Source organism: Triturus cristatus, chromosome 12, assembly GCF_964204655.1.
Source record: "Triturus cristatus chromosome 12, aTriCri1.1, whole genome shotgun sequence".
NCBI classification, from domain to species: Eukaryota; Metazoa; Chordata; class Amphibia; order Caudata; family Salamandridae; genus Triturus; species Triturus cristatus.
The window spans coordinates 464,185,506-464,257,594 of record NC_140595.1 but is presented as its reverse complement, the minus strand read 5'-3'; positions in this window follow the sequence as shown (position 1 = coordinate 464,257,594).

Sequence of the window (72,089 nt, the reverse complement as noted above, 5' to 3'; positions counted from 1 at the left end):
AGTCACTACACACATATTTCCAATGAATTTCTCATTGTAGACAGTGTTCAGAGGCTAGCACAAAAATACGAGCATCCACAGCAATAAGAACCCCTTATATAGCAGGAAACATCAAAAAATCTATTTAAGTAGTCGGTGCTTACACCACTCAAATCTTAAGTCTCTAATCAATTAACCTGACAGACCATTATAGCCGTTTGGGCAAAATGTCTACCCAGATGCAGCCCCAGTATTCAGAAATGGTTAAAAACAAAGAAACTTGGAAAATTACACCATCAATGAGACCTCACACAGGTGAGGAGTTGAAATCCCTCCAAGAGATACAAAAAAGAGTCTATTTCATATCCTAGAAAAACAAAATGTGATAGCTGCCCTCAAACAGTAGCTCTTCTCTGAAGGAAACAGCACTGTGGTCCACCTAATCATTTTTCACAGACTTCAGGTCTGATTCACAAAGGGCCTCTGCACTCGTCGGAGACTCTGCAGAATCTCCACATTACAGAGCAACCAAAATGGCCACAGTAAGGCCAGATGGGATCTTCTATTCATCAGCTTCTTTCATTTTAGAGCTGTTGGCATGCCCCATGAAGATGAAATTTGGTAAAGCTTTTGTACTATAAACAGACTTCAAAATATCATTAATCAAGGATATAAATTATGGTGAACTTGAGCCCAGTGTAATCTATAGTTTTAACAACTTCTTAGGCACATCACAGTGTCATAGACAGTGTCAGTATTATTTGAGAGTCTCCTCAGAGAGTGACTAAATCTGACCATAAGGAGCTAATGATCCTTTGATTTCTAATGGTAATGACAAAGTCACAGCCTGAATGGAAGAAAAGAAATTGCCATTTTTTTTAAACGCTGCAATAGTTGCTGTCATGATGTTGTTGTTCTTCAGTGTTGCCCACAGTTCTTCAAAATGAGCAAAATGGCCATAAACTACTGAAAAGCAATGTATGTAGAAAAAACAAGGAACTCCTGGAACAAATGGATGCAGTGAGCATTGGTCAGTTGAGATGTGAGTTATGTCATTGTAGCCAAGTGATACCATGGAAAACAACACAATTAGGAGATGCAATATGAACAAAGTACTAGGTGACCTTGTGACACCAAAATGGCATGTGAGAGTTTGATTTCTGACTATCCCAGTTGCCAATGAGCATCCGTCAACAGTAAGAAAACTGTTTTCTACTTTCTTGTTGATCCTGGGTCCTTGCTATTTCATGCCCCACAGTAGCTTAATATACAACTCAATAGCCCCAGCACTAAAGCAAGCAAAAAGTTGGTGTTTCCATCGTCATTAAACGAAGTAACTTTTGGGAAGGAAAAAGAGTAAGCTAGAGGTAAAGTCACCATAAGCACTGAAATGCTCCACATGATGAAAACATTGGATGCCGTGTCCTTCCTAAGGATGGACAATGCCATTTCTTGTCTCTTCATATGGTGAATGGGCCAGAGGGACGGCATGCCCATATAAACTGACGCCACTCCAATGGTCTATGCTGTCTCCTCTTAGGTCAGAGGACCATCTGCAGTGATGAGTTAAACCCGGTATTTTATAAAGTGCAACTAATCACACCTAAGGGTTTCAAGGCGCTGGGGGCCATCAGGGAGATTAAGCGAGCTATTACTTAGAGTCACATTTTGCTGGGCTGAGCTGCCCCCGGTGCCGGGTATCGAGCCGTGAGCCACGTGCTCCGAAGTCAGCCACCCTGGCCACTGTGCCACGCCTCTCTCTCTACACAGTTTCATTCTGCCAATCTGAGTGGAACCATGTGCAGAACCCAGTCTATGTGTATCACTCTTTGTTCTTTTTTCAATCTTCCAGGTTTCGACAAGCAAGACCACACATGTTAGCTCTGTAAGTTAGAAGCAGGGAGTGTCTCTTGCAAGTTCATCCTTACTCTTCCCTTTCATACCAGGTTAAAAATACATTATAAACGTACCATCAATTGAAGTGGTTCCAGCAGTAAGCTGTTTAACACATGTTGAACCTTTCAGAATATCACTTAATGCCACCCTTGTCCTATTTCTATATCAGGTCTTTGAAGCATCTTCTTTGAGCCTGATAAAAGGTAAAAAAATGATGTAAAAGGGGTCTGAGGTGACAGGCAGACATATAGATTATGATGGTACTGTGAAAGTGGGTCTCCTAACTAGATATGCAATCTTGGTTCGGTTCTACAATGCCTGCACAGAGAAAAAAGTACAGTGAACTACAAGGCTTCATAAAACGTTGGGGCATATTTACAATGAAATTGAGAACTTCGGCACTGCAAGCAATTTTGCTGCACCGTGCTGCATTATTTAGAAAACGCAGGGATGTGCCGTATTTACAAGAATATGCCGCACCCCTGTGCTCTCCCCTATGCTAGCGCTAAAACAGCAGCCTAGCGCCAACGCAGGCATTCTATGGTGCAAGGTGTCTGTGTTGCAGGGATGATTATGTTTGTGCAGGAAGTGACACCTTCCTGCACAAAAACAATATTTAATTGCATTATGCTCCTTCTTATGCTCATTATGCTCAAGTATTTCTCCTTGTCGCGCCACTTTAACGGCTCCCCTGAAAAGGCATTAGTTTTTGGCACTGGCTCAGATTTACAAATCCTTGTAAATCTGGGCAATGTCAAAAAGCTATGGGTGTTGTGTGGAAAAACCCACAGCAACACCCATGACCCACCCCTTTGATGCAGAGTACTGCATGGAACAGAGCCATATTTACGAGGCCGTGTAAAGCCTTGCTTGGCCTTGTAAATATGGACCAGCACACAGCACCACCGGAGCGTCAAAAAAAGTGACGCTCTGGTGGCACTAGGGTCTTATAAATATTCCCCTTAGTGTTTTGTAGTTGGACAGTCTCCATCACAACCTGAGATGGGTCCTTGGAAGAACCAGATAATTGCTGGCATCGCAACCCATTCCAGATTGTTACAGGAGTTGCCCATTTATGTGTACCAATAATACGGTTACTTCTTCTGTTAGTCAAGTTGCCCGCTCACTAATTCAAGAAGCATGAACCACCTGAATGTCTGAGAAAAGCTAAAAGAGCTCAACAATTCTCCGAAAGATGTTGATGGCAGAGGTGAAATGCTGGACAGATGAAACTAAACAGTAAAGCAGAGCTAGTCAGGAATCCTGCTGTCAAACAGTGCGAGAGACAAATTGGAACCTAAGGGGAAAACGTTCCGCACTCTGCTGGAGAGAGGCACCTGTACGGTGACTGCAGTCAGAGTGACCATGATCACTGCTCGTAGAGGGTGGGAGTTGAAATCCAGAAACATCTCCTGGTTCTGACCTAACGTGGCACTTAACAGGCAAGATGAAGTGAATGATGATACGCTGGACAAACCATCACATGATAACACCAGACAAGGAGGACGAAAGGAGGAGGTTACCCCACCACGAGAACCGGGAGAACAATCCTCCCCCACTAACAAAGCCACGCCTGAAACAGGGGAAGCAGAGGAGTCCACAGATCCTCTGAGTGGAAGGGACCACCAATACGAACTGAGACCAAACCCCGCACCCAGCCAGGAACTGCCTGACTTAGTGCATATCAAAGAGTAAGAGTTGATCATCCATCTAAACTCGGATGAGATGTTGTGAGCCACCCAGGCTCATAGCAGAAGGAGTGATACAGGCACACAACACATCGATGAGGCGGACCTGAGGTGGTAAATAAAAGGGGACTAGCCGCTTGTGGTTAGTCCCGACTAGCATGTACAGTGTGGAACTCTCCCCAATAACATTGGTCTTAAATTTGTACTTCCTGGGCTTGCTTTGGCACTGATTTGGAGGTCAGTGGACGGTTTCGTTGTATCATTACTAGGCCCATGCAGATATTGTTTCCTTATAAATATATCCAAATAACTTTGGTCTCCATTTGCCTGTCAATGAGCAGTTCTCTCCCTCTTGGTCTTCTGATGGATCTTGTTCTGTGCCGAGAGGGGTTGGATATAAGAGTTCCATCAGCCATCCAATGAGGTCCAGGAATTGGATGATCGGGCCACAAACTAGAAATCAGACTCATGTAGATTACTCTGAAGACAATACTATAAAGGTAAAAGACTATCACGGCAAGCCCAAATCTCCTTTAGAAACGGAGGCAAGACAAAATCAGACACACTAAGAGCTCTGTTAAAGCAATGCAGAATAACAGCATTAGTATTTGATGTTCTGGGATCTTTCAAATATGATCTTGTGGTGTTCTGCATTTGCATCTAGCTGCCTATTGTATTTCCATGTTCTCTCCTGTTGAATATTTATGGTACAGAATGCTGGGATTGTTCTGTCCCTCTACCTAGTGTAATGCTGTACTGGAATGTATGGGAACAGTGGATTAGAACATTTGCCTCAGTTGGTGCTGATCCTCTGATCCTCTGGGCCCGTTAGACCTGTGTACTTATTACTGGAATAAATACTCCTGCTTAACTTCTCTTGTGGTGGACAATGTCTTTACAATTGGCGACTGACATGGGATCTGGACTTGCTCTGCCTGGAAAGTGTTTTCCTGATCAAGTTCTACTTGTTCTACTCCATTAAGGTACTGTTTGTTTTTATTCCTCCAATGGGCCCTGGGATCGTTTTTTTCCCCCCTCCTCTGTTCCTTTCACTGCATTTGAGGACTCAGTGCTACTTATTCTACCCATCTCATCATTTTTGGGACTGACCTTTGTATTTCTCTCTCACCACTGCTTTCATTTAATTTACCAAAGAAGAGCCGCGCTAGCGCTTCAACACGCACCAGTGTTATCTTTTATATTTCGCTGCGTGCTACATCTCGAGCACTTACTCACGCGCTCTACTTAGTTGTTCCGACGTCACATATCCTGTTTCCCTGGATACCCAGCCTGACGCCATAAACACTGGTTTCCTAGGATACTCTCTTACAGTATCTGTGTGTTCACGTTGATTCTTTCCCGTACGTCTAGCCGTTGAAGACCGCTCCGGCTTTGACGCATCTTTGAACTGCGTGCTGCTTCCTTCATCGTACGTCTAGCTGTGGGAGACCGGTCCGGCTTAGAAGCATCTTTAAACTGTGTGCCGCTTTCTTCATCGCTCCTGGTGCTCTCCATTTTCTCCAGACTCACCTCTGAACAGAACGCTGCCTTGACGTTGTTTCGGCACTTCCTGCGTACACCAGCACGCCTACCTCCATAACTCGTGGTTTCAGTGATCCACACACTTCCTGGTGTATGCATGCACCGCTGCCTAACTGCGTACAGCTACAAGTTCATCATTATATTAAACACCTGTTATTGCTACATTGTTTTCATCATGTGGATTCAGTGATCCACACCTGTTTGTATTGCATTGTCTTTGCCTGTGTCTCCAGTGTGTGTGAATTCAGTAATTCACTCACTTCTCTGCATGTTTTTACCTACTTTCTCACAATATCTCCATGATGCATATTTTGTGAACTCAGTCCTCTAATTTTTTTTCTTTCTTCTTCCTCTTTCTTTCTATTTTCATTCTCTTATATTTTTCTTTCCTGTTCCATTTTGTTCCCGCACCATGCAATCTGTTACTCCTCCGCACTACGTTTTGCAGGATCCAGGTGAACCACCATTAAAGTGGCAGTCGTGGTTCAGATCATTTAATGCTTACTTGGGAGCCATTGATGGCATGAAGTTCAAACCTGATATGAAACGCAGTCTTCTATACTATTACTTGGGTATAGAGGGGCAAAATGTTTATGATCATTTACCCACTTACACTGGCCATGATAGTGGTGACATGGACGAATACCAATTAGCTCTTAAACAACTTAGCACCTACTTTGAGGGCAAAGTCAATTTGGTTGTGCACAGGCACACATTTTTTACTTGTGTCCAAGCACCAAGTGAATCTATCAACACTTACGTCACTGCTTTAAAGGTTTTAGCCAGTTATTGTGACTTTGATGATTTTACTTCTCAGTTGATAACAGACCAATTGTTTGCAGGTGATATTCTAAGAAGATCCAACATAAATTACTTTCCTGAAAAAATCATTTTTTGGGATGAAACCATTGACATCGCTAAGAGCATCAAACGCTCAGAGTTGGATTCTAAACAGTTGGAGTCCAATACTTATTCCACGGTTGCTACCACTAGTAGTTCTCCTAACATTCGACAGTCTCTCAGCAATGTCAAGCTAAAAAAAGGTCAAAATGTTCTAGATAGGAATAACAAGAATATATGTCCTACACACACTCCCTCTGGTTCCAGTGTTAACAGATGTGGCTCACCTTCCTACCTTTCAAATGTCTCAGTTGACTATTTGGACATAAATAATGTACACAAAGAGAACAAAATTGGGGTCCTTTTGTCCAGGTGTCCATCCAATGCCATGATATTCCGCTACTCATTGACTCGGGTGCAAGAATTACCATTATTTCAATTGATAAGTTTAAACAAACTTGGTTTCATATGGTCTTACAACCCCCTGATGTCATCACAACTGCATTTGAGGGTAGCAGGATTGACCTTGCTGGTTACTTTTGGGCTGATATTTCTTTTCAAAACAAAACTATCCATGGCAAAGTTTATGTTGCTCTTAAAGATATCAATGTACTAGGATGATGGCACCAGGCTGAATTTGGCATGATCATAAGACCTGGTCAGAAGAATCCTGTTTCTTTGGTTGATTCCATTTCCGACTCCTTTCAATGGAAAGAAAAATATGTACAGATTTTTTAAAATAAGATTGGAAAAATCAAAGATTTCACGCATTCTATTAAGATCAAAGAGGGCGTACCCCCGGTTAAGCACAAATTAAGGAGTGTACCTCACAGTATAAGAAGTGATCACACCATTATGCTTAACAAGATGCTTAATGATGGTATAATTGAACGTGTTTGATGCCACCCTTTGGTTATCTCCAATCGTTTTGGCTAAAAAAAGGTCTGGAGAACTTCGCTTATGTGTTGATTTAAGATCTGTCAACAAAGCAATCTGGGTGGAGAACTTTCCGTTACCCCGCATAGATGATCTCATTACTGCCGTGGGTCGGTCCAAATGGTTTTTCCAAATTGGAATTGCGTTCGGCCTACCATCAGGTTGTTCTTGATGAACATTTTCGTCATCTTACAGCTTTTGTAACACCTGATGGTACATTTCAGTTTTGCCGGATGCCATTTGGACTGGCCTCAGCGGCCTCTGTTTTTCAGAAAGTTATGACCAATGATGTGTCAGCATGTTCCCAACGTTGTAATCTTCCAGGACGATATGCTGGTACATACAGGCACAGAACTTGAACATAATCAAATTTAAGATCCTGTTCTACAAACTCTCCAAAGTAATGGTGTCACTCTGAGAGGAGATAAATATATTTTCACAGTGAACGAAATTGAATACCTAGGTCATGTCCTCACTAAGGATGGTGTCAAGCCCAAGCCGAGTATCGTTGAGAGTATTGTCAATGCTCCACACCCCACAGATAAAGACCAGTTACGCTCTTTGCTTGGTCTATGCGAATTCTATTCCAAGTTCATTAAGAACTTTTCTAGTCTCACTGAGTGCTTTAGGAATTTGTTAAATAAAGGTTCAGAATTCATTTGGACAGCCACATGTCAGGAACACTTTGTCCTAATCAAAGAATGTATTTTGTCTGCTCCAGCTGTCCAAGCTTATGTGGAGGGCCGTGACACGTTTATCACTGTTGATTCCAGTGCCTATGGTATGGGTGCGGTGTTATCCCAGATGGATGGTGGAAGGGAATTCACCGTAGGGTTTGCATCCAGGAGAATAAGAGATGTAGAGTTGAGATATTCAGTGATAGAAAAAGAAATGTTGGCTTGTGTGTGGGGAATTGAAAAATTCAAATCCTATGTTTGGGGAAGGAAGTTTTGGTTACGGACGGACCGTAAACCCTTGGTAGACATTCTCTCTGGCACCAAGATTAAAAAGTCTACAGCCAGCCTGGCTAGGTTATCCACCAAACTTCTGAAGTTCAATTTTGCGGTACTTCATATAGCTGGTGGAAAGAATGTTAAGACGGACTTCCTATCCAGACTTCCGGTGGACAATTCCCAAACCAATCCTGACATTCTGGATGACATCGAGGAGACTATTATTGCTAATGTTGATGACACCGTAATTTGTCCTGACATGTCACTCTGGCAGGATGCTCTTCTCAATGATGCCATCTTGGGGCAAGTAATGGATTTTGTTGTCATAGGATGGCCCAAGGAGAGATCTCTTTCCATTGAATTACAGCCATAATGTAAAATTTCAAACAAACTTTCTATTGAGAATAATTTGTTAGTTAGAGACAGCAAGCTAATTCCCCCCGACATCTTCAAAGTGAGCATAATGTAAACTGCTCACTCTGGCCACTTAGGGATGAATACCACCAAGCGCAGGATTAGAAATGATTTCTGGTGGCCCAGTATGGACCGAGATATTGATAATCTAGTCAAGAATTGTGCAGTTTCAGTGACAAACACCTTATTAACAGCACTCCCATATCCAAACCTGTCCCGTGTCCATCTAGAGTTTGGCAAAGGGTTTCTGTTGACTTTATTGGACCTTTTCACGTTTGGTCCAACTGCATGAGGTATTTTATTGTCTTCATTGACCATCTTTCCAGGTGGGTGGAGGTGAGAGGCATCTCTGAACCCAACGCTAAAGCTGTCATCCGTTTCCTGCAGGATTTCTTTTCCAGAGAAGGCGTTCCGGAGGAGCTATTAACCGATAATGGAGTGCAATTCACTTAAGTCTTTATGCAAGATTTTCTGGCCAAACTGGGAGTGAAAACCTACACACCTCTCTTTATCACCGGTAATGTTGAGAGGTTTAATAGGGTCCTAGTTGAATGTGTGCAGAATACTCTCGATAGCAATGGTGACTGTGAGATGGTTGTGAGAAACATGATTTGAGCGTATAGGACCACTCCCCACTCTGACTCTGGTGCCATTCCCTTTGAGTTAATGAGGGGCAGAAAGGTTTCCTCTTCTCTGTGCCCCTTTTGGATACTTAATGCTATCAAGGGTGATTGTTCCATATCTTCTGAAGCCTCTAGGGCTAAGATTGCCTCTGATAACTCCTGTCGCTCTAGATATGAAAAGCTTTGTCACTCTGGAAAAAAGGAGAGTGATTAAGTTTGCTATAGGAGACTTGGTATGGGTTAAAGACCCTGTGTTACTGCAAAAAGGACAGTTGAAGTTCAGAGAACCTCACTGTATTGTTGTGATTAAGGGCCATGCTGTTTGCCTTGACAATGGTCAGTGGTGGAATATTTCTCGCCTAGCCAAGGTCACACAGCGTGGTAATGTTAATGGTTTACAGCCTACGATTTCTTCTGTACTAATTTACAGAGAAGTTGTAGGGTAAGCAGAGTTCCAAGCAAACTTTGTGATTAGTCACTGTTTCCATTTTTGCATATTTTGTTTTTATTTCTTTTTTTTGTTTTTGTTGCTTTTATTGTTGCTGTTTTTTTTTTTAGGGTGGATATGTGGTGTTCTGTATTTGCATATAGCTGCCTATTGTATTTCCATGCTCTCTCCTGTTGTATTATTTATGGTACAGAATGCTGGGATTGTTCTGTCCCTCTACCTAGTGTAATGCTGTACTGGAATGTATGGGAACAGTGGATTAGAACATTAGCCTCAGTTGGTGCTGATCCCCTTGGCCCGTTAGACCTGTGTACTTATTACTGGAATAAAGACTCCTGCTTAATTTCTCTTGTGGTGGACAACGTCTTTACAGATCTCCTCTGATCAACTGTCATAAATTAGAAATGCACATTCAGTTGAAGAGGAAACAATCATGGAAACTGAGTCAATAAGATAATTTAGTTTAGTTTATCGAATTTAACGTAAGCAAGTGCATCAATAAATCAGGTTATAGACAAGTTTTGTTAAATTCGAATAGAATAATTGAAATAAGATACCAAAGCTCAAGAGTTCAGAAAGGGGCATGAAATATGCCACCTAAGCAGTCTTCCAAGTAGGAAGAGACCACTAAGCGCACACAGTGCATGCGTCAGTTCATAAAGGACGCCAGGTGAGTCAGCATCGGTCAAACCAAGCTTGCCAAGGAGAGTTATGCAAAGAATTCCATAAGTAAGGAAATAGTGAGCAGCCAATCCATCACCATCCAGATCCAACAACTGCTCTGTTCCCTCTGCTCCACAAGCTCACTGTCCATTAAATCGAGCAATATTATATGCTTAAAGTTCTCATCTAGTCAGATCATTCAGTCTATTGGTCAGTTCGTAAAGGATGCGTGTCAGGTGACATAATGAAGACACAAAATGCTGAGAAATAGGAGGGAGAATTACACAGTCCTTAGGCAATCCAGTGTGTAAAAGGTTAGAACAATGCTCCTTTAGCAAAAACACATAGGCGAGTTCAAGAGGACAGTTTCCCAAGCAGCTGGGTATGATTGTAACAAATATTGTAGCAACGTATCTTGTACAGTACATGAGAACTCAGGAAAGAAAACACTGTTTCATGTTATTTGTTAGACTGAGGAATTCTCTCATGAGCAGTAGATTCATCAAGTCAAGAAACTTCCCATTCAGTTTGGCCTACATTAAGTCGTGCTGATATAACTTGAAAAAATACAGAATTATTAAGCATACAGTCATAAGAAATATGAAGATGTCACAATTCTAATATGACTTTAATGGACCATTTAGTATGGTTCACAAATGATATGTGTCAGCATGACAGACTTCTACCATTCAAATGTACTAGCGTGTAAATACATTTTAAATCTTAATGTATTGGACTCGTTCTATGTGTGTGCTGTTAGTACAGGTGTGAAATAGAATCTATGAAAGTTTCATGAAGTCATCATCAATTAGAAATGTGTGGCACCTACTTTTCTTTTGTCACTTTGGTGTATGCTTTTAAAAGAAGAAAGATATATTTAATTGAATTTGTCATCATATCCAGGTTAAAATCGGAATGATTAACTAGTTTACATTAATAGTACACAGGTATGAATGATAATAAAGTATGATTAGAGATAAACTCCATAATGTGAGAGTTCACCATTTACACTTTTTCTAGCACACGTTAATAGAATGCAGCTCTTTTCTTTTAGTATATCACAATCAATATAATTTATACAAGTAATATCATCTAAGCTACACTTTTTCTGCACGCTTTAACGATGTAGTAACTAAATTCTCGTTTCCATTATCTTTTCTATAACGAGTAGTTGGTGCACGTTTATTAATTTTCTCTCAGAAAGTGTCATAATCGGTTTTCTGAATGTCATGAAAGTTTAAATGGAATTTTCTCTCCATCAGGTTACTCTGATACAAACGTGACGGAGAGCCCGTCCACTGCATTACAAGGATATTATTCACTTGTAATACGGCAAACAGGATATTCGTCAGGTTTGTGATGGAGGAACGTGTCTGCTGAACTTTAATCAGGCCCTATGGATAGGGTTTGCAGCATAGCATGTTACAGACTTCGGCGCAGTACCTTCAGAACACTGTGAGCAAGAGTGATGACAGAGGTTTCAAGTTAAAACAATATATTCTATATCAATACAACTATCTTTGACTATCACATCCATTTGTGGGTCAGGATGGATGTTGTGTATTCCTGTCAAGACTCAACCTCATTAATACATAAACTTTCATTTTCCATCTCATTGCTACGTCTTGCTAGGTTTGATGTCTTTTGATTTAACTCCGAGGCGGAATCAGAAATGAGCCTTAGATTACAAATTAGCCATTACAGGATTGGAAACAGCAGAGAAGAAAGGTTTAGACTTGTAATGGCTGTTGAGGCTAAACCGCTCTGACAGGAGCTAAGCAGGCTACTAATATTTTTCCCAGAGATGTCACTGTGACTTACAAGTAAATTAATATTTCAGTTGGATTTAGTAGTGACTTTCAGAAGTCTTTGAAAAATGCAAGAACTGAAGAAACATTAGCAAGTTTCCCATCTGGTCCATGAAAGTACAGGATTGTGATGAAATGTGCATGCTCTACCATACGAATCAAAGAAAAACGCACAGGCCAGCCATGAGACTGATGCCAATCCCTGGGCACAGAGCACGTTATCTGCATTCCATTGAAAGTGCTATTCCTTGCGGGATACAGCACACTTTTAAGTTTGTTTTTGATTTACACTAGCAACCGTGATGTGATAACAGCAAATCATTTCGTGACTTTGCTGAGCAGGATTGGCACAGTTACGCACTAAAAAAATAACAGTCTTAAAATATGTGTTGCAAATTTCTTTCCAACTTCACTAAATGTTATGTAGTGGAGAACAGCACTAAAAGCATCTGCGTTGCACAAAGAAGAACAATTGTTTAGAAAAAAGTGCAGCATGGTTAGTGCAACGCAAACAATAAACTGTTCCACAATAGCACTATGTGCTGTAGAAAAGCTCAAAATAGCAGGAAAGGTGTAGAACTATTTGTGTGTGAGCAGGGCTGGCTTTATCGTTGGTGGCGCCAGGTAAGACAATGTTTGTTGGTGACCCTCCAGCCATGGTGGAGGTGGTGACCACCTCCTCCACGGAATCCCTCATCACCACCCTTTAACAGTGCCCCTCCAGTCTCCATAACCACTCTCTTTCAGATGCATTTAATTAGTTATATAGTGCCACTCATACCAGTGTAGGGTGTCAGAGCACTTTGCATCATACACATTAAACAGAGACAATCAATCATACGTGTTTAAATCAGTGTATAGGAAATGTTACATAATCCAGAGGACTACAAGGTGCAGGAGTGACATGTCATCCATACTGGTAGACAGTATACTTTAAGGGTGCTTGGTTAGAAGCACAAAGTCAGAATTGAAAAACAGGACACCATAGTTGGGGGTCCTTTTTAATAAGGAGAATCGATTTCTACGCAAGTGAACCATTTTTGCAACATTAATCTAGGCTCTAATCTATATTTTGCAGTGTGCATGCAGTTCTTTGATGACAGTTAAAAATTCACTGCTCTATATTAGGATTTTAGCTTATAAACTGCAAGAAACAAAAGGATGTTTCTTGAAAAAGCAGTAGCTCACTGACCTATTTACATTATATGCACTTTGTAATCTGCAGGGTACACATTCTTTGCAGCATGCATATTAATCCTCTGTGCTATTTCATGATCAGTCAAAACCTTAACTAGACAAAACTCCAATCTCTCTCCAGGAAGAACATTAATCACCAGAGTTATCATGACATTTTTATTGTTGCCTGGAACAGGGCAGCAGGTGCTTGTAGCAGGTGCTTTTAAAACCAAAATAAATTTGCAAACACGGTGCCCCCTGAACACAGCACCCGTCTTGTGGCACCGTTTGCACTGCTCTGTGTGTGAGGAAATCATATGCACACCCCAACAATGGTTGAGTAAGGGAGACAGGAAGAGGAGGAAGACAGCCTGAAGACTAAAAGGATGAAAGATGAAACTCACAGAGGAGACTGTGGTAGAAATCCTCATGACGGTGTGCACAAAATACCAAGATAAACCTTTTTTACTCAAAAGTACCTGAAATCTGGGGCTCCAGTTATATCCAAAAGCTTCAGTTTTATCCCACTAGGTTGCATCAGGGAATCATTTATCAAATATGTTAAACTGAACTACTTTTACCCTTTGGACTTTTGTTGGATGGCTACCATGGTTGCTGTCCATCTCTCTTTTGAGGAAAGTCACACATAGTAGGGTTTGATCTAACAAACAAGTATGAATAACCAACTTGTTACCCCATCTTCTTTCCTGCTTCAAACATGGGAGCCCCTCAAAGGTTCTTTGGTGTACCAAGTCCATGTCTTCAGGTCATGTGCTGTGCCTTATCATGAACACAGATCAGAAGGCCTTTCAATAGCCGTTCTTACCAAAATTATGTTGTCAACGTCACTTTAAAATATGCATTTGCAAAGGCAATAGGTCATGCATTGGCCACCTGCCTTTTGGCGATTCTTGTTTTGTTCTATCATAGTTTGCGCAAAACCTTATTGTTGCAGAAGCAGCAGGGCCATCAGTCTTAAAAGATCAATGGATAAAGCCAAAAACATTGCCAGGTTTCAACAAAAACATATTCCCATAGTAGTGTTTGACGCAGAAGAGGACTACTTTGTGTGTGCATGTGCTCCTTGTAAAAGCTATACCAGACTTGCTTGTGTTCCGTTTCAGGGATAACCTGGCCTGGCAGTTCAGGTTTCACTGGTCCCATTGGAGCAGCGTCAAGCCTAATTTGCATATGTCTGGGTCCAAACTGAGGTGAAATGTTGTGCAGAATAATGATGGGCTACAATGCAACCACAAGTAATTATCAATGGTTGAGATCAATTTGAGCATTCCATCCCATCACATTTTTGTATGCTTATTGCATTCTTGACGGGAAAGATGCGACAAATGCATGCGCCAAATTAATCTTAGCTAAACAGGCAAAGACGCAACCCTCCAGACCACTCCGCAACCCATGGGGCAATCATAACCCTGCATAACGTTATGGCAGCAATTATGCCTATAATGACGGCCTGTTACTGGCAATAAACAAGCCTGTAATGAAGATCCATATGTTGATGCACGTACTTGATTTGTCCTCAGAATACCGACAAAAACAGGGATCTGCTTCAATAGGTCCTGAAGAAGGCCAAAGGACAATTAGCTGCACACAAGGCTGAAAATGTTGACCAAACCAGCAGATGCTAAGGACTAATAACATGTCCAAACAGCATCTCTTTGTTTTTAATCTTACCCCTATCCCGCCTTTCATTAAACCACATTCACAGGTATAGGAGGTAATTTTATTATTATTATTTGTTAAATAGATCCCACCATTGTCTTCACCCAGATAATCTCCCTCCTGGTGTAGGCTTTGCTTATTTGGAGAATCCAGTATCCATGTCATAGGCCCAAGGGTGACACTGCCCACTACATCACCCCAACGGAGATAACATACACTGCTGGTTGTGATAAGTGGTTGGAGGTCTCAGAGACTACATCTTCGAGACTCTTGTACATAGATAGGTGTGTTTCACTTTTTTTTTGATTTGTAGAGCTTTGCACCTGGAGGCTGAGAGAACCCCCTTCCACTCCTTCCTCCCCCATGCTGATTTAAAATAATATTACTTACCTATGCCTGCTGAAGGCAACTAATATAACCTGTACAAGGTGTTCACATTGTACTATGTGTGTATGTTCATCCCTCAAAAAACTAAATGAAAATTATTTTGAAAAAAAACTATTTATTTTTAGGATAAATTACCAGACAAAGAGTAAGAAGATGTGACTATGGATAGAGCCAATGCTCTAGACACAGCATTGAAAGGAAAGGGTAAGGTCATCAATGGGGGAGTGATGGGTCAGGATATAAAGATACTTTTTAACAACAAATTGACTAGGCTTTTACAAGGAGTGACTTCTTAGCGGTTCAACACATATGGAGCTGATACAGTTTCTGATAACATCACCAGATAATAACCAATAGATTAGACTGGGAGGGTGAAAACAGCACATCAACCACAATTGATACAAATGGAAAGAAGACAACAAGTGTGAGGGGTATCAGCAAACGACGAGGGGTAACGGAAGAATCTCAATGCAAAGGGAAAGGGCAAAGAGAAGGCCGTCTATACTGTAGTGGAGGAGTACAGTACAGAGACACAACGGGTCAAAGCATTGTTGTGGTGAATAAGGGGAGAGAGCTCCCCAAACATAGGATATGATAGAGGGTCAAAAATGCACACAGAATTCGGTGTCACTTGGATTGTGGCGGGAGAGTACAGGACACAGCTAAATGGGCAGTAGCAATTGGGAGTAGAGTGAGGCGCATAAGCATGGGCATGAGGGGGCAACCTGACAGAGAGAGGGAAATGTGATATAAATAGGTAAAATAATTATTCATATATACATGATGGAAAAAGATCCCTTTGGGGCACCCTTTGAATGGTGGGCATGTGGAGCTGCTAGGACTGTAGGCTCAGGTGGGGAAGTTGTGCCGGAGTCTGCTGCATGTTTATCCTGTTCAGTCTTTCCCTGTGCCAGAATTTGTTTCTACAATCATGTTCTTCTTGGTTCTGCTGCGCTCAGTCTTACCTGGCCTTGCCTTCACCAATGTCAATATTCTACCCAGTACTTTCTTGTAGAAATTGTACTTCTGAGGCTGTAATTGGGGGATGCAAATTGAGTCATGGATGTAACAATTTTCTTAATTGTTGCCTTATTTTGTTGCATAAACCGTGCATGATTTGGGTTTTGGTGTGAAACCCTTGGTCTTAGTTCCACTTTCCTGTATTATAAACAGGGGGATGTGTGTAGTTGGAGGGTGTTGGGTTGGTGTTGAGCATATCCTGAACTGTGAGTGTGCCACATTTTGTGCCAGGTCTCTCCAAAAGGACTGAGGTTCAATGATGGAATACACACCACTGGATTGAAGTCAATGTAAAAAGAAATCTAGAATCATAATTTTGGATGATAATTACTATTAAAACGAATGATGTTTGTGATTGATTTGAGATGCAAATGTTGAGGTATATGTTGGTAGTTTAAATTATTCTAATAGGATCTGCAGAAGTATTTTTATGAATGTAGTTTAGTTGTGTGACATTTGTATAAAATCACCATATTAGATAACATGGGTGCTGTTTTCATGCTGCTCATTCCACTCCTGGTCTTCACCCTCTGATCTCATTCCCCTGCGATTACTCACTCCCACAAAGGGTTACCAGAGCAAGAGACATGCTGATGTAACTGTATTTTTTTTCTAATATGTGATGGAGTAAATTTTCTCACTGTGCAAATTAAAAAAAGTATTTAAATGCAAAGTGCAAATTTCTGTGCCCAACATTTGTAATAGGTAATCACATTTTGGCATTGTAATCACACAAAAGAAGTGACATAATGCACTGACTGAAGTTACCTGAGTACTGATGCCATATTAAATGTTGACTATACATGTTGGGCTTAGGAGGCCTGTTTTCTCATTAAACTTCTGTCTAGCACAAGATGTTTTTCTCTTCCACTGCAGATGCTGTAACTTTGCAGAAGCCTTCTGTTAGTTAGTGAATATGGGTTTGTTATGTATTAGACAACTGATAGTGAGCTTCTCTCCAGGAGGAGAGGAGATGGCAGGAAGCACGACTCGTGGGAGGAACTGTCTGAAACACAAGATGTGCTCAGTGTAACATTTCTAGTACTGGATTCTGTACTTCATTGTGAAGACATGAGAAACTAGAGAGTTTACCTGCTCCCAGAGGTTGCTGATAATTGATTGGTTGGTGGTAATGGGAAATGCAAGATCTGTTGGAAAAAATACTTTGGCGGAATTATATTAGTTTGTGTTCCTTAGTTTAGCCAGGGCTGGATAGGAGGGTCCCCATCTGAACCCTTCCCTTTCTCACCCAGAGACTAGGAATGCCTGGTTGTTTATAGCTGACTATACTTTCCATCTTTACAATGTTCCCATTACTGCAACGCTAGGGCTTCATTCCTATGCATTTTAATTCTCTTATCAGAACCCTTCATTTCGATTTCTGAAACTGACTCCATACCTTGCTTATTGAAGAAACTGTTCTTCTATGCCTAAACCCCTATTCATTTTGATTCGGAATTTCCTTTATGGATCACAATTGTTGTATTTTCTCAATTTTATTTTCAATTCTTACTAATGTAGTATTTTATATTGTTTTGAAATACTCACTAATGGATTATTTGAATTTGTACTAACGATGTCTACATTTAAAATGTATTAACCCCTTCAGCGCGGCGTGGATTACCGCGCAGTGCTGAAGGTTCCGTGCGCGGGCGGGGCCATGACATAGCGTTTCCGTCATGCGCACAGCGCAACCGACGCGCATGATGGAACCGCTCCGTCACTCGCATCGAAGGGGTTAAAGTAATAAATCAATTTTGAATTACTTTCTTAATAAAACCCATTAACCTAAACCAACTCTTTTTATTGATTCTTATGAAGCCCCAACTGGACTTTGTTTAATGTAAATGATCTCTCCTTGTCGACAAACAAAAGTCCATGCAACCAATGGTGGGGGTTGTTTAATGATTATACTTGACAATTGTGATACAAGAATCCCCACTCCAGCACAGGTACATATTGTGAATGAACTTTCTACTGTTCATATCTGTTGCAACTATTCAAGGTTCTTCCATTTGCCTGCTGTACTATTGCTGGGCTTAGAAATCTCCTGCTGTTGCATAGCCTTTTGTTAAAAAATGCTGCATGTTAGTTGAAGTTCCCATGATAATGTGATGCTGAAGATGCTTGATTTTTTCTCAGAAAATGGGATAGTGCTATTGCATAATGTTATTTATGTGGATTTCTCTGATTTGTCAAAAAAAATGATACATGGGATCATGCCTTACTTAATATTTGGTTTGGCTATTTTTCTATGTACAAATAGTGCATAAGAACCCCTTTATTCTGGGGGTGAGTGAGTTTTATTGATAACTTTCCTGTTTTACTAGAAGCAATGTCCATTTTATTTAGGAGATTTTCCTGAACATCTAAGAGCTAGGGATATTGTTTGTTTCTTTTATGAATTTTGCTTTTCATTTTGATTTCTGACTATGTATTTTTCATTTGAGTCTTGATGACAATTAGGACTTTTACTCTGTACCGCTTGATACTGAGATTTTGTAATGAAACCCTTCAACTTTCCCTAATCTAGAACTTAGAGCCTGATTATGATGACAGCCCGTTGGTGGCGGTCCCATCGCACTGCAATGAGGAGTCCCGCCCACCACATGAGGATGGCAGGAGGATGGGTGGTGGTCGGACCATCTGAGGGAGTTGTATCCCCTACAATGGTGGCAGTGCCTGCCAGGCACCGCCATAGGGATTACAGTTTCCCATTCAGGCTGCTGTTTCATGGCGGTTAACCTGCTTTGAAAAGGCAGGCAGAAAGGGACATTGGGGACCTGTAGCGGGCTCTCCTTCCCCACTGACCCTCAACTGTGGGTTTTGGCGACACCTATGGTGCCCCCCTACATATCCCTGCACCATGTGGCAGGCACCACATGGTGCCCGACACTTGGTACAGGGATATGTGTGGTGTCCCCTTTTTTTCAGCGGCATGTGCTGCAGCCAGCAGCACCCGCTGCAATACAAAATATACGCATTGCGACTGCCATGGTGGCAGTCGCATCCTAATGCCTATAGCGGGAAATCCAACAGCCTGTCGGGCGGTCCCATCTCTGATAGGATGGCGGTCAAAGTCAAGACAAAAGTCCGACCGCTATCCTAATCAGCCCCTTAGTTATTGTGTGGTTTAAATTAATGATTTGCAACTATGCTTGCTAATATTGGGTCTGATGTTGAGGCGGGTGCCCTGTAGCGCAAGATCGACTCAGGAGTGGAACCGCCAGAGGTAAATTTAGGAGTGTGATGAATTTTGGGGTTCGGTGATCTGCTTCGATACATAAATGCACTGTAATATTAATTTAGAGCATGTGATATTGTGGAAATCGAAAATGATTGCTGTTAGCATGAGCTGAAGCCATCTTGGTTGTGGTGACCATTTTGTTAGCCATGTGATTCTTCCGTCTTCACTGTTGCTTGCCTTTCTATTCTGCTTGAGTCATCAGCTTTAGTTAACTCCTTCTATTCTAAGCTCAAGCAATGTATGAGCTCAGAATGGCCTGTAGCTGCTAAAATGAACCTGTTGGAAAATGTAACTGTCCATCATGTCTTACTGGTGTTAGCAGTTCTGTTTCCCCTCCCACTTCGCTGACTAAGTGATCCATCTGCCCATTTTTGTCGATAACTATTTCTGTGAAGAACTGTACCTTCTATTTGAGTCTCCATGCTTACTCTGCAACAAACTCAGTATAAAAGACCCATGGTCTGTGTATTCAAGCCACTACCTCCTGGAACACTTGAGGGTGTTGTATGGACGTGGTCTCACTCATGAGTGAATAAACTTGTTATTTTGAATTCCAGCTTCAGTGCCAATCTCTACTTTGTTAGTCCAAGGACCCGTGGACAGAGAAGGGTGAACCCCTGCACCGGTGGGCCCCTAAAAAGGCTCATTTCCACAACATCATGGGGGATAAAAGGAAGGGAGATGTCTGAGGTACAGAGAAGTGAGGGATAAATGCACACTGTAAACAGTTGACATACTCGATAAAAGAGGGAGAGAACATCATAATGTTAGTGGTTGCTTCCAACTGCTGGGAAATGTTTTGTGGACTATATGAGGTTCACAATGTACATGGGACGGGATATAAGATTCGCTGTTGACAGACACCTCAAGGTGGCCATTCAGTGTAGAGAAAAAATTGCAATTGTCAGTATTTCTTTTTTTATCACAAACAATTACCAACAATAGGCAATCTAGAACGTTGTTTGATGCTGTGTGCTTAGGTTTTGAAAGCTATTGTGACACCATTCAGTGGATGCCCCCTTTAAAGGAGGAGTGGCAAACCTGGTGCTTCTAAATGCAGTCTCATTGAATGCAACCAGTCCCAGAGGAAATGCTTATTTTTTGAGCAATTAATAAATCAGATATCAAAAGTGTTAGAAATGGGGTTTCTGGTTGGCATAGGTTTGCATCCTGTTCCAGTAGGAACCACAATCCTAGTCAGGGTAAACCAGATACACACCTGAAATTAACCTGTGCTGGTAACTTGACACAGAGCAGTCAAGATAAACTTAAGAGGCGATCTGTAAAATGTTTGTGCAACTCTTCAAACAGCAAAACAATGAAAACACCACTCCAAAAATAATCCACACCAGTTTAGAAAAATAGAGAGCAAAACAAGACCAAAACTACAAAAATACAATAAGTAAAACTTGAGAAATTAATTATTAAAGAATAAACTGCAAAATAGAGCTTAGAAGCAATAAGCGCTTATGTGAGTTATCTGGTCATGCTGGACGGGGACAAAGTCGAGAGTTCAGGCTGAACACAGTGGAGAGCGAGCCAGATACGGAGACTGAGTGAGGCCTGCTGAACACAAGTACCTTACTCCTGGTTGCGTCTATAAAGATCGGGGGTGCAGCCAAGCAATACGTCGGTGTTCTACAGAAGCAGCACTTTATACCCACTTCCAAGGGCCCAGGACTGGATTGGCACCACTTGGCAGGGCAAGGCCCACAGCCGGCAGGGTCCAGGTGCTGTAGCAGGGTGGTTGGAAGACTTTGATGTCACTGAAACTTCAGAACAGGAAGCAAGCAGACAAGTCCTTTGAGTCACTTTGGTTCTGGTTGGAGAGATGCAAGTTCAGTCCTTCTCACTACCAGGCAAGAGGGCAGCAGGCATCAGGTCAGCTCAGTAAAGCAGCAATCCAGAAGAGTAGCAGTCCAACAGAGTGGCAGTTCTTATAACAACACAGCAGTCCTTCTTCCTGACAGAGTATCCACAGGTCCAGAAATGTGCTTAAGTGGTGGTGTCTAAGGTCCAGTATTTATACTTTGGTGCCCTGGTGCTGGAATGTGGGAGAAACTTCTAGACAATGGCTTTGAAGTGCAGGGAATCCCCTTCCTCCTGTGACTTGGCTCCAATATGGCTGGATTGAAAATACAGGGTCTTTAGGCTTATTGTGTGGAGACAGGGCAGACAGGTCACAGAGGGCACACTCTATTCAGGTGCAAGCGGGGTATTGCTTAACTCAGCCCCCCCAGGAAGCCACTTAATGGCCCATTAAGGCCCATCAATCCACACCTAACTTCCCATTGTGTGTGGCTGTCTAGAGGGAATGCACAAGGCTCAGCGGTCACCTACCCTAAACCTATTCAGAGACAGGCAGAAGACACAGAATAGTTTAAATAAGAAAATGCCATCTTTCTCAAAGTAACATGTTCAAACTTGCTACTTAAAATCTGACTTTACCATAAGTTGTGATTTTAAATTGTGAGTCCAAAGACACCAAACTCGAAATATCTATCTTTTTCCAATAGGAAATTACACTTATAAAATGTAATATGGTAATCCCAATGTTAACCTATGGGAGAGATAGGCCTTGCAGTAGTGAGAAACGAATGTAAGAGTTTTTCACTACATGGACATGTAAAACCTAAGACATCTTTAAAGGGCTACTGAAGTGGGTGGTACAATCAGTGCTGCAGGCCCACTAGTAGCATTTAATTTACAGGCCCTTGGCACAAGTGGTGCCCTTTACTGGGGACTTATAAGTAAATTAAATTTGCCAACTAGGGACAAGCCAATTTTACGATAATGGAAGTAGAGAGCGCAAGCACTTTAAAACCAACAACAACAAATTCAGGAAAAAGGGGAGGAGGAAGGTAAAACGTTTGGGGGCGACCCTGCAGAAAGAGGCATTTTCATAAAAGCATAAGAAGGCACACCTAAACGAGGAAAAACCTTAAAAAAATTAAAGGAGTCTGAATTAGTAAATGTATACAGCTCTCATGTGGCAAGGGAAAGGAAAATGAAGATGGGCAGCCATCCTATCAGTACACCATGCTTAATTTATGAAAGAATAAGTGCGCGGTCCCAGATTTTACTCAGAAGCCTAGCAGCACCGCTACTGGTTGTTGGGGTTGCCAATAGCAGGGCTGTACATTATTGATTTCATCTCATGACTCTTCCATCCACCAACATACTCTCCCTGTCTCTTTATCTCACTCTTCGTGTACCTTTCCATCCCTATTTTCTTCCTTAGTTACAATTTTCTGCCTTTCTTATCCTTCTTCTTTCTCTGTTTCCTGCCTTTCTCGCTCTTGTTCTGTTCTTGTTCTCTTGTGCTAGGTCAAAGTCTAATAACAGGGGCGTAACACAGGCCCCCACAGCCCCCGCGTTGCGGGGTGGCCCCGCGCTACAGGGCTCCCTCCACGGTCGCCCAGCACTTAGCACTACACACATCCGTCTGGGATGTGAGTTACATAACTTACGTTACACTCGCCGTTGTTAATTAAATGATGCACAGCTGCGTCTGCGCAGTCTTCACCATTAGAGTGGAGCATAGTGTGGGGCTAACCTTGTCCAGTCTTCTGCCGCCAACTCGAAGCCTGCCACTGAAGCTGCAGGCCAGGCCTCAGGTGGATTTGTCAGAGGAGTCTCAGGGGGTGGGGTGGAGTCACAGCTGAAGATATTTTATCATATTTTTATTTATGCACTTTTTAGTTTTTTCATATGTTTAATACTTTAAGCGGGTACGTTTCATAGTTCAAGAATGCAATCTAATCATACTTTACGATCAGTGCCCACATCTTATGGAAATGTGTTGATTTCCTCCAAATTCATATATTTGGTGCATGCCATGTTCTATTGACATTCATCAAATGTGAAAATAGACTGGTAGCGCCTTACGCGCACAAGTGACTGAAAACTGAAACCGAAGTAAGGCATGCTAGGAGCTCTTCTCACTATTCCAGGCTGTTCACCTGTGCAAGGTTAAAATGTGCAGCAGTGACATCGGACCACGTGGTACTAAAGTAATTGTACTAATTGTGAAAACAATTCACCACTCCCTTGTTCACCCCACACATACTGTACGTAACCACAGAGGCACCTTCGTGCACACCTAGCCTGTTATACTAATGACACAAGTAAACCCGGAAGTGAAAGTTTCCCCATCTCTGTTCTACTACCGCTGTGCGCAGCCCCCGTGGGAAGGTACAAGGAGAGAGGTTAGTAAGCTTTAAAAATGTTATGCAAGCACATTTATAAATATACACCTGCAATATAGCTGCCACTGCCAGAGAATGACTTCTGCTAAATGCTCCAAAATTAGTGGCCACAGCTGGAGGGGAGGAAAGGACGTGGATGGGGATCGCAGTGAAAACACTGAGCTACCTGCTGAAAGACAAACTATACACATTCGGAGGGATAAAGGATACTGAGGAATTCGAGACTGCACGGTTCAGTGTTACATGCACACTGGACGGTATCTACCGAGGCTGTGGTGTAACAGCCGACTCTCTACAAACCTTGAGTGTTACATGCACACTGGATGGTACCTACAGAGGCTGTGGTGTAACACAGACTCTCTACAAACCTTGAGTGTTACATGCACACTGGATGGTACCTACAGAGGCTGTGGTGTAATACCGGCTCTGCACAAGCCCCGAGTGTGTAAGGATTGCCAGAAGTTCCGCAGGAGCGTCAGGAACCTGATGAGAATACCTCAGCCTTCCCCAGCGGTCTTCCGACTCTATCAGACTCTAGAGATTCGGAAGACTCGCCAGGGGAAAACAGGGAAACAAAACAAGGGAAGGCGGGTTCGCACTTCAAATGGCTTAACTGGCGTCTGGGTCTGAAGAAAGGGGACTCACACCTCGCTCACACCCTGTAAAATAAAGCCTGTGTAAACACTAGTACATATGAACAACCCTCCAATAGAACTCGACTATTGACCTCACCCACCCCTGTGTGGTGACTTCTAATCTGGTAGAGTGAAGGCGTCAAGGAGTCTACTGTAATGTCCTACGTAAAGGAGAGCACAACGTTAAACAGGAGTAAGAAAAACCACTGGAGTCCACTATTTCTTTCTACAGCTTACCCCCAGTAGTTCTGTTGAAGGACTATCGACTCCCCGGTTTCTATCTTGTCTTGCGACCCCTGTGGAGGGTAGGTGTTCTACTACGACATATATCACAACCTGTCAACACAATCAAAATCCCCCCTGAGTTCCCCTTCTTAAGTATAGGAAACATTTATTGAAGAAAAAAGCAGCGCATTGCGCTGTTACCGTGATTCTGTCGGAAGGAGAGTCAGCACAGTGATCCACGCAACTATCCCAAGGGAGCGACTGGATACTTTTGTAATATGAAATGGAATGGAAACACCCACACTAGTGTGTGCCACCCAAAAGAACACCACCAGGCTATACGTGTTTTTTATAACACCTGGCCAGTAGAATGAGCAAGGTTCGCCACTGGATTTGAGTGCCACAAGCAGGGAATAACGGGGGAAAAGGAGGATGGGAAGAACTGAAACAATATGTGCTGGAAAAATGCGAAGCAGGGAACCCCCGGCGTGTAATGAACGCCCGTGCTTAGGATGCAGCATAACTAGGGCGCTACCACAAAAAACGAGAACAGAAAGCCAGGAATGCTGGGGTAACCTCTCTCTCGCTGAAGGAAAGGAAAAGAGGCAATTTCCGACCTGCTAGTGGTGGTATGGCTGAGGGCAGGACAGAGGAAATATCTGACCTGCTAGCGGTGGTATGGCTGAGGGCAGGACAGAGGAAATATCCGACCTGCTAGCGGTGGTATGGCTGAGGGCAGGACGAAGGAAGGAGAAAGCGGCAAACGGTACCGCCAGCCGCCTTCGTTCTCGGGAACGAAGACGGAAACAGGAAATACTTTGACCGGAATTCAGGCAGCTAAGCGATGGGACGGAACAGAATCTCGAAGCAAGAACGCTAAGCGCGTTTACTTGCCTCGGGGTTCCTTAAATACTGCAGCTGGGACCGCGGGGCATGACAGAGTGTTACATGCACACCAGACGGTACCTGTCGGACCTGTGGTGTAATACCGGCTCTGCACAAGCCCAGAGTGTTGCATGCACACCAGACGGTTCCTGACGCTGCTGTGGTGTAACACCATCTCTGCACAAGCCTTGAGTGTTACATGCACACCGGACGGTACCCGCCGAGTCTGCGGTGTAACACCGGTTCAGCACAAGACCTGAGCGTTACATGCACACTGGAGGGTACCTACCGAGGCTGTGGTGTAACACCAGCTCTGCACAAGCCCTGAGTGTTACATGCACATTGGACGGTACATACAGAGTCTGCAGTATAATGGGCAGCATACCGGACATGCCAGTCACATGCATCATGGGGCCAGGCGTGGAACGTAATATAGGCCCCGCAGCCCCAAGTTACAGCCTCCAGGGTCCCCATCAGCACAGTAGTTGTAGTGCGCATGGGTGCACCAGTTGCCTCATAACAGTCCTGACCCCATAAATTAAATGGTGCGCTTCTGAGCCTCTCAATAGTGAAGATGGGTTGGGCCTCTCCTCTCTCCTGTTTACCAGCCTAGCATCACCATCTCTGTTTGTAGCACATTCCGATGACCAAGTTATAGATAGAGCCACACAACTATAGGGACAGCAATTACATGTTAGGTTTTGTTATTTATGTTAAGTAACTGCATTCTACAGAAAATATGGCCCACGGCCCAAATGTCTTTCATGTCTGTGCTTAGTTAGATGAATGTAAAATATTCTATTTAATGTGTTGTGTTGGAAGTTTGTGTGTGTTCCATGCCATTGAAAAGTGCTCTTCGGAGCTACATTGCAGCCAGCTGTATAGTATATCTACGCTATGTGGGGTGTATGCAAGGTCTGTCCAGTGCCTTCTGTTCGATGCTTGCATGTGTTTTATACTACTTACAATGCTCTTGGGAGGTGCGTGCCATCCAGCTATGTGGTATTTCTGAGCTATGTGCAATATATGCTCTACCCAGTGTGTGCTATTACATGTCTGCATGTGATGTATATTATTGAAAAGTGTTGTTGGGTGCTACAGGGCACCTAACAGTCAGCTGTACACTCTATCTGAGGTGCACAGTCAACATACCTTTGTAAACTGGTAACCGAGGCTTAGTTGTTTTCTGGTTCTAGTACCCCCTGGGCTCCCACTCTGCCTATTCCTTGCATTTGAAATTTACATTTACTGCTGTAGTGTGAGAATGCATTTCATGAAAAAGAATATAAAGTAGGGTTGCCAAAAGAAAAATGTCAGCCATGTGTTGTTTAAAGAGCCTGGAAAGACCTTGTCTTGGTACTAAATAGGGTTATAAATACAAAAGTATGTATTCATTTGTAATGTGACTTTTCTGTCTTTGTTCCCTTTATTTATCAGTCATGGATCTCATCATTCAGGCAGCTCTAGAACACAATTAAAAGTGCTTTCTATTTATATTTACTGTTCGAAGTATGCACAGATAAGTGCTGAAAATACGGCTTTATGTGACTGCTTATTTTTGTCCCGTCTGGGACATCAAAATAATGAGCTGGCAACCCTAATCATAAGACTGGAAGTTTGTTGCAGGATCAGCACATTATTTATTTCCTACACCCTCAATCCCTGATTAATAGCAATAGTTTAACTTCTATATGAAACCCTACGCCACTGTCAATAACATGCTGAGTTACTTCAAGTGTCTAGGAATGCACTCTGCATTAAGACAACTCACTCCTCATTCTTGCCCTTCACTTTTAAGCTCACCCACAGCAATCACAATGCACTCACTGATCGCCATGCACTCACACCATTCACCTGCTCACCCTGCACTCAGTGATCAATCCGCACTCACAATGCACTTGCGCTGTTCACTCTGTACCTCACCCTGCAGTCACATGAGCACACTACTCACCCTGCACTTATGTGACATTTTACTCACCTGTCCCCCTCACTGCTCAATCTGCAATCTCACTGAAACAAGCCCATCACTAACCATGCATTCTGTTTCGTCCCACTCTGCACTTACATCCGCACCCAAATACATATGGTCACCTCACTCACCCTGCAGTCACTCCTCTTACCCTACTCTCACACTGTCACATCGCTCACTGTGCACTCACATGGGCATTCCTGCCACCCACAAAGGGCAGAGGGTCAATGTGCCTGCTACAAAGAAGGTGTACCATGCAGATCACAGAACTGAATGTGAGTAAACTATGAGTAAAACTATAATAAAATGAAATGTTCGTCAGAAAGGTGCTATAGAGAGATGAGGTGCATTGTTGGTTAGTGGTAGTGAGGGAATTCATGGAGAAGGAGGAAATGGGGAAGATGGTGGCAAAAAAGGCTGTTACACCATGTGCGACAGTGCTAGGGCCAGCCCTGGCTGGGAGTGGTACCCCCACCCCCGAAGTTTGGGTCTAGTTGTGCCCCTGGTTTCAATCCCCTAGTTCACTCATGACTCGATCTCGCTTCTCTGATTTGTGGTATATGGGTGTTAGACCTGTCAGCCCTTTGGGTGGTCCCTCCTCATCATTATTTATTTTGTCCCACTTTTGCCTCAAACCCTGTTTGAATTTTTCCTTTTTGGGAACCACCAGACTTTTTCGTGTTGCTGCAGATTCAGGGAGCCATTTTAGCTACCCCTGAAACTTCTGTCTGAGGGCCTGGAGCACAAAATGGTGGCCACCTGTGACATCACCAGCATCCACTGGAACCTACCAGCACCTTCCAGAACATTCCAGAACCCTGTGACAGTTGGAGGCGGTTTAGAATGTTGGGAAGCTAAGACAGAGAGTTGGCAGTTGGAGCTGGCAGTTGGCACCTGACTGGTGAAGAGATAGCAGCAGAAACCTGAAGGAGGAAGGAGTGAGGCAGCAGGGGTGGAAACTTGTGCCTGGAGTGGGGTCCATAAACCCACCCTTGATACTAGTCCCTACTGACTGAGCCCAGCCTGGAGCCCTGTGTGGGAAGAAGCCAGAAAAACCATCCTAAGGACCTGGACATCAGGAACAGGCCTTAGAAACAGAGAACAGTAAGATCCTGACCTGGAAACTGGTTTCCCTGGAGTCCGACGTCGAGTAGCCTGAGACCTGGAGCCCGAGGTGGAGAAGCGGCGCCGACTGGAAAGCGGACGTCGTACCCGGAGCCGCCAGAGGTCGAGAGAGGGCGCCGTCAGAGGTCGTGAGGAGTACCAGAGGTCGAGGAGGAAGTCACCCGAGGTCGAGTGAGCGGCGTCATCGGAGGAGTGAAGTCCGCCCTCCGGAGTCGTCGGAGACCGAGGTGAAGTGTACCGGAGGTCGGGAGTGAGGATCGCACTCCGGAGTCGCCGGAACCTGAGAGAATCGTGCCGGAGGTCGGGAGTGGAGGTCGCACTCCGGAGTCGCCGGAAACCTAAGGAGAGGAGCACCGGAGGTCGGGAGTGAGGATCGCACTCCGGAGCCGCCGGAAGTCGACAACGAGTCAAGGCCGGCCGACGTCATCGAAGTTGAGGTCGCCATCGGACCGGAGCCGCCCGAAGTCGACATCGAGTAAAGACTGCCCGACGCCATCGAATCGGAGGTCGAGATCGAACCGAGGCCGCCGACACCGAACCGGAGCCGCCTACCGGCGTCGTCAAGAACTGACATTGTGCCGAGGCCGCCGACATCGAACCGGAACCGCCTCACGGCATCGACACGACTCCAGCGGCGTCGGAGCATCAGAAAAAGGGCAGTAAGTGGAGTAGAGGGCGCCTAAGGCCCTGTGGAGACCTGAGAGACTGCTCTAAGGGGCTAGGGAGGTGCTGGAACCAACCTGACTGTGCCAGGGGGTGAGCTGAGACTAATTTAGAGGGGTTGTGTGGAGGGAGAGAGCCAGGTCTCTGGTATTCCCCCCTTGATCTACCTCAGTTTAGGCCTCAGCCTTGTCCAAGCCAGGGAGTAGACACCCTCAAGCCTTCCACATCCCCACAAGCTGTGCCTGGGCCAAATCAGCCCTTAGGAATTCAAATGTGATCTGATTCTATGAGTGTCACCGTCAGCTTTTAAGTATTTATTAGGGGCACTGTATTTATTGTATTTAACCTATTTATTGCTTCACTGTATTTATTGGTCCACAGTATTTATTGATGCACAATATTTATTGGTTTACAGTATTTATTGCCTCAGAATATTTAATTGCCTGTATGTATTGCACTTATATTTATGCCTTCATTATTTATGATCACCCCTATTTATTGAATCATTAAGCCAGTATTTATTTGACCTGCACTATTTAAAAAGTTTGTATATTGTGATTGTTATTTATTTTATCCAATCAGCAACTAAGAGAAAAAGAAGATAAAGAAAGATATTTTCATAATTTTTACGGTGTAGAGTCGTTTTTGGAACGGATGCACGCATGGTTATTGTTTGGGTATGTCGTATGCTTAGCACGGAGCCTGATTCCTGACCACTCGAGCCAAGCTACCACAGTGTGTCCGGGAGAACACCACCACCCTTCCAGAGTGGGAGTGTTTTTCCAACAATGGGGCTTAGGTTGGTGATGGCCACTGGGGAAGCAAGGGGCAAAGCCAATCTGTGAATGGGCAGAGGTGTGCCACCACCAGCGCCTCACCCATTTGATCTCCATAGAATAGATATGTGTTCATCTCTGGACATTACATGGTACTTCCAGCGTTTTGAACCATGAGTGAAAGCTCACGGAGTTGACTATGGACTTTGATTTTTTTAAGCATACTGCTATGCTAATACAGAATTGTCAATCATGTTGAAAATAACAAGTTGCTCGAGTTTAAAATGTATATTTTTTGTAGACAACAGTGTGTATAATGTGAGGGCACATAAGACTTACTCCTCTCAGTACTGATGTTAATTATTCACCGAATGTCCAATATTCATCTACATTTTTGAAGATCAGGGATTCATCTTCACAATAACCTCTCTGAGGAAAAAAGGATGTGTTCATCACTCTGCATAACGAACCCCTTAAAATAGCCTGCATTACTCCCTTCTAAAATTCTATTGCATTCATTGGCAAAAGAGAAAGGAAGGTGATCGGAATCTAACTTTTTCCTTTACCACTAACCACGTTATCAATATCATCTCCAGCTTTACTCTGAACACCCTAAAACACTTCAATATAGACTTGCTCAGATGGAGAACTGTTATATGGGAAAGGAGTGTATTGGAAAAAACATGTTTCCACATATTTTAAAAGCAAACATAACTAACTAATATTTGTTAGAAATCATGTGCCGCTTGAATAGTTTTGGATGCTTCTTACTAAAATGTACATGCCTTTGGTTTTCCAAGTTGTGATCCAATGCGAGGGGCTGCAAGACATCTTTCCAAATTATTTAGGTGTGTGGGTTTTGGTGCCACTTTGCCTGCAGGACTGTCTCTGGTCACCCTGTTACTTGCATTTACATGCCCACCATTTCGTGATGGGCTGATATCTTCCCTCACACTTCCTTTCACGAACAGTACATTTTCAGCTCCTGTTCCATTCCAGGGCCCAGACCTGATTCTAAGTGCTCTGCCACTTGTCATGTTTGTTGAGCCATAACCTTGGGATCGCTCCAGAGACGTTTTAAGGCTTGGGCTAAGTGGACTCCGGCCCAGGGCCCCAGACTTTCAGAGGGGCCCCTGATAAAACCAGCTCTGTTCTGCTGAGTCTTGCCCTTGATGGCATTAAATGATTCTTGAACAGATTGGTTTAAATACTACTTACCTTTGCTTTTTTTTCCAATATTGGTGATATGTGTGTCTATTACAGACATGTTGTAGAGGAATGTTGTGTTTCATGCAACAGCTACAAAATAGTTTCTTTTGGATCAAATCAGAACCTTACACATATGAGAAATGGGAGCGTGTCACAGAGATTATTTGCAGTAATACTAACGAGCAGCTGCTGTTACAATATTGAAAACACACATCACTATCCCTGAATATTACATGGAAACACATTTAGAATTTGGACTAGTGTGTCTGTGACACTTTCTGTGACCCTAGACAGTTGCTAGTGTGTGATAATTCACTAATCTATTTCTGTTGAATTTCACAGGATACTGAGTTATATCTTGTGTACTTCTCATGTATATTGTCAGTTGAGTCTATGGAATTGCAGGTTTGGGTTTGTCTTTCAAAGTTTCAAGTTATTTTCCATTAATGTCAATTCTAATTCAGACCCTTCATAGTTCTTTGTTCTTCAGCCAGAGGCCGTTACAGAGACAATAGGATCGCTCCTTGGCTTTGTTCTGATTGCTGCCTCAGTTAAATAACCTGCTTTTGACAGTATTGTTACAAATGACGTAGCTTATATGTTGAGATTTAGTTCATTAGAACTTTGCCAAGACTATATAGAGGCATTTCATTAAATGTTGGAGGTTTTTTGGGCAGTGGTGCAAAGTGGTAAGTGGTGGGCCGGGCCGCTGGGGGGGGGGGGCCCTCCATGTTCTTTGCAGGGGGGTCCCCTCATGTTTCGTTACTACACTGTCTAATAATTAGTAATAAGGCTCGGTGCCCCAAAAAAAAGTGCTGGTGGGCCCCACCTGCAACCACCGGCTCAAATTAAACACTGAATACAAATGTAAACTGCCATAAAGATGAAAACATAGAAAGATTAAAAAGGCTGGGCAGACATAGCAAATATCTAAATATAAGATGACTACATAAGGATGCGTTTCAAACATGTAACAGCAGGCCATAATTCCAAATGTGACACATGGACATAGCGAGAGGTTGCAGAAGTAAGAAACATGCCACAATTGCTCAATTAACCCATGGTCATGGCAACTGGATCCCTGTTTAACTGATCAACCACAGGCGACATGAAGAAGCACAAAAAGGCGTAGGGTGTTGCACTACCCGGGGTTGCTCAGCTAGTTGATTAGAAATGGATTCATGAGACTAACAGTTACAATCAGGGTCGAACTGGGATAGAAAAGAGACCTATGCACCAAAATAATGGAGGCCTCCATGAGTAAATCAGATAGTTAAAAAACACATGTGGTCCACATTTCTAAACAGGTTAGTTTGAAGTTGTAAAGACAAGCTGTACAAGTGTTTTTCGAATTGTAGGAGACTGCATGAATTTGTGTTTCTGCAGGCAAAGTTTGTAGTAATATCAGGTAAATTAACACTAAAAACTAGCCGATCAGACCATAAACAGACCCACAAACAGCACAAAAAATGGCCCATACACCAACCTGTCAGACCAGTCATTCTGCCACTGCCAGATTGCCCTATATGCCAGTTATCCCCTGAAAATACTGCATGTTTTATTGGTGTCTGCATTCACCAGAATATATTTTTGTTTACTCTTGAGTAACTGTGAATCTGAAAAGTAGACTGTAAGGGATCTCTGCCCATAACACAATAATATGTTGATGCAAGCCCAATTGAATGGAGGGAATACTGGGGATGAAAAAGGACATTGTTGCAAACTAGAGAAAACGAGCAACAAATGGTAGGAGACAGCAGAGGGTCAGCTGAGGTGACTGAGACAAGAATTGTGAGTGGCAAAGCCCTGTTTAGGCCTCAATTGCAAGGTGCACAGTACAGGGGCAATTGCTTTGCATGGTAAAATCGGATACGAGTTAACCATTTCCTTGTAGTAAAGTAACTTAATTACCATGCAATTATGAGTAAAACCTCATGGAATGGAGAATTACCTTGAGAGGTAGATTTTTCTGTTCTCAAAACCAGATAGAAGTTGCCATTCCAATGGGTTTTCTCGCATGCGTTTATCAACATGAGTAGGAGATAAATGTATGTGAACAATGGTGCATGTTGTAGGGACAGGGGAAAGTAGTGGGGAAGCTTTTTTACCAAGACGAGAAGCCCTGTTTGAAAAAAGAGAGTGGAATACTCAAACTGAAACTGACATCCTGCTGATACTTGATATTTCCCTCTCATATTGACTTTGCAGGTACTGAACCTTGATTCCTTCTGCTTCACGTACTGAAATTGTAATGTATCTGATGAATGTTACCCACTCTTGTTTTTATCCTGATATAACTACTGATGTCAAAAGTCACTAAAACCCAATAAAATTCTTTTTTTTTTTTAAACCTCTTGCTGAAACATAACATAACATAGTGTGTATTTGTAAAACGCACTTTCACCCCAGGGTATCTTGGTGCTGAATCACAGATGTTTATTGTTTTTTTCTGTTTACATTTGTTTTACATTTTTTATGGTACACAGCAGGTTAATAGTTACATAAAAGTGCAATTTTTTTTCCCCATCTATAATGAACCTGAGCAATCAAACATCACAGTATGGTGCCATTAAAAAACTTCAAACTGTTTCCAACATAACATTGATGTAACAGGGTGGATAACACAGTTCTCTCTCCTCGCAAACCTGAAGTAATTATGGCGGCGCCTCGTTCTGAACTTCGTATAACATATTACCATGTTGCTGATCTATGCACATGTGTGTCACTCATAGCTATGCCTTTCTTTAAGTGTATGCCTCTGCCAAGGTCCTCACTACATAACAGGTATTTGTCGTGTGCTGTGCTGTGCTGTTTGGCCTGGGTGAATGTTAGCGGGGGGCACAGTTCCGGCACGCAGCGCATAGTGATGAGCCTATGTCTTGTATCACAGATGTCTATTGTTACCCAACTCAATGTACAAGGTCTTATTTGATTGTTTCAGCTGGAAAAAACTGGGTGAGGAAAACAATTAATTTATAATTAGGTGGTGCGAAATTAACACACACGATCATGCTTTAACTTAGCTCCACCTAGGATACAATCAGGGCCTTATTGATGATATGATAACAAGGGGCTTGAAAGACACCGAAAAAAACAGATAAATCCAACTGGAGAAGAAACAGGAGCAATTAACTTGAGAATACACAAGGAAGGGGCAGATTCAGATGCAGTAGCAGTTAAAAATGCCACAACAGGGTGACTCTGGGATATATGGTGGCCAAGCGTGATATTGCTCAACTGTGGGGATCTCACAGGTCCCCGACTGTCTCGGCCTGGAAGGAACATATGGATTGGTGCATGTTTCGGGAAAAGGTGGTGTATGTTGCGAGAGGTAAGCCTGGGACATGGGTGAAAGTCTGGGGCCCCTGGAACGCCTACCGCGGGGGAATCTGTACTCCACCGTTATTGCCCGATCCGTCGCCTGCCCCATCCCCGTATCCGACCCATCTTCCCTGTTCCGGGCATTGAGTTTTACCCAGCCCTAATCCTGATCTCTTCCCCTTCTTGATACTCCTATGGATTGGTAGGGTCCCCCTCTCAGGGGAGCACATGCTGCTATTTCTGATTGTAGATTGCCTTGTGGTTTTTGTTTTTTCTGGTTGTTATTTCAGTTTAAAATGAAACCGTACAGTGGGGTCCAGATGGTGTGGCTATCAACGCTGCTAACTCCTGTGCATCTTCCTTAGCCGCAACGCGCGCTCTACAATGTGTATCATATGCTCCTTTTGTTTACTAGCGGCCGGCCGGAAGGTTGTAGGCCCATCTTTGTATATTTTTTGAGTTTTGTAATAAACGGTTTCAAAAAAAAAATGCCACAACACAGGATAAAAATTGAAAACAATATGGGCCTGGTGGGCTTTTGGTAGCCCTAAGTAGGGCAAATACTGGGAACGGGAAGTTGAATGTCTTAATAGTCCCATGGCATAACAAAATAAACAATCCAAGAATTTACAAAATTCTGACAGAAGCTGCACATATCAGGATATCTGCAAAGCACAAGTGACATAGATGTCTTGTTTTCTAGGTTTAAAGAACTGAGGGCCTCATTACATTGTATTGCGCAATATTACCACAACATTACTGGCTCAGTATGAGTATTGACATATGGGATGTGGGGTAAGATGCCAACATCTGTGTTTCTGCACCTATATCTGCATGTTTTTGCCACATTCTCACATATTGCCACCTGCTTTTGAAGACGGATGTGTTCCCGGAAGTGTGAGGCTCAAATTAAGCATTGGTTAGGTACAGCATGGTTAGGTACAGCAAATCTATGTATATTTTCCTATTGATATATTGGTCCTTGATATTTTACCTATGATTTTAAGGTATCTTGATATTGCCTACTCGATATTCCTTACCTCTACCACCAAAATGATTTAGTGAGACAAAACAAATATGCACAACTTTTTAAAGACTATTTTCCTTGACTCTTACATCCACCCATCTATCAATTCATCTTAACATCCTACTTCATTTTTCACCTTTCCATCCTTCTATCATTTCTCCAATGCATTCATCAATCCTTTCGTCCAACATCCATTTTTCACCATTCTATCCAGCCACTGACCATCCATCCATCTGTTTCTGTATTCAACCACCCACTATTCACCTTTCCATCTTCCATCCTTCCATCCATTCATTTCTCAGCCTCCATGATTCCATCCATCTAATCACCATTACGTTCATACACTGATCCATCAACCCACTGATCCATCCTTTCATTCATCAATTCAGCCTTTAGCTCTTCCATCCATCCTTCTTTCCACCTATCCATCCACTCTTTCTTCCATCCATCCTTTAACCAATGGAACCTTTCATCTTTCCATTCCTCATTTTGCCTTTGTATCATCCGAATGTATACTCTGTCTTCCATTGCTCTTTTCGCCCTTCCTTTTCATTTTCCAGCCTTCCTTTCATGTTTCCTTCATACCTTTCACAATTCCTTCCTTTCACCGTCGCTTCCTACATACTTCCTCCCTTTCCCAGTTTTCAATACCTACCGATCCATCATTCTTTCTTTTTTCACCTCGTTTTCTTTCTTACACTCATTCCTTTTGATACTCCCTGTCTTTTTTCCATGTTTTTCTCATTTCTTTCTTCTTGACTGAATTTGATTTATTTTTGAGTCCCTGAGCTTTACCCCTGACCCTTAAAGCATGTTTATTAGCTTTATTGCCTGCAGAAAGAAGCAGCTAATATATACCTAACAAATGTTAGCCCCCTTTAGCTGCTAAAGTGGGGGTTCCACAACGCCACTGGTACCAGAAAATGGTAGTCAGAATATCATCTGAAATAAAAATTATAATTATCATGTACACATATATCCCCCCATTGGAATTAATGATACTAAACCTACACCTAACAAGTCAATAATTTTGTAAGCAATATTCAGAACATTACATTGTAAAACAATATTCCAGACTATGATATTCTGATGTACCATCAAAATGTATTCAGGGAGATAACTGGGATTTGCCATAGGGCCAGCATTTGCAATATAATATGAGACTCTAATACTATATAAACCAGAATTGCAAAGATTAACTAGACCCCTAAACAAGGTGTTTGAACGAAGTCAAAAACAACGTTTGAACAATTAGAATGGTTCTGTCTCTGCACTTCATAAATTTGGCGTGGTGGAAGTTTCACAAATAAAGACAATATCCGATATCACAACCCTACAACACAAACAAAGGCTTTTGCTTTGTGGCAGAGCCTTTCATCGCTGGTTGAGATTTAAATGTACATAATATGGACTGTTGACACCTGCTGAAAATGTTACTTCCTACTACATGTTGTCAGGTTGTTCGGGCTGACACTGGTGTATTTGTGTGTTCAACTATGAATCTTCTTTTTGTACACTGTGACGTTTTAAACTGAGACTGTCTGATTGTGGTGACCCTGGGCTCTGCTACTTCTGGTAGGCTGGAGGAAACGGACTTCCTCTGGACATCAGTCCATCACTGCTCATTTATTCACAATAAATGAATCTGTACCTAATGTTCTCAGGTTGCATGATGTCAAGCGCCCCAGCACTGCATACAATGCTCATGTTTGCTTCCAGTCAGGGCTTAATTTGTAAAACAATAAGTGCCAGGGCCCTTGTCAGGAGCCACTGCAGCTTGCGTCACCTATTGCCCATGCCAGCATGGCCAGTGACAACTACTAACCATCACACTCCTCCTACACGTATGACAAGCCCAAAGCCATAAGAATGGCTCAGGTGGCAGGTATTACTATTTTTTTTATATATATTCAGTTATTAAACAGCTGTTCTTGTGCTCATCTGTCAATTAGACAAGCAGCGCCATCATGTGGCAGACTGCAATAACTGCCGGTGCTGATAATTAGGTGCCAGTGCCGAGAACCGGAAACCACCGGCTCAGATTAAGCACTGCTTCCAGTGTGGTTAATGTTTACAACATAACATTGATGTAACAGGGTGGATAACACAGTTCTCTCTCCTCGCAAACCTGAAGTAATTATGGCGGCGCATCGTTCTGAACTTCGTATAACATATTACCATGTTGCTGATCTATGCACATGTGTGTCACTCATAGCTATGCCTTTCTTTAGGTGTATGCCTCTGCCAAGGTCCTCACTACATCACAGGTATTTGTCGTGTGCTGTGCTGTTTGGTCTGGGTGAATGTTAGCGGGCGGCACAGTTCCGCCACGCAGCGCATAGTGATGAGCCTATGTCTTGTATCACAGATGTTTATTGTTACCCAACTCAATGTAGAAGGTCTTATTTGATTGTTTCAGCTGGAAAAAACTGGGTGAGGTAAACAATGAATTTATAATTAGGTGGTGCGAAATTAACACACACGATCATGCTTTAACTTAGCTCCACCTAGGAAACAATCAGGGCCTTAGAGATGATATGATAACAAGGGGCTTGAAAGACACCGAAAAAAACAGATAAATCCAACTGGAGAAGAAACAGGAGCAATTAACTTGAGAATACAAAAGGAAGGGGCAGATTAAGATGCAGTAGCAGTTAAAAATGCAACAACACAGGATACAAATTGAAAACTATATGGGCCTGGTGGGCTTTTGGTAGCCCTAAGTAGGGCAAATACTGGGAACGGGAAGTGGAATGTCTTAATAGTCCCATGGCATAACAAAATAAACAATCCAAGAATTTACAAAATTCTGTCAGAAGCTGTACATATAAGGATATCTGCAAAGCACAAGTGACCTAGATGTCTTTTTTTTTAGGCTTAAAGAACTGAGGGCCTCATTACATCGTATCGCGCAATATTACCACAACATTACTGGCTCATTCTGAGTATTGACATATGGGATGTGGGGTAAGATGCCAAAATTAGTGTTTCTGCACCTATATCTGCATGTTTTTGCCACATTCTCACATATTGCCACCTGCTTTTGAAGGCGGATGTGTGCCTAGACGTGTGAGGCTCAAATTAAGCATTGGTTAGGTACAGCAAATCTATGTATATTTTCCTATTGATATATTGGTCCTTGATATATTGGTCCTTGATATTTTACCTATGATTTTAAGGTATCTTGATATTGCCTACTCGATATTCCTTACCTCTTCCACCAAAATGATTTAGTGAGACAAATCAAATATGCCCAACTTTTCAAAGACTATTTTCCTTGACTCTTACATCCACCTATCTATCAATTTATCTTAACATCCTACTTCCTTTTTCACCTTTCCATCCTTCTATCATTTCTCCAATGCATTCATCAATCCTTTCGTCCAACCGTCCATTTTTCACCATTCTATCCAGCCACTGGCCATCCACCCATCTGTTTCTGTATTCAACCACCCACTATTCACCTTTCCATCTTCCATCCTTCCATCCATTCATTTCACAGCCTCCATGATTCCATCCACCTAATCACCATTACGTTCATACACTGATCCATTAACCCACTGATCCATCCTTTCATTCATCAATTCAGCCTTTCGCTCTTCCATCCATCCTTCTTTACACCTATCCATCCACTCTTTCTTCCATCCATCATTTAACCAATGGAACCTTTCATCTTTCCATTCATCATTTTACCTTTGTATCATCCGAATGTATACTCTGTCTACCATTACTCTTTTCACCCTTCCTTTCATTTTCCAGCCTTCCTTCATGTTTCCTTCATACCTTTCACAATTCCTTCCTTTCACCGTCGCTTCCTACATACTTCCTCCCTTTCCCAGTTTTCAATACCTACCAACCCATCATTCTTTCTTTTTTCACCTTGTTTTCTTTCTTACACTCATTCCTTTTGATACTCCCTGTCTTTTTTCCATGTTTTTCTCATTTCTTTCTTCTTGACTGAATTTGATTTATTTTTGAGTCCCTGAGCTTTATCCCTGACCCTTAAAGCATGTTTATTAGCTTTATTGCCTGCAGAAAGAAGCGGCTAATATATACCTAACAAATGTTAGCCCCCTTTTTGCTGCTAAAGTGGGGGTTCCACAACGCCACTGGTACCAGAATATCGTAGCCAGAATATCATCTGAAATAAAAATTATAATTATCATGTACACATATATCCCCCCATTGGAATTAATGATACTAAACCTACACCTAACAAGTCAATAATTTTGTAAGCAATATTCAGAACATTACATTGTCAGACAATATTCCAAACTATGATATTCTGACGTACCACCAAAATGTATTCAGGGAGATAACTGGGATTTGCCAAAGGGCCAGCATTTGCAATATAATATGAGACTCTAATACCATATAAACCAGAATTGCAAAGATAAACTAGACCCCTAAACAAGATGTTTGAACGAAGTCAAAGCAACGTCAAAGAATGGCTCAGGCGGCAGGTATTACTATTCTTTTTATATATATTCAGTTATTAAACAACTGTTCTTGTGCTCATCTGTCAATTAGACAAGCAGCGCCATCATGTGGCAGACTGCAATAAGTGCCGGTGCTGATAATTAAGTGCCAGTGCCGAGAACCGGAAACCACCGGCTCAGATTAAGCACTGCTTCCAGTGTGGTTACATGTTGTCTAAGTTCATGTAGGTGTTTTGGCTGTTGTTTATATGCCTTGCAATTTCAGGGATTGCCAGTGGAAGGTACTAGGTCACTTCCTAGGTTATCCGTTATGAATCTTGTCATTTCTAGGATGCAGTGGTCTTGTTCTCTTTATCTCTCAGGACACAGGGCTGGCAGAAGTAATGTGTAATTGTAACCTATGTGGTCTCCACAGGTTGAGGGTACCACAGTGGTATTCGGACAATGTTTTTGTGATTTCAATGCTTTTGTTGTGTCTGCTGTGTGTGTCTCTAATGTGTTACTGGCTATAGCGATGCCCTCATTTCCCCAATGCAACGTGGTCTTAACTAGAATCACATATTTGTCATTAGCTTGTTCCTGGACTCTTCATAATGTGGGTTGCAGTGTCATTGTCCAACAGCCTGTTCTCTTTGCCTGTAGGTGTCATTTGAGACATTGCCACTGCTGCAGGTTGGATAACTATATTTTTGCTGGTATGCTTTTTGCACCCGTGGTTACTCATTGGCTTTATTTGAAAATGTAATGAACAAAAATGATCCTGACTTTTTTGCAAAATATGTATGTAAATTCACACTTGAAATGTATTCTTAATTAGTCATGATGTTAGCATGGTAAAGCTAGGAATTAGGGCCAGGAAAAATTTCATTAGGTGATTAAACACTACATATTGCGCTTAATGTTTTCTTCCCTTAGCTGGTTATACTGTTTCGCATAATTTTCAGAAAAAGTCTGGTGGGAAATATGTGCAGCAGCTTTTGGGTATTTGTGTTCTCGAAAAAATGCCTGATAATATTCTGAGTGACTTTTGTACGCGAGGGACCAATGAAACGTAATTTGCACAATAATCTTAATATGTGGAGAAACTACTTTTATTACACAAAATAAAACATCCACAATTTTGAGCACAACTTTTAGGCATTCGGTTAGTTAGCGCCAAGGGTTAAGGTTAGTCTAAAAGAAGTAGTTATGTTAAAGATTTAGTTTAGGTTAGGGTTATATTTAAATTTAGGGTTGAGATTATGGTGAAGATTAGGGTTATGTTTGACATAGCCATTAAACCTGGGTCAAATTCTATTTAATTTGCAGAACCAATGTAATCTCTGTGAGGTTTAAGCAGTTCAACATGTCTCACCGTCCAGGGATTTATTAGGTCAAATATTGTAATATTGTTAACCACCTCAATGCAACTCATATTTTTAAATAAACTGGCTTGATAAGTATAGAACCCAAAAGCCTGCCATTTGCAGTTGACTGACTGTTCTGACTTCTCAAACACAGATTGAGGGGTTTTAATCACCCCAAACTAGAATCATCGAAAAGTACAAAATATGAGAATTCATTGGATCTTTAATCGCTCAAATAGCTCTACCTGATACAAATCATCCAGGATAAGAAGCAGTCAGGGTGAACGTGGAAGCTATGGTGAGGAATGCGCGTAAGGCTGGCATTGATTGTGCCATTGGTTATTATGGTTTATTCATATTTGTCAATACAATATAAGATGCAATTCATAATGATCAATCCCTCTTTCTCACGTCTTTAGAAATGCTTCACTGCATTTTTGCATTGCTCATTATCACTTAGTTTCATTGGCTTGGGCATTGTGATAAGTTAATGCTTGGTCACATATCGATGAAAATCTCCTTTTTCACGTGAACTATATTACAATTTCCAAAATGTGGGCTACATTTAGAATCTCTATGGGGTATTGATTTGATTTTTCACTGAAGAGTCACTTAGCTTGCAGCACAGTTATGGAATCAGTGCACCCACAATAGTGCATGATTTCTGGGTGTTTGATGAGGCACTTTTGTTGAAAACTTAGATCTACTTGGAATGTCCTTATAATGTCAAAACTGGTGAGGGAGAGGAAGAATGCTGAAGTTCTGTAATTACTTTCCTCATTACAGCAAGCCCTACACTTTGTGTCAGAGTTGTAAGTCCTCCTCCTGACTCCCTAATGCCTAGTATGTGCATTCAACTAATATAGAACTCCTTGGAAAGAGGCCTTCCATGTGAAAGACCTACTATTTTTTTTTTATCTCTTTATTGGCATTTTAAGATATCATTATACAATTAAAGAATTTTTCAGGTATAGCATCTTCAGTTGCGATATAGCATTTCTTATACCTTTAGAGATATTAATATAAACCAACATAGGGGAAGGTGTACACAACACATCAATATGGAACAAGAAAACAGCTGTGATCAACATTTGCGAATATTATGATTGTGGTCGCTTCACATAGAGGACAGATAATCCGTAATTACAAAGCAATATACATTACAAAAGGAATGACAGTGGGCAACCATGAAGAAATAAAATAGAGGCTGAGGCTAGTTGTGGAGCTTGTGTGTTAGCGATACTGCTTTGGTCATTTGAATTGTAGGCCCGTACCCAGGTGAGGAAGGGACCTCATAAGTCCTTGGGCCTGGAAGCTACCAGCATCAGTTCCCAGAATATAGACAGCTGTTCCTGGCAATAGGATATATCTAAAACCCAGGCCTTTATGGTGGGTCTACCAGGGCGCCCCCAGCGTAATGCCACTCTTCTCTTTGCCAGTATCAGCATCATAGTCAATAGCCTATGGAAGCCCACCCGGAGTCTCCTTAACATAGCCAAACAATCCTATCAGGGACTCCGGAGCTAGCTGCAGCTCCAGAATTTCATGGATTTCGCCAAATATCTGTATCCAAAATTTAGCCATTGGAGGGCAATTTCAGGCAAGGTGCAAAAATGAGGTGTTCTCTGCTCCACATCTCCAACTGTTCGAATCAGCTCAAATGACCATACGGTGTAACTGAATGGTAGTGTGATAGTAAGGATTCAAGACTTTAAAATGTACTAATCAGAATTTGTAATTGGGGGACAGCAGCTCTAACTGTTCACAGCAGAATCGCCATTGTTCATTTGTGAAAGGTGTCTGTAGCTCTGAATTCCAACCCATCTGTGCTCTGGCTTCAATTACCGGGTGATTACGCTGCATAAGGGTCTAGAGGCTTGTTCTTAGTTTGCGGGGTGAAGGCGTAGTGAGTATGTGCTCTAGAGCTTATAACGTGGGTGAAGGATTCTGGAATGTGTTGTGAATCTCGCGGCAACTTGCTCTGATCCTATAATATAATAATAGGTCAAAAGGTCTCCCCAGTTGTTCACCCTCAAAGGTGGGGGGGGGTACACCATGGTGTATGTTGTCACTTCCATTCTTTTAGCCCTGATCTCATTGCTCTTGTCCATGAGCGGCAGCATTTGTGGGTTAATTGCCAGTGGGATGGACAGAGCATATAGTACCTGGGCATTAGACCTGTTCAGAAGGCCATTCTACGCCTACCTCAGCGATTCAGTGGTGTCAATATCGTTCTTAGGTTGATGATATGGTTGATATAGTGCTACCGAGAGAGGGGTGGGAGCCACTATGTCTGCCTCGATCGCTGTATGAGGCTGAAATGGCGTGGGGTGGACCCAATAGTGTAAGAATTGAGCTTGCGCACAATAAGCATATAGAGGAATATCTGGGGCTCTCATGCCGCCCTGATTTAGTGATAGTGTCAATATTTCCAATGCGATCCTAGCCTGCTCCCCAGACCAGGGTCTTCATCAGCGATCTAAGTTTGTGAAATAAGATTTGGGTAAGTGAAAGAGGTAAGTTTACAAATATGTATAAGAATTTCGGGAGAACTATCATTTTAGCTATTGCTATTCTTCCCGCGAGGGAAAGCGATAGCTTCGACCATGTCGCTATTTTGCCCTCCAGCCAGGAGATAGCTCGCCCGTAGTTCATATTCCACAGTTCCTGCACATCGCTACTCAACCAGATCCCTAGATATTTACAGGGTCCTCTGCCCAATCAAGGAGGTATTCTAACGCAAATGGTTTGGTAGCCGTGGTGAGAGGGGAGAGCATAGATTTATTCAAATTAATCTGGATGCCAGACTGGCTGCCAAATTTAGTGATCTCATGGAGAATAGGTGGTAGTTTTAATGCCGGGTCGTTGATATATAATGTTATATCCTCAGCGTAGAGTGACACCATTAACCCCCGAGATGTGAACCCTAGGCCTCTGGCTGCATGATGTTGCCTTAGTTGTGCTGCAAATGGCTCCATCATCACAGCAAAGAGGAGCGGGGACAAAGGGCATCCCTGCCTGGTCCTGCGGGTGATATGAAATGCCTCAGATATCAGGCCATTCACTCGTAATTGAGCCATAGGCTCCAAATACAATAATCTAATTTGCTGAATGAATAATGGGCTTAATCCCAAACGTGTTAGAACCGCAAAGAGGTAGGGCCACACTAGGGTGTCAAAAGCCTTCATTGCATCTAGTAGGGTGGGCAATGCAGGCGTAGGTTGTGGGCTATAGATCTATTCAGTATAAACCCGGATTGATCAGGCCTGGCTATAAGGGGCAACAGAGGTTGCACTCTAATAGCCAGAAGCTTAGCATATATCTTGTTATCAATGTTTATTAAGGATAGAGCACAATATGAGTCTTTTAGGCCAAACTCCTTCCCCGGCTTCAACACTGTCAAGCTATCCACTTCACGCAATGAGGGCGGCAGCCTACCACTTTCAACTCTCCAGCCCGGGTGCCTTATCATTAGGGAGGCTATTTATGATCTGAATTATGTCTTCTGTGGTGAATGGCTCATTTAGATACGCCCTATGTACTCTGCTCAACTATAGAAAGACCTAGTATTTAATGTTATGAGGGCAAGAACAAGGTTGTGCTAGACTGGGTCAAGTTCAAAACTTAAGTCGCGGGTCAGATATAGGGATAAGGCTTTCCTTCTAAGAAACTTATATAGAGAAAAAGTGGTTGTTGACGAGTTTTCAGCAGCGCAAGCTGGATCTAAAGTGGGGCTCAATGACGGCGGGTTGCTAAAGAGCAGGGTCCTAGTGTGCTCCTCAAGGAAGACAGGAAAGCATTAAGTGAGCAAAGTCTGAAGTCTGTACACAGGAAAGGCTCAATTTTGACAGTTGCTACTCAGCATTGGCCTCGATGAAGCCCTCTCCAATCAAGTTAAAATCTGTTCTGAAAGTCAGATCTCACTCAGCGGGGCAAAGCAGCAAGTTGAATCCAACTAGCTATTTAATGTTGATGCCTTCGGCTCAAAGTGGTCCCAGTTTCCCGCAGGTTCTCTGGAGGAAAAGATAGCAAAAATTCCCAGCTTTTGCAGTTTGGTCTGGAGGGGTACACTCTAACACCACCCAAGGGTCCGGACCTGAGAGGCATCTTTTGGGGGTTAGGACTCATTCCAACAGAAGTCAGCATCAGTGCCCAGGGCAGGTCCAGTTGGATCTAGTCAGCTGGGGAGTTGCAGGCAAAGGCCTCTGGTAGCTTGGCTCAAACAGGAGGCCAGTCATCTCACGCTTGGAGTCACTTCTGGGCTCCGGGCTTCAAGGCATGCAGATCCAGTCTTCCTTCAGGTTCTTGAGACATCAGAACAGTCCTTCTTTTGTCATAGCACCCTGTGCCCACCTAGAGGTGTGGTTATGAAACTGGGCAAGCTCTCCCTAGTGGTCACTTCAAATCAGTTGTGGGGCAGCTCCCCCCTCTAACTGGGTTTGGAGCCAAGCTGACTAGTAAGAAAATGTGAGACAGGCATCCTTTGAAGCTCTAGAAGGGGTTCGGTCCTGTCTCCTATGCCATCCTGTTCAAGGCAAAAAAAACTCTCCACAGACAGATTGTATGTCCACTATCTGACAGTAATCCACATCTCATCATCGGGAAGCCACTCAACAGTCAGATGACAGTGGGCAATGTCAGAAAGCTCATTTTGGTTGAAGCAGAGAAATTACAACTTTCTAAAAGTGTAATTTCTAAAATAGTAAAATAAAATCACACTTGATGATTACATTAGATTTTAAATTGCTATTAAAATGAGTCCTAAATTCATGTTTCTAGCAGCTCCCACAATGAAGCTAAGAATCATAAACAGCTATATGTAACCCAGTGTTCTAGAGAGCTAGCCTTGCCATTGGGAAAAACGACTATGGAGATTTGTCACTGTTAGGGCATGTAAAACATAAATTATCCATGCCCTACTTTTTAAATACCATGCACTCTACCCTGTGGACATTCAGGCCGAATATAGCACGTTACAACGCGTGCTTTTACTCCGCGGTATTTAACAATGCCGTTGTTACAACGACTGCGTTGTGACAACGCGATGCCATTACTAAGCAAGTCATTACATCGACTTGCAGTAGATGGCGCCGTAACATTAGAAATGTATAATTTACTATTCCAACTCCAGCCTATGCAACAGTAGGGAAGGTGTTGGAATAGTAAATTATACTTTTCCTTATGTTAGAGCGCCATCTACTGCAAGTCGATGTAATGACTTGTGTAGTAATGGCATCGCGTTGTAACAACGCGGTCATTGTAACAAAAGCGTTGTAAAGGCATTGCGGTCTAATGACAGCGATGTAAAGGTTGTTTCCCATTCAGGCCTACCTTAGGGGTGACTTATTAGTATTAAAAAGGATGGATAAAGCCTAGGAAAAGTTTTATCTTACCAGGTTGTAATGGCAGATTGAACTGCAACCCCAGGCTATAGTGGCAGGTGTGGAGACATGTTTATAGTGGTACATTGCCAGCACTGACTAAGCTGTTCGGTGAGTGACCAAGGTATCTTGTCTTAGGAACAGGTTACATCATACATACATAAAGTGTGCAAAATTCTTCATTGTAGCTGGTGCTGAGTACACATCCCTAGTGCCCTTTGCCCAGCACTAATAATAACCTGGAATCCAGAGGCAACAAAGTCAAGGGTGTTTTGTTGCACGCACCTTCGACTGTCTGCTGTTGCAGACACCCTTGACCCTTGGAGAGGGCGGAAGATGCTGTATACGACTGTACTCCCCCCCCCCTCCCTTAGGCTTGCACCAGTGTAAACACATGGATTAGCATTCATAACTGCAGCTTCATATATTTGGGCCAGGAAACTCCTGTCCATCCTTTGACAAGAGTACCTGCTCCATCTTTTGTGGGACACTCCTTAAACCCTAAATTGCTTACTGTACACCCTAAGGCAATAGCGTAACCACGCAGTTCTGGATACATGATATGAAATGTGTCTATGCGTGTTGCCTAAATAAATTGCCTGGGTCATAAACAATGTACATTAGACACACATCCTCCTCTACGATGTGCCACTGTAACCAGTCCTACAGAAAGAACTAGGACTCTTCAGTAATATCAAAATGTGTACTTGTCACTTTGGCATATCCTTTTACCTGTCACATTTTACCATTTTCTTTTCCCAGATATTATGACTGAGGGTCCAATTTATATGTTGGCGGGATACGTACTCTGTTGCAATGGGGATGTAATGTACCGCCAAGATAATGGTCTCCCTGCCAGATTTTGATGTGGACGGACCATAGGTTTGGCTCTGGCAGTGACTGCTCAGTCATCGCCATAGCCAAACTTCTCCAAAGGCCAGAGTAAGGGCCCTCGCAGAAATGGCTATATGTCTGTCCGTTTGTTTAGGATGGACGGACATAAAGGCAATTTTTTACAGTCAATCACCAGCAGCAAACTCTGGCAGTGAGGGACCGTAAAATAGAAATAATGTCCCCTTTGCCAGGGGAAATTACTTCCATGGCAAGGGGACCACTTTGATTTTTTTTTACAAAAAAAATCCAGTTTCTGGATTTTCTTTTTGAAAATAAAATATAAAACAGTTTCTTGTGTGGTCCAAACTCTTATATGTATTTTTCAAAATTAAGGAAATAATCAAGTTTTGCTTGTGAGCTGATACAGAACACCAAATGCCTGAGATTCATATTAGACAACAACTAGTTGCCTACGCCCACATGAAATCTGTGCAAAGGGTGCTCACTACCAGCTCAGCGTCATTAAATCAATCAAGAGATTCACACTCAAGGATCTTAATCAATTGTACAGGCACTAGTGATGTTGAGATTTGAATATGGGATTTTTACCCTGCTGCATCTGTAAGACTCATCACAGAAACAAGGAAATTAAATCATATTTTTGAAGTACTAATCACCTCAAATTGCACCCACTCCAAGAAACTTTATCTTTTGATCTGCCTTGATCATATCCAGAGCAGAGCTACCTACGATGATCTCCACTATATAGAAAACAAATTAAAACTCTTAGGCAAGCGGAGGGAGATTCTGGCCCAGCACCGTCAATCTCCAACTATAAAAACTGCAACAAAGCTTCCACACAAACTCACTCTATTTCTTTTTTTTTGTTGGTTTAACTCTGTTTTATTGACTTTCAAACATCTAAATTGGCACATTACAGACCCAAAAGAAACCCATATTCCATCACTTTGGGTCCCTCCCCTACCCCGGATCCCACCCCTCCACCCCACATCATTGAAGACAGTTAAATGAGTCCGTAGACAGGACAAATGTCTAGGGCAGCCGAGTAAGACGAGGGCCCCATCTAGATAGGTAGTATGCGCAGCCCAGATTAACAAAAATACCCAACCAACCCAACCCCAGTTCCCTGTCCCCCCTCCTCCCCGAACCGGTGTGCTATGTCCGTATCCTGACAGATTATTACGCCAGAGGTCTGTGGCCTGCCCTGCCTCAAGAGACCCCTGTTGTTTGTGGAGTTTCAGTGAGTTGAAGAAGACGAAGATATTTCGGGCATGTTACTTCACTGAATTCTAATGCCAGCAGAGATAATATAGGGCACCATGTAGTGGTGAATTAGGCTGCTGAGTGTGTGAGGTTAGCTTGTATGCGCTCTATTCCCATGATGTACCATAACTTATGTAGCCAACCCATGTGTGATGGATGAGTCTGCGTGCCCCACAGAGAGAGAATGTGCTGGACAGCCGCTCCCAGTACCAGGTCCATCTGTTTCCACCTGACTGACTTTAGTGGAAATGTGAGCGCATTGGGGAGCCCCAGTAGAGTATAGGCCGGGAAGCGCGGTATTTCGGTCTCAAATTGTTTGTCTATGTCATTAAGGACCTCCTTCCAATACCCCACTACCTCCTTACAGTCCCACAGTATGTGAGTTAGTGTACCCTCCTCGTCACACCCTCTCCAACATGTCAGGGTACGGTCCGGGTTACCTTTGTGCAGTCTGACAGGTGTCAGGTACCAGAACGTTACCACCTTGACCGCTGCTTCCCTGCACGCTGTATTTCTGGCAGTGTGGTTCGCCCTATAATATATGTCTTGCCATTCCTTTTCAGATAGCTCTCTTCCCAGTTCCCCTTCCCACCGTCGCTGCCTAGCCGAGGGCCCCGAGGGAGCTGGAGGCCGTAACATCTTATAGAGTTCTGAGATCATCTTTTGGCCTGAGTGTTTGGTGAGGAGCCATTTCTCATAGACCGTTAGTTTTCTATTTATTTATTTTGAGAGTTTTATAGAGCACGAACAAGACCCTTGCAGATATCAGAGCGCTTTACAGTAAGTGAGGTTCTTTATACCTCAAATAAATGCAAGTTAAACATGTATACATGACATCTTGTAAAAGTAAAGCAGAAAGGTACAACAAAGAACAATCTCGTTGAGTCAGGTAAAGGGTCTAGGTTGTCTAGAAGAACCCTTGTCATAGTAGGATTAGTAACGCGGGTACGTTTGTTCTCTAAATTTCTTTAGACTATGGTTAGGTGAATTTTGCCATGAGAATCGATTTTGACCACTACTTCGTCCTAGCTCCGCATCACTGTGTGTGTAATAGTGGATCTGTTGAGGTTTGCCGGCCTATCTGTTCGACTCAGGAAAGGCACCTTCCAAAGGTGCATTTGCGCCAGTGCCCTGTCCTGGAACAGCCACCACTTCTCGGACTCGGGCCTGCTTCATTCTACTAAATATCTGAGTTGCGCCGGCCGGAAGTAGCTTAAAAAGTTTGGAACCCCCAGCCCACCCTCCTCAGGGGGGCGATAGGATAGTTCTCTGGGCATTCTTGTCCGTTTCACAGCCCATATAAAGTGGTGCACCGCCCCTTGTAGCTTGCGAAGCTTTTCTATGGGAGGCCCCACCAGATTGGTCTGAAAAATATACCATACTTTGGGTAGTAGGGACATTTTCATTGAAGCTATGTGGCCAAGGAGTGATAGAGGTTGCTTCTGCCATCGGCACATGTCCCCCTGTATTTGGGAGTTGAGATGAGCGTAGTTTTGGGCGGTAGACGGGGTTAGGATAATCCCCAAGTAAGGGATTGTCGCCTGGGGACGGAGTTCTCCGTAATCACTGGCTATTTCCCCTATCCTGTTCCCATTTTGACCTAGCGGCAAGATCATCGATTTCCCCATGTTGATTTTAAAAACAGGAACACTACCGAAAGCTTTCAGCTCCTGCAGGAAGGCTGGCACCGAGCGCTTGGGTGTTTCAAGAGTCGCCAGAATGTCGTCTACGTACAGACTGATTGTGTGTCTTTCTCCTCTGAAGGGGATGCCAAGAATGTCGGGGTTGTCTCTTATCCTTTGCGCAAGGGGTTCCACGTAAAGCGCGAAAAGGAGGGGCAACAGTGGGCCCCCCTGCCTTGTGCCCCTTTGAATGTCGAAGGGTTGTGAGCACGTCCCATTGACCCATATTGTCGCCTTGGGTTGATCGTAAGAACTTGCAACCCAGGCCCTAAATCGGTCTCCAATGCCAAAATGTGCCAATGTTTTGCCTAAAAAGCCCCATTCTACCCTGTCGAAGGCCTTTTCGGCGTCTATTGACAGCAGTAGGGCATCCATCTTGGTGCGGGGGGGCTTTATCAATTAAGTGCATGAGACGTTTGGTGTTGTCGCTGCATTGCCTATTCGGTAAAAAGCCAGATTGGTCTGGCTCGATAATGCCAGGCAAGCGGGGACCAAGTGGGGCCGCGAGAATTCCTGTTAATAGTTTCAAGTACAGGTTGAGTAGAGAAATCTGCCGGTACGAGGCGCATTGAGTGACATCTTTCCCAGGTTTAGGCAAGACAATTATATCTGCCTCGATCATGCCTGGAGGGATAGATCCGGGTCCCTGAAAGGAATTAAAAAGGCGAGTTAAAATCGGGGCTATGATTGGGCAGAATGTTTTATAAAATCCGGCTGAAAAGCTGTCCGGCCCAGGGGATTTCAGAAGTTTAAGGCGCGAGATCGCACCTATCACTTCCTCAATCCTAATAGGTGCGTCTAGAGCCTCGGCTCCCACTGCATTCAAAGCAGTCGTTGCAGCTCTCCGGAGATTGGCCTCTCCATCTGGGTCAAGTTGCGGGTCCTTGCTTATATACCAAGGCATAGAAGTCCCGAAGGGCTGCAGCTATTAAATTATCTTGCTCCAACAACTCTCCCTCTACATTATGAAGGGCCGCAATTTTAGAGTGCTGGGCGTGGGCTCTGTGTTGACTCGCTAGGAGACGCCCTGTTTTATCTCCTCCTCTAATGTAGTATGTGTGTTTAAGCTGCAGGGCCGCATATGCAGCTCTGTCTAGGTCCAGGCCTGCCAACTGTGCTCTGGCCGCTTTCAATTGGCGCCATACCCTAGGGGCTCCCTTGCGACTATGCACCCTCTCTAGTTCCACCACGTTTGCTGTGAGTAGGTCTCTTTTGTCTTTCCGTTCTCGAGCTTCCGCAGCGGAGATAGCTATCAGTTCACCCCTCACCACCGCTTTAAGTGCCCCCCATATGGCTGTCATGGGCGTCTGTATTGTCCTTATTTGCGAGATAGTCAGTGATGCATTTGTGTAGTTGTTGAGTGACCCCCTCTCGGTAAAGTAACGTTTCCTGTAGTCCCCACCTCCCCTTTGGTGTTTGTGTCGGTGGTATGGCAATGGTCACTGTCACAGCGTCACGGTCGGAGAGCGCAGCCGGGGTGATGTCCACTGTGCTGACTAGCACATTGATCTCGGATGACCCAATAAAGTGGTCTAGTCTGGTGTAAGTGTGGTGCACGTGGGAATAAAAGGAGTATTGCATGTTCAGGGGGTGAGCCTCCCGCCATAAGTCCACTAGCCCCTGGCTTCTCAGCCAATCCTTCCCATCTTTAGATATGGCTCCAGTGGAGCCATGGTGCTGGCCCGACCTATCTTTCTCCGGGTCCATAACTGAGTTAAGATCACCTCCCACCAAAATCTGCCTTTCTTGGGGGCTAAGTATCTCAGACAAGGCTCCCTTAAGGAAGGGTTCTTGACCTGAATTGGGGGCGTAGAGGGATCCCACAACCAAGGAGGTTCCGCCCATCCACACCTGGTATGCCAGCAGCCTGCCTTTGATTTCTGCCACCTTGTTGCCCACTTTGCCCTGGAAGTGCCTTCCAAATAATATAGCTACTCCTGCCTTTTATCTGCCGTTGAGGAGTAGAATTGCTGGGGAAATGCCCGGGACTTCATTCTGTGCCAGTCTCTGGAAAGTACGTGCGTTTCTTGAAGTAGGCACACCGACGCCTCTGAGTTCTCTAAATAAGACAGGATAGCTCACCTTTGAACTGGATTATTTAACCCTTTCACATTAAGGGTGATAACCTGAAGCGGTCTCGACATATCGTCCTCCTGAGTATGGACTGCAGTGTCGCAGGGAGTCTGCCTTTACCAGTGGTACGCCTGTGCCCCAGAGCCGATCTACCCTCCCGCAGTGTTGCTGGCCTCCAGATAAGCCCCTTCCCCTGTAGCACACCGGTTCCCCTCCCCTTCCCCCTTCCCGAAACCCAACAACCCACCTTCGAGCTTTCAAGGCTACAGCTCTATGCTCGTGTGTGTCCAAAGTTCGCTGCCCTGTCCCTCGCCGCCTTCTCTTTCTCCCGTTTGATCCTTTCAACGCCTTTGCCTCCCAATCCCCCCCTTTCCATCCCTAACCCCAACTGAACATTCCCAACATTCTACCATAGTCCAATGCCCGCCGTCCATGGCCACGGGCATGTGGTGAGGAAAAATCAGGGTAACCATGTAACCCAACCGACCCGGGCACCCCGCCCCTCCCAGCCAGCTATAGTTCGGTGCATGTAAGTCCCCATGTGCAGATTAGAGGTTCGCAGGAGATGAAGTATCTCTTGACACCGCTGCTAGGGCCGATGCCCTTTCATGCGTCATAGATCCATGTCTGGCCTCATCTCAGCGGCAGGTGATCGCTTTCGGCCAGCTGTCTGCCATCCTCCCCCCAAAGATCGTTGTGAGGGGCAGGGGGAGGCCTCCGGACTATGATGTGCCAGGCCCAGGAGCTCACAAGTCTTGTGAAGAGATCGCATCTGGTGTAATTTGCCATTCCATTTGAAGATCAGTCGAAAGGGGTGGCCCCAGGAATACGGCACTGCTTTGTCTTTCAAGAAGGTGGTCACTTCCCTGAATGCTTTTCTTTTTTGTAGAGTGATGGAGGCCAAGTCCTGAAAGAGGGTTATGGAGTGCCCTTGGTATTTGAGGGGTTGTTTCAGTCTTTTCTCACGTAAATTGCGTTTTTTCAGTGGGAAGTCCGGTAGAAAGGCCAGAATGTCTGGCGTGGGGCCGGCGCACGCCTCCCTATGCCCACCCTGTGTGCTCGATCAATGCGGACATCAAAGTCTGAGGCCTCGCCCAGAATCTCACTGAAAAGGCCCTGGAGGTATTTGGCGACGTCCGCCCCTTCTTCTTTTAGTGAGACTCCTCGAACGCGGATGTTATTGCGTCTTGACTGATTTTCGAGGTCCTTTGTGTGTGCCTGTAGGTCCATCTGCTGATCTTTGAGGCGGATGAGTTCCTGCTGCAAGTGTTCTACCTCCTCGTTTTTGGATCTTTTGCCGTTCTCTATGGCAGCTACACGCTCCCCCAGCTCGTCGATGTCGCGGCGTATCTCTCTCACCTCTCCTGCTACCTCTTGTTTAAGTGTTTGAAAGTCTTCCCAGAGAGTGTTAAAAAGTTTTTCGAGAAATGCCCGGGTGATTGGCACTTCCCCCTCATCTTGTTCTGCGTGTGGTTTAGAGGCCGGGGGGGTGGAACCCCCTCTATCCCCTGCTGTGGAGCCTTTAGTAATTATTTCTTTTAGTGACCGCTCCCCTTTTTTCCTCATTGTGGCCATCGTTGGGGCCCCCACCTGTCTGTCCAGGGCCTCTGTTTCTTGTCCGCGAAGGTGCCACCAGGGAACACCTCCAAGTACGATGGGGGAAAATGGCTGCCGACCTCGCTCCGACTTCCGCCTTGTGGGACCCAGTCTGCTGCCCAGGCCTCGGCGGATGTGTGACTGCTTCCCGGGCTTCTATGTAAGCGCTGGCTGCCTTGTGCCTCACCACCATGCTTCACTAGCCCCAAGGAAGCGCTTGTGTGTCCGCACTGTGGCCCCGTCTCTGGTGCCTTCCCTGGGTTGCTGCAGTGTGTCGCATGGGGTATTGGAGGGGGAGGACAGTGGACATGTCCCCCCCCAGAGTCCTCTCTCGTTAGCCAACCAAGGCCCTGTCGCTCCGTATGATCCCCTCAGTCCTAGACAGCTTGTAGGGCAGCGGTATGGAAGTAGGGGGTAGCCCTCACCACTGTTGGACCCTCACACCTTGCGGCCTCCGGCTGTAGGGTGTCTTACGCGGCTCCCCCGTGGCGCCGCCTGATATCTGCTTGGGGGGAACCGCAAACTGTACCTCCGAGTGCTGTTCAGATGGGGGCCCTTTTCGCCCGTCTCTAGCGTGCTATCGTCCCTGTAGGAGGTTGCTGAGAGTTGGGACAGGTGGCCCCCAGATCTATCTTTACCTCCATCGCTGCAGGTCGTGGCCTCAGTGGCGGCGTCCTCGCAGACCGGCACCCGGCCTTATGCACTGTCTGCTGCTGCGGGGCTGGGCCTTGCCGTTTGGCCCGTGTGTGCCTGCTTCCAGGGTGCGATCCCCCGGGCCCCGCAGCGCTCCTTCTTGCTATGTCCCGCCAAAGGATGTTGCTATGCTCCGCGTGGGGGCTACTAGCCCGTCCCTCTGTCCACGTTAGATGTGCCCTGTCAAGCGTGCCAGTAATAAGTCCTCCCGTGGGTGGTCACCAGATGCTAGGCTTGCAGCTTGAGATCACGGCATGGGTGACGGGCGCCTCCTGATCCAGTCGCCGCACTCTTTGCGTCCCCAGAAAATGGCACCAAGCAGCGCGACCCGCCGCCGATGTCACTGATGCCGAGCCCAATCCTGCGCAGGCCCGCTGGCCGCGGCTTGAGTTTTGCGCCTCCGCCTAGGTGGGAATCTCTAGCTCCCGCTCGCCGCTTCTTTGCATCCCCAGGAACCGGCTCTCACCCGCTGTCCTGGAGGTTGTCAGGGTGGGTGACTGCCTCGGACTTGACGGTCCCTCTGCGGGTCACCGCTCCCCTCTCGTCCCGAGCGGAGGTTGTGGCTTCACTCTGTGGCTTTACTATGCGGCTTTACTCCCGGCCGATGCTGCCGAGGGCCATCGCACGCTCGTGTAGGCCTACAAGCCGCGCCCTCAATTTTCGCGCTGCCTGGACCTCCGGCTTCTGCATGCACTGCTCTTGACGGCTGGTTCACAACCCCTCCGCCGCAGGCCCCCCACTCACAGTCTTCGAGGGCGCCGCTCCGGGAGTCCGCCTCTGATCCAACGGTGCCTCCGCAGCTCAGGAGCCCGGTATTAGCTGTCCACCCCTTCGCTCCGCTGGGCTCACAACCGGGGCACCATTTTCATTGGAGAGCGCCTGGCTGCATTGAGGGTCACCTGAAAGCTCACAGGCTTGTAAACTGTTCTCCGTGATGGCGCTTTGCTCCCGCACACCGTGCCACCGTGTATGGTGCACAACTGGGGACTTTTGCTGGTGAATTGGCTAGGGAAAGGGGCCCGCGGCGAGGAGCTTCCGGATTCTACGTCCGTTCATGTCGTCATCTTGGCCACGCCCCACTCTTTTTAGTTTTTGAGCCAAAGACGTGGAATGACTTCTGTGCAAGCAGTCACACGACCTAACTTTCATATCTTCATATCTTTCATATAATGCCTAGAAATAATGTCCTCCTGAAACTGTTGGACACCACATGAATATGAATTTTGCTTCCTCTTGGCATAAATAAGAGCAACATACTACGGTTACATATAACTCTTAGCTCCTTGGAGGCCACTCTAATGGCTAACTGCAAGGAAGTCTGTAATTTGCAAGCTGTATATTTAATTTATTTACTAATGTTGCATCTGTTAGCTCAGTGGACTTATACATCTACTTCAGGAGTCAGTGTTTGGCTTTATGGTCACACGTTTCAAAACCTGCTTGGGCCACGCAGTCTCTCATCCTTGAGATGTTGACAAAATGAGTACCATTGAGTTGGGTAACAATAAACATTTGTTATTCAGCACCAAGATGATCTAGAGGGTGAATGTGTGCTTTGCATCTCCACATACTATGTTACTTTTTTCCTATACCCTTAAAACCATCCATTGAGTTGGATAGCAATAAACATCTGTAATTCAGCACCAAGATGACCTAACTAACTAAGGGGTGAATGTGAGCTTTGCGTATATACATACTATGTTACTTTTGTCCTATACCCTAAATTTGCTTTATTTATTGAACTATCTTAGGTTTGTTTTTGCCTTCCTGTTGGATTGCTGTAAATGTGGTAATGTATTACAACCTTAATTTCCACATATAGTAAGTATCCTGTCATTGCTATGGAGACATTTTAATAAGTATTTCAACAAATATAATTGTGAAAATCTTTCATTTATAGCCTCGTCGCCAGTAAAAATGTTGTGGTGCCGGAGTATGAGAAGGCTATGCATAAACACCTGCTCTTCGCATTATTAGGGTGTTGAAATTGCTTTCTGGTGAATGTTTGAAAGGATTAGCAGGGCCGCTAAAGATTACCTGTCCTTTGATGTTCCTAATTGCCAACTTCCTATCTCCATATGCAGATGATAGGCATGGCTATGTTGAGCAAGCTTTTATAATCCTTTCTGTTCAGGGGGAATGGGCAATGCTTTAGCTTTGACAGCGAGCAATAATTTATTTTATAAAGTAATTATTTATGAGTTTAGCAGAATAGAAGCAGTAATTCAAGCTTACTGGTTCATTAATTATGGAACGCATTTCTGATTGGAAAGAGACAGCTATTGGCATCGTATTTGAATCATTATATTGCACCTTTGTTTTTAACAAGCAGACCATGGCGAACTGAATTTGGAGAGAAGCTCGCAAGGTGATGATTAAAAAATGTCATGCGTGCAGGACACAGAAAATGGCGAATCTTTTCCTTGCTGGGCAGTGGCTCAGAAAATACTGCAGGACCGCTGGGACAACATTGGTAGCATGTCAGGCAAGCCATTAACATGCGTCTTTTAATTGCAACATGTAAAACGTAGACACCATAAACTCACTGTTCCAATCCCTTACCGGAAACACGCTGTAAAACATATTCACAGGTGTGTAGCGAAATTAATAACTCATTCCAAACAGCAAGAGGTAAAAAATGAACAGAAGGGAAGGAACATAAATCTATAAAGCAGAGCTCAAGCTCTCATTAGTTTTGCCACAAAATGAATTATCCCAAAAGCCAGCATACTGATAACTAAAACTGAACTCAATCTGAACATTTTTTGTAAGTGCTTCAATTTGAATAATGTTACCATGCAGCAGTAGCGGCCATTCTCTCAACTTTACGGCTACGTACATTACAAGAGTTACTGTTACACAATGGTACTCATTTTATCAACCGCAACAAGATGAAAGGCCGAGGTCCAAGGTTGTAACCCGCAAGCTGCACACAGATCTCTGCAGCAGGGACATTGACTAACTGACCTAACCCCCTGGAGTTCTGTCCTGTCAACAATAGTGTAGGGTGTTTCTGAACATATCCAACACCTTTTCACGTTTTTAATTACCTTTACAGTCAGTAGGGGAGAGATGCGGCCTCGCGTCTCAATCCAGGATTCAGTATTTCCTGGGTGTAAAACCACAACATCATTACCAGTTAAACATTTCAGATGGGAGGTAACCAGTCCCTTGGAATTATGTGATGGGAAAGGGCCAAATCATGCGGCAGTGTTGACTAAATTATGCGGCAGAAAAGCCAAAATAAGAAACGCAATATGGAATATTTCATGAAAGTTTAATTATTTTGTGATTTTTACATGTTAATTCTGTGTGGGCAAATGTTTCACCTCATTAGTACACAGTTTAACACCCACATACAGCAATAAGCAACTGAAAGTTGACCAGTGAACTTTAAAAAAGGCCCTTCTACTGTGCGACAACACGCTCTAATGCTGTATGATTTTCCCTTCACTAAGTTGATCAATCTGAAGATATTTAGGGCACATATTAGACCCACATTTAGCTGGTTAGACTTGTATATGGAAATTGCACAGTCATTGTGCTAGTAAATAGTTGTCATTCCGTTTCCGGTGGAACCCGAATCGGACTTGCTGTGCAGAGTATTTAGAAAAAAGAGCGCTAGTTAGGTAACACAAGAACCTATTCCTTACTTTGCTAAAAACACACACCACTGTATTGACAGGGCTAAATAACAGTTCGGTCAGGCACTTTAAATATTATTTTTGTTTGTCCATTTCCCTTTTTGAGAAGAAGAGAGGGGTGAATTTACAAACTTATGCAAATCCGTGATGCACCAGTCCCTAATACACTAGAAAGTGTTTCATATTGTTGTAAGTGTTCGCAGGTGTACCTACGACACTAAAATCCCCATCATTTTAAATAGCAGGTCGCGGCTTACCCTCCTCATGTGGGGGCGGGGCTGACAGCTGGAAAGAGCAGTCTTCACTTCTGTGATGCTGTGACAGAAAGCGTGAAAACGGGCTTTAAATAATTCAACTACTATTTCATATTTCAGTATTTACCTTGACTTCTTTCCCAGACCTTTACGTAAAAATATTATTATTGTCCTACTCTGGGTTGTAAGGGCAGCTGCTCGGTGGAGCCCCACAGCACTAATAGGCCAGGACTGACCTCAAGTCATAAACACAATTCATTGGGGACAGCTTGAAGTTGTCACAAGAGGACCAGGGATGCACACTGAACAAAAGCAAAACTCCTTTTATGGGTATGGGGTGCACTGAAGCTGGGCCACACAACCAATCCCACCAAGTCTTTTTTGTGTGAAAATGTTTAACTCGGGCTTTGAATGTTATGCCATCAGTCTCACTGTGTGACCTGGTCGCACACCACGCAGATATATAATTCACAGTGGGGGTTGGGGGGAAGGATACCTGCATATTGTGGGAGCACTGGGAACTGAGTACTCGACACAGCCCGCACTATGTAAATAAATACCAGGCATGTGTCAGATATTTAGTTAGCCATAGTGTTTGATTATTCAATGACCAGGCCACTGAAATTATGCAGCAGGGAAGGGTACAATTATGCAACAGGATTGTCTATTATGCGGCAAAAGGGGCAAATTATGTGGCACAATGTGACACATTTTGTGGTAAAATTATTTTGTCATGTTTATACATGTTAAGACAATCTGGACACAGGGTTCATTTCAGTACCAGTTTGACACTTAAATACAGCTTTAACGAACAGAAAAGTGACCAATCAACCTTTGCAAGGGGCTTTTCAGTGCGCAGCAGCACCTAAAGCTGCATTTTTAGTAACGTTTGATCCATTTGAGCTAGAAACAACATTTTTTGCTAAAATCTTCAGATAACGCAAAAACTGAAGGATTATGTGGCATATGCAGCAAATCCTTATTTATGCAGAAACACCACAATTGCAAAATTACATAATTATGGTGGCCCTGATGAAGAGGAGACTCCAGGTCTTTTCACAAGGCCAGCAAGACAACCATGGGAGGTGTTCTCACTCTTGTGGGGATTGCTGGGACTTATGCTCTGGTAGTATGGCCTGCACAGGAAAAAGGCACAGGATCTTTGCTCTCAGACACTCACTCAGTCGTCCTTCAATCAATCAATCAATCAATCAATCAAACAACAACATTTGGAGAGCACACTGCATACCCGTGAGGGTCTCAAGGTGCTGGGGGCCGCTACTGATCGAACAGCCAGGTCTTGAGTAGCCTCCTGAAGGTCAGCAGATCTTGGGTCTGTCGTAGGTTCAGTGTGAGGGTGTTCCAGGTCTTGGCCGCGAGGTGAGAGAAGGACCTCCCGCTGGTGGTTGTTCTTCGGATGCACGGGACGGTGGCGAGTGCGAGGTCGGCGGAGCGGAGCTGGCGGTTGGGGGTGTAGAAGGAAAGTTGTTTGTTGAGGTAGGCTGGGCCGGTCTTGTGGAGAGCCTTGTGTGCGTGGGTGAGAAGCTTGAAGGTGATCCTCTTGTTGACGGGCAGCCAGTGCAGGTTTCTCAGGTGGGGGGTGATGTGGCCATGGCGTGGTACGTCGAGGATCAGTCATGCCGAGACGTTTTGGATGCATGCGATGCAGTCGTTTGATGAGCTTGGTCGGGGCTCCTGCATAGAGGGCGTTTCCGTAGTCGAGTCTGCTGCTGACGAGGGCCTGGGTGACTGTTCTTCTTGTATCTGTTGGGATCCACCTGTAGATCTTGAGGAGCATCCGGAGGGTGTTGAAGCAGGAGGAGAAGATGGCGTTGACTTGCTTGGTCATGGAGAGCGTTGAGGATGATTCCCAGGTTGCGTGCGTGGTCGGTGGGTGTCGGGGCTGTCCACAGTGCCGTCGGCCACCATGAGTCATCCCAGGCTGAAGGGCTGGAGCCGAGGATGAGGACCTCCGTTTTGTCCGTGTTCAGCTTCAGTCGGCTGGTCTTCATCCAGTCGGCGACGGCCTTTATTCCTTCGTGGAGGTTGGCTTTGGCGGTGATGGGGTCCTTGGTGAGGGAGAGGATCAGTTGAGTGTCGTCGGCATTGGAGATTATGTTGAGGTCGTGCTGTTGGGCAATGTGTGCGAGCGGGGCGATGTAAATGTTGAACAGTGTCGGGCTGAGGGAGGAACCCTGGGGTACGCCGCAGATGATCTCGAAGGCTTCGGATTGGAATGGGGGGAGTCGGACGCTCTGGGTTCTGCCGGAGAGGAAGGAGGTGGTCCATTCCAGGGCTTTGTCTCGGATCCCTACGGCGTGGAGGCGTGCGTGTAGTGTGCGGTGGCAGACGGTGTCGAAGGAGGCGGAGAGGTCCAGGAGGATGAGGGCTGCGGTCTCATCGTTGTCCAGCAGTATCCTGATGTCGTCTGTGGCGGCGATGAGGGCAGTCTCGGTGCTGTGGTTGCTGCGGAACCCTGACTGGGAAGGGTACTTCTATCCTTGCAGTCCCTCATCCGTCCAACCATTGACTCATTCTCAGGCAATTAATGGATATGAAAGCAAATCGGTATGACCACGCGTTTGCAGTGATTGTGAAAAGAAATGTGCTGTTCAGTGAAGAAGCAAGGGTCAGATGTGACGTGGGTCTGCTTCACGTTTGTCCTGTGTCTGCACTTGCACTGCCTGTGACCAGACAAGACATACCAGTAGGAAGGGCCATGGAGTGTGCATCATTTTGAATTATCGATTCACAAAGGTTAGTTCCACACGTCCTTTATTTGACCCAGTGGTTTCCGGTTCTCGGCAGCGGCACTTAATTACCAGCCCCAGCACTTATGACAGCTGCCACATGGTGGTGCTGTTTATGCAATTGAAAGGTGAGCAGAAAAACAGTTGTTTGCTAATTCAATATACATTACAACCAACTAATACCTGTCACCCAAGACATTTTTAAAGCTTTGGTGGCCTCAAACAGTCTGAATTGTCACACTTGTAGCAGTCTAATGGTTAGTAGTTGCATTAGTACAGTGGCAATGTGTGTGCGGCATGTATTTTATTTTTTACACAAATTATGCACTGGCTCCCTCACTATGCTCAAGTCCTACACTATCATAAAACCCACGAAGTCTCCTGTGTGAAAATGTGCCAGTCCGGCTTTGCATGTTATGTCCATCACACTGTATACACATGCTGCAATATATATAACATTCTTCCCCACAACCTTTATGAAATATCTATCTATATATATATATATATATATATATATATATATATATATATATATCTCCAAAACACCACGCCTCCAGCGAAGATAACGTGAAGCGCACTCAAAGCTCGTTTCCAAGAATTTCTCTTTATTGATAAGTTTCCGTGGAAAGCTAACACACGCGTTCCGGAACCCTGGCCTTCGTCAGTGTCAGTTAATTCATTCAAAAGCCACATATAAATAATAAATGTGTTCATTGGACGGAAAGGAAAGTAAGCAATATATAGATATATAGATATATAGATATTTCATGAAGGTTGTGGGGAAGAATGTTATCTTCGTTTTTGTGGGAGAAGCAGGAACTGAGTGTGAAGCTGCACTCGGAATAGTTAACACACATATGTCAAATATCTAGGTAGCACACCGTTTCGATGCCTCATATGGGCTCAAGTACAGTGGTCTGACGAAGTCAGTGGGTCCTTTCCCCCCTACCGACGTGAGAAATGACAGCGCGTGCCAGGGCATGGGTCTGAAAGACATTTTTAAAGGTCTGGCTGGGGACAGCTTTGGCTGTTAGCTGGAGCTCATGTGATGAACAAAATAGGCTAGACAGAGAAGAGCATCAACTCATCTCCTTTTAGCCATTGGGTGTTTTGGGTGAACTCCCTCAGCCATTACCTGTTAGAATCCCAGAGGAGTGTTCCCTTTTTATAGTCATGCTGCTACATCATTTGTGTATTAAATGAGTACACAGCAAGTTAACTAAATTAACAGATACAAATAGTGCCCTTTTTGAGAATTGTTCAGCTATGTTTCAAGGGACGCCACCTTCTTGTCAGTACTTGCTCAAAAGTGCAGCGCACAGGCGCCCCTGAGATAGGCCAGTACAGATCCCCACTTCCTTGCAGTCTGTCGATCTCCTTTACAGTCAGTACTTTTTACTTCTCAGAGTTGGGGTGGATTGCTGACTCTGCAAGGAATAACAGGCCACCCAGGAGTGAGATAGAACCAATCCTACTGGTGGTAGTGTAGGTGCTGTTAAGAAACCAAGGAGCTAGTGTATGGATTTCACTAAGGATAGATAGAGGGCTCTCCTACTGGAGGCAAGGTCACGCCACCAAGGGTGCTGTATCAGGAATTCACAAAGCGGCAATAGAGAAACAAGCTTTCTAGAGATGCTGTTCGGCTACTAAGGGAGTTTCGTATGGTGTCCACCCAGGAGCGACAAAGAACAAACCTTACTGGAGATACCTGGGAATATTGAATGGAGTCCACCCACAAATGAAAGATGGACAACTGCAACACCACTGGTGGCTCTGTTGAGCCACCAAGGGAGCAAGTGGTCTGTGGACTCCATATGATGCCAATAGAGGCCCATCCCATGGGGTTGTATCTGAAAGATCATTTAAAAAATATTGTACTGCCATAATATCATGGGCAAGATATTGATGACAAAATATTGAGAAAGTAAGTGCACACAGCTAAGTGTAGATTTACTATTGTTAACTTAATTTCTACATACCATGTTGATATATATTGCCACGGTACTAGGCCTGGGAGGTGAAATCGGCTCAGTTCGTGTAGTTTGCAGAGTTTAACACACTCCACGGAGCACGCAGAGTTGAGTTTTCTCCTCTCTCATGCTTACCAATGTTAAGTTTGCAAGCAAGGAAAATTCAATGCTAGACCACCTCTGCGCGAGATTCCTCAATGCAGACGGTCGCGACCTCTCATGTTGAGAAACCATCCGTTCGCATTGAGAAAGCTGCTGCTCGAGTAGAAAAATGGCTCAAGTGGTAGTAAGAAGCAGCTCCCTCTTGCGCTCCGCATGGTGCCATTCATACAGATTTTTCAGCGGAGGACGAACACTCGGTGCTAAAAATCATCGCGAACAGAGCGACCTAATGGACTCCGCTATTTGCGGAACTCCATGTAGCGTGGCAGAGTATTTTGGTCACTTTGGGCAGTTCGCGGAACTCCACGAACTCCGCCCAGGCCTACAAGGTACATATATGTGGAGTTAGGTAAAGGAAAGCTACACTTACCTAGATACTCTTAACTTACCACTATGATGGTTCTTTGGTATCCGGGACCACTGGAGACCGAAATAGGTACAAGGCGGGTGCAGCTCTGAAACCAAAGTTTGACTGAGGAGCGCACTCCTCCCGAACCCCGATCAGCGATCAAGCTCAGCCATAGTGTCTTTTTTCGCTTTGGTGTCCGCACGTACGTAGACACCCGTTCCACACACCTCAGCGAGTGTGTAGGTATAAACATTTTTTTCATTTTTTCACTTCTCACGTGGCACTACTCACTTTGCCACTCACCACTTTCACTGGTCCTGAAGAAAGCCCCACATAGATTTCCTTGCGGGTTGAAACATGTAGACCCACCACACATACAACTATAAGATAATTATTTCTTTCTTAGTTGCATCACGTATAAAGTTTTAACCATATCCTGAGCCGCCAGTAATAAAATTAGAACGGCAAGGATTCTCAGAGGTATTTTTAATCCACACCACATAACACTCTTGCACCACACCAGCTCCGCTGTAATCAGGCGTCGTAGCACAACCGGGGGGCATTCGGCCACCCGGTTGGGACCCCAATGATGAAGCATGACGTTGGTGTGTGAGGGGTCTTTTAACCAACCCAGTGGGTTCCCAAACACTGCACAGCAGTGATCATACTACACATACTTGGGTTCGTCCACCATTGATTAAACATATATCTTTGGTATTGTCCCCATGATAATACAGTAGCACAATAGTTTTGCAATGATATTTAGGTGGAATACCAGCCCTGGGTGTGCAGGGAACATGATTATGGTGCCTAAAAGTATCTACAGCCATCAGCATGAATAGGTCTTCGAGTGACAGTAATGCCAGTGATAGTAGGGTCTACCAGGAAACTAAAAATAGTAAGAGCTATGAATAGGAGAAGGATTGGAGAACGGGGGTCAAGGATGGATAGAGGTGGACGATATAGAGGCTCTGGGCCTTTGCTGTTTGCGGGCCCTAACAGGGAGCTTACCATAGGGCAGTGATACTCAAAGTACGGCCTGGAGGCCGCATGCAGCCCTCTTGGCCTTAACATGCGGCCCCCAGGGCAACAGCAGCACTCAGCTGCTTTTTACTCGACTTAGCGCAAACATTGAAACAATTTTAAATAAACCGCAAGCATTTATTTAAAGTTTAATTACAGTTAAAGAAAGGAAGTAACTAGGATCTAATGCACCCCTTAACTTTAGAAACACCTGGATTTTTAAAGACAGCAAACATGTAAAAATATGATAGGCTCTTCAGAATTCAAAAAGTGTATTTCATTAACCAGCAGAACAGTTTCACCTTAGTAAATCAGATTTTAGCAGTGCAAGTAGTTTTTAAACTGATAGTGTTAAAACATGAGTTTAGAAATGATCGTGTTCTCCCCCTTCCCCTCCTGACAACGATGCCATTAGTGATTACATCCAAACACAGGAGAAGGTTTTGTAAGCATGCATCCTGAAGTCATGTATTTCGAGGTCCTCTTATGTGTAATAATGAAGAAAAAGCAGGGAATTTGAAATGAAACAAATGCCCAGGATCACACAATTTGGTCAAGTGGGGAAGCCGGGATTCATTGTGGGATGAAAAAACGGGGTGGGGGGGGTCTCTCAGAGGGGCATTGACAATGTGATTAAGGCAATGGTTTCAAAACACTTGTATGCTAAAAATCTGTGCTCGGCATATTGTGCCGCCCGACTGGTATTTTGCTGCCTCTGTCATTGCACCCACATATATGATTTACCAAGTAACATTACACCTACAACAAGGCAGGACTATTGGCTTTGTCAATGGTTCTTAGATTAGATAGGTTAGGTTGCTAGATAAATAAGCAACAACTATGGATTCGTTTTTATAGAATATGAAAATCCTTCAGTTCTGAAATGATGAGACCGTGAAAGAACGAAAACGAGTAACTTTGAAGTTTCATCAAAGGCTTTGAGTAGTGGTACTGCTGCATAGTTTAGATTTTTTTTGTCATCCTGAGGGTGAGGGCAAAACCGGAGAGCCCACTAGGGACACATCTCAGCACCTGCTTTTTAGAACTGAGCACCGGCAGGACCCTGCCCACTTGAAGCCCTGATCGATTCACAAAAACAGCTACCTCTCTGTGCTCAGGTCCTGTACTTCTGCACTGTCCCTCAGGTCTTGAGCTTCTCATACTTGCATGTGCCACTGTCAAATTAGGAAATACCAATGCCCTTCAAGAATTCAGATTCAAGATCTGAGCTTATAAATTTTGTGCGTTTTATTTCGTTCTTAGGAATCTAAATGCAAACACAATTACAAATGTTTGTTGAATGTCCCATCCTTTGCCTAAGCGCCTTTTCTGAAATAAAATTACTTTAGATCATGTACAAACTGTGTGCATTTCAGAGGACTCGATTAGTTTAGAAATGGACCCAGAAAAATGATTTCACAGGTAGGTAATGAGTGTTACCCAAGTAAATGTTCTAAAAGTGCAAAGAATAGAACTGAAAACAAAAGAGCAAAGCACATTTCTTCACTGTTAGTCTTACTCTGCATACTTAATCTAACACAAAAATGACACTTCCCAATCACATAAACATGTTCATTTTCTTTCTCTCTTGTCTCCAAATGCCCTCACCACAAAGAAAATGTATGTAATGGATTTGAAAACTGCTTGGATTGCGAAGGCGACCACTGCCTCAACAGCTAAAGCATACATTGCTAATTTCATGCTACTAATTACAGGCATTATCTGCAGACAGACAATCCCCGGATCACAGTTAAACGTTGCTCTCCTGCAGTTAAGTGGAAACGGGTTCAAGGAGGCCGCGGAATTGCATTTGTTTTTCTAACATTTTGCAACCTTTTTGAAAATCGAGTGCAGCTTAAAAGCATTGAGAAATAAATGGATATATTTTACTGAAGAGGCAGCCTAGTTCTACATCTAGCTGAAGCAGAGAAGAAAACAACCTTTCCCTATGTGTGCAGAAATGTTAGCATTGGTGTGCTCAGATCGATCGGCTCCAACTGGCATTGCCTCTTCAGTGGCGGTTCCTCCGCTATGGCGGAGGACTGTCGGCCCACTGCTTTTAAGCAGTGCGAAGTAGAAACATAAAATGATAATAACTTTGAGTTATTATCACTTTATGGTTGTGCTGTTTTGCGGGTGGGCGGGGCTGCTCTGCTCTCGGAGCATGGCAGGGGTGGAGTGGTTTGCCCACTCCTAAGTGCACAAGACTGTTTGGCTGGCCCTCTCGGGCTACCCAAAACAGTCATGCGCACTTTCCCTGCTCTCCATGCGGGCTGCATTACAGTCTGTGTGGAGAACATACCCTGGCTGAGCGTAGAACCAGGATGCTCAGACCTATCGTGATTGGTCAGGGGAGCCTAGGTGTGCTTCCTGCACTTCGAGTTCAACGAGTAGAGCAGGATCAGAGACGCGGGACCCGGTGGCAAGGTAACTTTTTCTTTGTATATTGCACACCACCCCCTGTGCAACCCCCCAGCGACACCACCTGCGGCCGCCCGACCACCCGTGACCCATGCCGGCTGCCACTGCCTGATACAGTCCTTACCTGCGGGATCCCACCCCAGGTTCCATCTAAGTCTAAAGTATGGCTCAGGCAAGAAAAGTGGGAGGACAATATCCTGAGAACAGTGGAAAGCAGATAGAACTTTGGTAAAATGGACTGAATGGGAAGAAGAACCACTGTGTCTGGAAAAAAAACGAATCAACGGGGACATTGAAAGCAAGGCCCCCAACTCTCCCACTCGTGGTCCTGAAGAAATGGCAACATAAAAACACCTTTAGTGTCAAAAGTTTGACATTAACTGAATCAAGGGGCTCGAAAGCAGGGAGGGTTAAAAACCGAAGAACAAGGGGAAAAGGGAGGATCACTGACATCACTTCCTGTCCATTTCACAAACCATCTACAGAAACAAACCTCCATAGTGTAATCAATCCCACCTTCCAATTACAAGATTTAATCAGGGAAGACTCGAACTCGGAGTAATGAAGATTACCAGTAAGTAACCGAGGCATTATTTATGAAAATAAAGCAGTTTAACATTGATTGCAACAATACCGGCGCAATTAAGCCCCAATTTTCCAGAAAACGCAGGGACAGATTTATTACTTTGGTTGCACAAGTGGAGAAAGGAGGGCAGAGCCATATTTATAAAAAGTTGTATGCTGCTACCATAATCCCTTCAGTTTGCACATGAAAACGCTGGTAAATTCCACACACAACCTTTGCACCATGATGCAGTGGTGTGTGTGTGATTTCTAGAACATTATTTGCACTGGAAGCATACCCCTCCAGTTAATATACATATATGCCTAGACACATTTTAATGTGTTTTGTACAGTGCTGGATACATGTAATATGTGGAATGATTAGACAAATGAAAACATATCTGTGAGTCAGTGCTTCTTTCTGTAGGGTGTTTTTACTCAAAGCCCGGTTTGCAAATCTCAGTAGATTGGCTTTGTATCAAACCAGCACAAAGCACTATTTGCGTGGAGAAAAGGGCTCCTTTCCAGCATAAAATAATTTTTACACTGGAAAGTATATGCCCTTCCAAGACTTTGCATCACTTTGCATCACTTTGTGCAGGCACAAAGTCTTGGTAAATATGCCCCACAAAATGCAGTTGTATCAGCGCAATTTTGCACTCTCAAGTGGGGGGTGCATTCTTCTGCAGAAGACACATAAGTATGCATTAAGCTTTCATGCTATCTAACAACAATGTCTCGGAATTCATTGGAAGGACAAGTAATTCAAAGGTGAGATGTATCTTAAAGTATCAGAGGAGTGAATCCATACAGAGAGGACAACGGGAGACCAAGTTTGTAGCAAAGAATTGTATTTTCAACACATGATGAACATATTGCGTCATATGTACATATCATATAGGTTAAAAGCACTGCGTGACACTTAGTGAAAGTGTAACCGATAGAATACTGTGCACAAGTGCTCGTGGAGTTTGTGACGGCGCAAGTGACACATAAAGTGGTATATACAGCGGTGAAACGGCGCAACAGGGAGAACAATGGTACTTTAAATATGCCAAAGTTAGGGCATTTACACAATAAATGTATGAGATTTCAAAGAACAATAGAGCAAATGCCCATGTTTATAAATGCGCCTACAGTAACGCTGTGGAAGTCGACGGCGTTTCGGCCCGTAACACTCTAGGCCATCATCAGGACTGGTTACACATATTTTGAACAGTGCTTGGGTAAAGGAGAAACAAATCTTAAAAGCTGGACCAAAGAGGGAGAAAAAGGGGGGACAGTCGTGCAAAGGGGTGGTGACCACGGCGACGAATTGCGGCCGTAGGAGCGAGTCTAATGAGTGGCCATAGGTGCCGGTGCTCAGGAAGGCCAAGGAGCAGTGATCGGTCGAGTTGGGAAGGCGAAAGCAGGTATCACAGCGGCACAAGAGTGGATGCAGAGTGGGCCGTGCCTGAATTGGGAGGAAGTCCAGGCATAGAGTAACTGGAGACCGGGGCCAGAGAATGATGAGCGGCGTGGTCGATTTATTCAGGTGCCAGACTCCGGAGTAAAAGGAGGCCGGATTCGAGTGCGGGACCGCGCATCAAGAGGGTTAAAGGGATTGGGAAGTGAAGGAGTGCCTCAGTGGGGGAATGGTGGGAAGGCCGAGATGTATTAGAGGAATCAGAGAATGACACTTGTTGATGATTGCGATAGCGGCCCCAGTTTCTTTGTTGTTTCGGGGGTTGGTATGGTGTATCGTAAAAATCGTCCTTTAAGTATGGGTAGGTGTGGTCGTTGTTGTAGTAGCGGATGTCTTTTTGGATTTTGTTGATTTTCTTGTTTTGTTCAAAGGTATTAAAGGTATTAATGGTGTCGTTCACTTTGTCAAGAAGGTTCTTGGCATCGGTAATGGTAGAGTCCTCGAGGATAAGTTTTTCCAGTTCAGCGATTTCTGCTAGTTCCTTTCGGCTATGTTCCAAGGCCGTATCGATTCCAAGGACCATCCAGTGTCTTGAGCAAGTGGTGGCCAGATGGCTAAACCCAGACCTAAATTTGGGGTCCTGTGTGAAGATAGCCAGGACGTTGCGAATTTGTAAACCAAGTGGGATGACGTTGGATTTGAGATATTCCGTCAGCATGCGTGCATGAAGATCAGTACGGATCTGTGTCTTCTTAAGCCTTTCAAGTCTGTCCAGTAAGATGCGTGATTCAGTTGCACCAGGCGGTGTAGGAGTGATGGAGGATGAAAGAAGAGAAGGTCCAGAAAGAATTCTTTGGATCTATTCGTCGGAATAGTTAGGGGTCTCCCTGGAAACCATGCTGTGGGAAAAATAACCACAGCACAGGGCAAGCTAGAAAAAATCAAGCAATGATATCGAAACAAGTCCCAAGGGGGACAACCTCTCGCAACAAGCAGTTGCTCAAAGTAGGCAGTTACCCTTATTCCCTCTCCCGTCCATGATTCCCCCTTGCCCTTCTCCTCACTCCTTGTCCTTTCTCCCCGTCTAGTTTGAACTACCCCGGACCTGTCTGACCCCACACGGGGTCCAGCATTGCCGTTTAGCTCGGCTCGCCCCTTCCCGTACGAGTAAGTTTTCCATCCCTCTTCTTGCCCTGTGTGTCTCCCTTCCATCGGTCCCCTTTGCCCTTCTCCTCACCCCTTGCTTTCTTTCCCCGTCTAGTTTGGACTTCCCCGGACCTGTCTGACTCCACACGGGGTCTGGCCGTGCCGTTTAGCTCGGCTCGCCCTTTCCGTGCGAGTAAAGTTTTCTGTCCCTCTCCTTTCCCTATGTGTTACCCGCTGTCACCTCTCGGTTTCTCTCGGCCTTCCCACCATTCCCCCACTGAGGCACTCCTTCACTTCCCAATCCCTTTAACCCTCTTGATGCGCGGTCCCGCACTCGAATCCGGCCTCCTTTTACTCCGGAGTCTGGCACCTGAATAAATCGACCACGCCGCTCATCATTCTCTGGCCCCGGTCTCCAGTTACTCTATGCCTGGACTTCCTCCCAATTCAGGCACGGCCCACTCTTCATCCACTCTTGTGCCGCTGTGATACCTGCTTTCGCCTTCCCAACTCAACCGATCACTGCTCCTTGGCCTTTCTGAGCACCGGCACCTATGGCCACTCAGTAGACTCGCTCCTACGGCCGCAATTCGTCGCCGTGGTCACCACCCCTTTGCACGACTGTCCCCCCTTTTTCTCCCTCTTTGGTCCAGCTTTTAAGATTTGTTTCTCCTTTACCCTAGCACTGTTCAAAATATGTGTAACCAGTCCTGATGATGGCCTAGAGTGTTACGGGCAGAAACGCCGTCGACTTCCACAGCGTTACTGTTGGCGCATTTATAAACATGGGCATTTGCTCTATTGTTCTTTGAAATCTCATACATTTATTGTGTAAATGCCCTAACTTTGGCATATTTAAAGTACCATTGTTCTCCCTGTTGCGCCGTTTCACTGCTGTATATACCACTTTATGTGTCACTTGCGCCGTCACAAACTCCACGAGCACTTGTGCACAGTATTCTATCAGTTACACTTTCACTAAGTGTCACGCAGTGCTTTTAACCTATATGATATGTACATATGACGCAATATGTTCATCATGTGTTGAAAATACAATTCTTTGCTACAAACTTGGTCTCCCGTTGTCCTCTCTGTATGGATTCACTCCTCTGATACTTTAAGATACATCTCACCTTTGAATTACTTGTCCTTCCAATGAATTCCACGTCGAGACATTGTTGTTAGATACCATGTACTGCCCCAGTCTCACTGTGGTTTATGGGCTACCTCCCGTGGTCTGATACTGCTTAAGCTTTCATGCAGCAATGCCTATATCTGACCTATCGAGCATTGTAAACAAAGAAAGATAAATGGGAGAGAATGTCCCTAGAATTAAAAGTGACAAAAAATGATCTCACACGTTTTGGGCCCAAAGGCAACATGAGTGCTGTGCCGCTATCCCAGGTCAACACTTTACACCAGCCTTTAAGGTCAAAACAGAGGGGATGCCTTTGAGGCAGACATGACTTTGGCATTGTAGTTTATAGCTGTGTCCACCAACTTGCCAAAATCAGATCAATCTCCTCTCTGCTCTCCCCTGCTCACAAAGTACTGGTAGTGGAAAATGCCATCAACCTCAGAGCAATGTACTCTACCGTCTATGTACAGGTCTATCAGCAAAGCAGATCAGTAGACTGCAATGGGCCCAGCAAGCAAACATCAGACGCAGAAAAGAACAAAGAACACATCACCCTTGCCAGGTGCTGCCTCCCACCAGTCAGGAAAAGAAT